The 60,948-nt window shown below is 43.0% G+C and overlaps 1 protein-coding gene across 1 annotated transcript; it reads left to right on the plus strand.

Moving 5' to 3' along the window:
* The first annotated feature begins 43,554 nt into the window (after window positions 1–43,554).
* nucks1a (nuclear casein kinase and cyclin-dependent kinase substrate 1a) lies at window positions 43,555–59,139 on the plus strand. The gene is made up of 8 exons (XM_035388967.1): window positions 43,555–43,825; window positions 52,252–52,301; window positions 53,052–53,154; window positions 55,033–55,079; window positions 55,602–55,736; window positions 56,188–56,340; window positions 56,827–56,976; window positions 58,649–59,139. Exons 1-8 carry the CDS (start codon window positions 43,809–43,811, stop codon window positions 58,870–58,872), a joined length of 879 nt encoding a protein of 292 aa, XP_035244858.1. The 5' UTR covers window positions 43,555–43,808; the 3' UTR covers window positions 58,873–59,139.
* Window positions 59,140–60,948: the final 1,809 nt, after the last annotated feature.

Here is a 60,948-nt window from a genome sequence, read left to right on the forward strand (position 1 = left end):
TTGCTGATGGTAGACCCGGGTGCATCCTGGGTAAAGGCTGTGTAAAGATAGCTTATCTGTACAGTGGTATTTATTTACTTGTGTTTACAATAATAATTGTTGGTTTGTTCCCAAGCGGGCACACATATATAAACACACACACACACACACACACACACACACACACACACATCCACGCACAAACACTCGCTCACTCTCTGTCTCTCAAACACAACGGAGTGTTTGCTAATCTTCATGGAAGCCACTGAACCATGGCCACTTTGGCCCAGGCCCCCTACCGTGCAGTTTCTGAATAATTAAAAGGTATCAAAGGTCAAACTTACTCTGTCAAACAAACATATTTAAATTCACAGCGGCTGTAACTCAGGCCCGTTGGTAACGCTGTTGGGAAGGGGAAATCGAATTCAATCATATTCAGATAAATATATGTCTATAAATACCACAGTGATCATTCTAAATGCCAGTTATTCAAACCAGCAGTGTTTACATTTTGGTTTTGAAAAACATGGTTTGTCATTGACTTTTCTATAATCCCTTCTAATCCTCCCAGTTTTGGAGCAGGAATTGTTCTCATTGCCGTAAAGCCCATCAATTTTAGATAGGAGGAGCCAGGAATAATTGGGCAATAAAAATGTAAATTAATGAGACGAATAAACTAATAGCTGATTCGTGGGAGATTGGCCTAATCTTCAATGGCAGGTTTGTTGCGTTGTTAACTGGCTGCATTGTGACCCTTTCACTGTGTGGTAGGAGGAAGCTACACATAACTGGAAACACAGCTATTAAAGAGTCCCCCATTTTAAACTTCAGCACTGCACCTCTGAGGCCGATGCCAGAGAAATAGATTTTTCTTTCTTTCTTTTTTCATCTCCATCTGTTGAGTTTTTTTTTTTTTTTTTTTGTCTTGTGCGAGGTGCCGTCATATCAGCAGAATTTATATTATTTTCATCCGCCACGGCGGTGGAAGAAGTTTTGTTCAACTTTTGCGTTTGATTGCTGACGCTGTGCGGATGCGTGCTTGTATTATGCCTTCTGCACAAGAAAAGGTGTTCAATTCAGTGGTGCGCGGCTTCAGTACAGGGGCTGGCATAATCGCAATCCTTGTGAGACTCGAGAACCAAGTTTAAATAATTTCTGCTCGACAGGAAAGTATTGTGTATTGATGAAGCGTGAGCTTTGCATTTCTGCTTTGAACTGGCTTGTCTGCCATGGGACAGTTGCATCTCTTTTCATTTTTATTTGAATTATTTTTTTTTTTTTTTTCAGTTGAGACCTGACTTGGAAGTCTTGAAAATATGACTGAAGTTTGCTTTGGCCCGCCCGCTGTACTTTTTATTTGTTTGGGAGGTAATCCCTTTATTTACGCAGCTCTGTACATTTCGGCTCATTTTAATTTTTTTTTTTTTTTGTCGTCTAATATTTCTGGCAACATTTGCATAATTATTGCTTTGCCCTAAAATGAATAGTATGGCTCCTCTTGTTATGTGTGCTTTGTCCGCAAGGGGGGTTCAAGAAGCGCAAAAGGGCAAAGGAAGGTAATGTAGCTATAAAAAACTTGACAAATGTAGTGACAGATTAATAAATAGATAGTGACGAAACAGACATCTGGGTTGGTTAACCCTTATTTACTATAGGTAAACTGACGATATTTTTTTATAAAAATGACCTGAAGTAGACAAAACATTTTGCTATCCTGACATAGCATCACATGTACATCACATATTGAGTCTGGCAATATGCAAAAATTAAATTTAAAACTGACCATCTAAATCATTTTTGGCTAAATACAGTAGTGATTTGTAATAATTCTGTGGCTGTTTCGGTATCGCCCGATAGTAATATTACAGTCGATATGGGGACGCACCATACACACACCAGAGGGGTGACACATTTCAAGCTGTAAATGAAGTGAAAAGGCCATAGTAACAAGCTGCCTAATCATCGTTATCTCATGCACTTGTACTTATTTTTTATTCACCTCTTTATCCAGGCAAACCCATAAGCAAAGCTGTACAGATACTTGGTGGCTTTCTACAATCACACTCAAACAAGTTGAATTATTTTGTCGTACAAATAAAATCTGTCACATTTTCCCTTCCCTGCATGTTCGAGGTTCGGTCCCATCTGCTTCTTCTCGGAATGTGTTAGCTTGCTAGCAGCTTGCTTTTGTGCCACAGTGTAAAAGAGGGCGGTGCCAGCATCTGCATCACCATCGAACAGGAAATTGTCGATTACGTTATTTTGGCTCCAGATTTTTTATACTCTCCGTCACTAGTTTGGACACAGCACTGACGCCTCAGAGCAAGAACATTCTGGGTTTGAATTGCGACCTGGGCCTTTTCTGTGTGGAGTTTGCATGTTCTCCTCATGTCCACGTAGGTTTCCTCAGGGTACCACAGTTTCCTCCCACAGTCCAAAGACATGCAGGTAGGCTAATAGGAGACTCTGAGTTGCCCATTGGTATGAGTATGTGAGTGAATGGTGTTTGTGCCCAGCAATGGATTGGCGACCTGTTCAGGGTGTATTCCTGCCTCTCACCCAATGCATGCTGGGATAGGCTCTGCGACCCTGACCAGGAGCAATCCGGTTAGAAAATGGATGGATGGATGGATGGCTGCATGGATGGATGAACAGTCATTTGGTTCCAAAGGGCTGAAGCTCTCATGTTGAGTTTGTCTGGTGGTGGCAGCAGGTATGGAGTTAAGTTTTTATTTCAGCTCAGCTTGCCTCTGGAGCTGCGAGCATTTCACAAGCTGTGTTTTTTTTTCACCTACATTTTATTCTTCCACCAACGCAATGCTAATCAACAACTCTTCGTTCCGTGATCTATTATTAAGTTACTTTCAGTTTTGGCAGCTTAATATTAATAGATTTTAACAACGCTCACATTATTCATCATGCCGTGATTGTTATATCCTTCCGGTATATTTGAGCCTTTCATCTTTTGCTAAACTAGAGACTGAACTTAAAAACATGTCTGCAAAAACATGATCATTAAATAATACACTCCATCTGTATCTTGAGTTTCTGAAAAAGGTTACAGATGTGTTGTTAATTTCTTCGATGTATCTAGCCATCCAACAGGAAATTTGGCGTATTTCTGTACACACTTCAGTGCATGTGCTTGAAGCAGTCCCAGTGGATTACTATTTTAGTGTTAATGACCTGCGTACTCTTCACGGTTGGGTAACTTATCCATATCTCAAACAAAACTTGTGTGTGTGTGAAAGAGAGAGAGAGAGATGCACACAGTAACTGCTGCTGTAAATGTGATTGTCAATCCAAACGTACAGATTATACATATGTTTGTAGCCTAAGAGTAGATATCGAGGCTAACTACGGCAAGCGTTTTGTTTTTATATACGCGGAATGAAAGTCAATCGCAAGTGCTCAGTACCTTCTTATGCCCCTCCTTTTCCCTGCCTCTCCAAGAGGTAAAATGCTTTTACGGGAGAGTGTGTTGTAGCTGCACCGTCCATCCCAGCCTGTATGATTCAATACTCCACACAGTTTCATTAGCAGACCTACGTACAGCCTTCTCCAAAGGCTGTTATAACATGTGCCCATCATAATTGCTCACTTTGATCCCAAAACTAGCTCCTTATTTTAAGTTTTAAGGGTTTTTTTCTGATCAGTAGAACACTTTATTTGGTCACTTAATTAGTGGCAGTTGGTGCAGGTCCCTGTTTGTTAACAGAAATCCTCTTCTAAAGATCATCAAATGTTCCTTTGAATCGAAAGAGGCACAGTACTGATATATTATGATACTTTTTTTAAAAAGTCTTGTCATTAATACGCTTGTCTTATTAGGAGTTGAGGATGTTCAACTTTGATGTTTTTCGTCATTACCACTGATGGTATTAATTCATGAGCATGTCTTGAAGTGGTAATGAAATGTATCAATGAAATGTTCCTTCATGAAACGTATCAGAAAGGCTAGAAACATAATTACAAAAAAAAAAAAAGCTCAAATTTTTTTTTTTTTCCGGGGTCATTTATTTAACACGATGATGAAATATAATGATGAATTCATTAGCAGCGGCAACATTTCTTGAAATGCTGATGAAAAGAGAAAAAAAAACATCTCATTAAAAGGAAATCAGCAACGATTTTAACGAGGCTGACCTTTTGACAGAGCAGCTGTAACCTGCTTGCACATGAACACACACACAAACGCAGAAGGCGCCAAAGACAATACTCTGAGGAAACCCTGGTCAGGAAAAAGGCATCAGTTGGTTGTGCTTTTGCGTTCTTCAGGAAGAAAGACTATTTTTTTGTGTGTCCAGTAATAGAAGAAAATAAAATCGGAAAATGAAGCGGTTCAGGTTAACGCTGTTTTGGTCAACTTTCACGTTCGATTGCTGACACTGTGCGGATGTGTGCTTATATTATACCTCCCGCTCGAAAGAGGTGTTCCATTCAGTGACGTGCAGCTTCAGCACAACGGCTGGGGTAATCGGTAGCTGGTAGCCCCCCCTGTGGACGACCGGCCGACAGCGGCCCGCTCGTTTCTTGTTCACGCAGTCGAGGAGTCACGGGACCCTAATTGACACGTATTAGCGGTAATGAGGCAGCTCATCTGCGCGTATTGTTCCCGTACAGCTGTGTTTAACTCTTGATTGTTAACGTCTTTAACGCAGAAGACCCCGGCCCCTGAGAAGATGGCGCGTGTGTTTCTGCGCGGTGGCCAGGCGTCGCTGGCTCGGTCCGCATCGCACGCCGCGGTGAGATTCGCCGGCTCGCTCGCCGCGCGAGTAGCGAGTAGTTTTACCGCCGCCGTTTTTTTTTTGTACCGCGCTGGCGGGAACGACTCCAGAAGGGAGCGCGAAACGAAGGCTTCTAATCGATACCGAAACCGACCGGTCTGAGGGGATTCCTGCCGCGGCTTCGCTTCGCCTGAAGGGGGCGCTTCAGGCAAAGTAGCGCTCGGGAGACCCGAGTCAAACCCGGTGACCCGGCAGAGGGGATGGATATAAGGTTTTGTGAGGGGAGGCGATGAGGCGGGGGGGGGGGGTATTATCGCGCGGTTGCTTTGAAGGAGAGCCGCTTGCGTTCCTTTCAGCGCTGGTGGGGGGGCTGGGTTTTTCGGGAGCAAGCGCACGCAGGCTTCCCGCTGCACTCGCCTCGGGAGCTCGGCCCGATCAGAGAGCCAGACAGCGTACGCGGGACGCCGCGGGAATCGGCACTTCAATCAGACCCAGAGAGAGGGAGAGAGAGACAGAGAGAGAGAGAGAGAGAGAGAGACAGAGAGCGAGAGAGAGAGAGTCCGCGTGCCAGCCAGGGGTCAAAGGTCAAGTGGCGGTCTCGGGCTCGGAGGAGCGGGGAGGCGAGGCGGAGGGAACGCAGACGTGCGTGAGGACACGCGAGCCGCGCGGGGAATATCAAAACCCCGCCGCCCCCCCCCCCCCCCGAGGTGACGCGCTCGAAGCGCCCGCGCTGTCGCCCGCATTTCAAACCCACGGCGAAGGGGTCAAAGTTCAGCGACAAATCAGCGTCCGCGAATCCATCATCTAGCCCTTATCCCCCCCAATACAGCCTCGCAAAAGGACATGTTTTCTCCCATGTTTTTGAGTAACGTTTCCATGACGCTTTTTAAAACGGCTTCATCCCACACTTGTGCTGTTTAAAACCATGCACGGTTTTTTGAGAAGACCTCACATGGGCAGTCTCTACGTACCCAACACACAAAACAATCTGAAATACAGATTTTGAAGAGATTACGGTGTAGTCTTTTTATACGTCTTTACATGAAACAAAACACACTTTCTCCTGAACAGAAACATATTTTAAAAATATGCAAAAAAAATAAAATAAAAATAGAACATTTCCCCCGAGCCAGCAGATTGGGATGGTGGGTGTGCTGTCTGGCTCGGTATGCCCTATACGCATACCTATAGAGCACTAACAGTTTGGCTCTTTTTATAGTTTCCTACAGAAATAAATTCGCCCACAGACTCTCACTCCACGCAAACATTAACCACCCTTGGACCTCATGTAAACACACAGAAACATCACGCAGGTCCCAGACTATTTGCAGAGAAATATCTTAACCTGCACTACCATGCCGCACCCAAAATGCATGCTCATATGTAAAAAAAAAAAAAAAAGAATATTATCCTGAATATTGGTGAAAATATGTATTGTTTTAAATGGCAATGTAATCTTCAGGAATTTGCTGGTGCCTAAAGGGTTAAAAATTACTTCATGTAATTTCTTAAATATTTGTCTTGAATTTGATTACAATCCCTATTCTATGTTTATTAAGAACATATCAGTACCTTGTTCTGCAAATGTCTTTTGTTGTTATCTTTATTTCTCTTTGTTTCTTCCCTGCTTAATTTATATTAGTTATTCTATTTAGCTGATGTTGAGTGCACTTGGAGAGATGTTCTGCCTTAACGAGCCAAGGGATGTTTCCTTAATTGCCTTACATCCTTCAATTAAAGCAAGAAGCCTTAACAAACAAGGAACTCTTTCCTAATTGCCTCACACCTGTATGTTGATTGTTCCTGTCAGTCGTTCGTAGTCTGAAAACACCTGTTCCTCAGTGTTGTGTCATACCCTGACGCTAGTAAGCTGAAACACGTACATACAACAAGCTTTTAAAGTAATCTCCTCTGTGGACAAGCCATTTTTTATGAAGGCATTTTTAATACTTAGACTGAAGAGACGTGTCTTGATTATAAAAAATGTTCTTGTTATCAACTTAATTATTATTTTATCCCAGGTTTGTTTCAAACTTGTGCGGTCAGAATTTCACTCTCTCGCCATGTACAGCAGTTCATGCCAAAGGTTCACCTGTGAGGTGAGGTTAGGGTTAGGGTTAGGATTGGAGCTAGGGTTAGGGTTACAGCTAGTTAGGCTTAGAGCTATGGTTAGGGTTAGGGTTAGAGATAGGGTTAGGGTTAGGGTTGGAGATAGGGTTATGGTTAGGGTTGGAGCTAGGGTTAGGGTTAGGGTTGGAGCTAGGATTAGGGTTAGGGTTGGATCTAGGGTTAGGGTTGGAGCTAGGGTTAGGGTTAGGGTTGGAGCTAGGGTTACGGTTACAGCTAGAGTTAGGGTTAGAGATAGGGTTAGGGTTAGGATTGGAGCTAGGGTTAGGGTTAGGGTTGGAGCTAGGCTTAGGGTTAGAGGTAGGGTTAGGGTTAGGGTTAGGGTTGGAGCTATGGCTAGGGTTAGGGTTAGAGCTAGGGTTAGGTTTACAGCTATAGTTAGGGTTAGAGCTAGGGTTAGGGTTAGGGCTAGGGCTAGGGTTAGGGTTAGGGTTGGAGCTACGGCTAGGGTTAGGGTTAGGGTTAGAGCTAGGGTTAGGTTTACAGCTATAGTTAGGGTTAGAGCTAGGGTTAGGGTTAGGGCTAGGGTTAGGGTTAGAGGTAGGGTTAGGGTTAGGGTTACAGCTATAGTTAGGGTTGGAGCTAGGGTTAGGGTTAGGGTTAGGGTTAGGGTTACAGCTATAGTTAGGGTTAGAGCTAGGGTTAGGGTTAGGGTTAGGGTTAGGGTTAGGGTTACAGCTATAGTTAGGGTTAGGGTTAAGGTTAGGGGTTTTTTTGTGTAGTGGTTTCCAGACCCGGCGTATCTAGACTCCTGAGAAATGATCAACCCCAGTTTGAACCCGTAAACCGACGCAAAATATGACAGCCTGACTAATATGCCAATCTGGGCTGTGGTCCCTGAGCATGCAGACGGGGGGGAGATGGAAAGGCTTTGAAACGCTGGAGGCGAGGGAGACAAAGCAGCCCTTGAAAGATCAAACGGTCCAACCTGGCGGTGACCTCTCATCCCGCCGACTGATATGAACTCGATACTCTGTGGACCGTCGGCAATGTGAATTTCTGCACTCTCCCACTTTTGATACTTTTTTCAAGCACCTTGTATTGAAGGGGGGGCGGTGGTGTTCTCAGATGCAACTTTGAACTTGTCTTGCTTTTATCTGTGCAAAATGAGGTGGGGGGGGGGGCTGTCTTTTTGCATTATGAAATTATCATAACTAATTGAGTGCTCAACCATTTAAGGTATAAGATCACCTTAAATCACCTTAAAAAATATGTGATTAGAATGTTCTTAACTGAACATTCTAATGCTGATGTAACAATCACTACTGGTAACTGAAAGTAATGGAGTTCTAGAACACTAACTCAGAATGTTGTAAAATTTTATTTTAAAGCCTAATGTTTTAAAAATGAGTTTAATGTCATTCTGATTATTCGCTTCAACTTTTTTTTTTTTTAATGCAGGAATGCCACTGCATAACTGCCCAGGGGTGCTGGGAATGGCCAGGGAATGAGCTGAGAAGGATACCACAGGGCCTATAAGTCAGACTTCACAATGACAGGCAGCAGGTGGCCCATGCGGGTACCCCATTCATGCTCGGTTATTGCAGGTCTGGTTTCATGAGGTAGATGTATCACTGTGAGTGAAACCTCTGAGAAATTATTATGTGTGGTTTGGGCTTCAAGCAAGGAACTGCCTGGCCAGTCAAACTCCACCATCCTTTTCTTTCCATGTGGAGCATTAATCTGACCTGGTAATTTTAGCAATTCCTGGTAAAATTATTTTATATAGTCCACATTATGTGTATTTGCAATTTGAGAGATTTGAGGGAGTTTGAGAGATTGAGATGGTGGACTGGGGGGGAACCTCCAATTTCTAGGTGTACCAGTCAAACCCTGGGTGTGCCTAGGACACCCCACACACAGTGGGCATAAGCTGTTTGCCAGAGACGGCCATTTTCATGGTGTTTCTGCATATTGAATGCTGTGGCAGATTGCATTAAAAATAATATTGTAAGTGTCATGTCATGCAAAAGCTTGTCCATTTTTTTTACACGCACATTGAGATTTAATCCTCTCGGTACAGGAACAGGAAACAATGCATTTTCTAGTTAATTTTACCTTCTCATACTTTTCATCATCTCTGCACTTGATTCTTTTGAACTTTTTCCTGTGTAATACATTTTTTTATAAATAAATAAATCTAGCTCTTCATATCATCTCTAGGTGCAATAATTCTGTTTCAAAGACCCAGGAAAACTAACCCACAGGTGTGGTGTCTGCACAACACCTCTTCAGTTTTTACCCTCTCATGGCTCATCAGTGGTGCCATTCATTTCGGTGCCCCTGTGGTCCTCTGGCCTTCCCTCTGCGGTTACCGTGCCAACCTGTTTTTGGGACGACGAGCGTCCATTTGCAGCGGTCGAAAGTCCGTGAATATTTCCCCCACCTGCCCTATCAAAAACCCGGCGCTCTCGGGTTCACAGAGGTTTAGGGTGACGCTCCCGGCCCGGGCTGGAAAGCTTTCCCCCTGCAGAGCCCCTTTGAACCGTACCCAAGGGCATCGCCGCGGTAACCGTATAATGTCCCGCCTGTGTTGGGTCTCCGGGCCCAGAACCCTGGGAATCAATGAAAAGGTTTTTTTTTTTTTTTTTTTTTTTTTGCCCTCTGTGCGGACAGAGGGGGCTGAGAATGCCTGCGTGCAAGATAATCCTCCAAGACTCCCAACCTGGGTCTAAGGAGCCTATTGTTTTAACGTGTCTCGGTTTTTGCTGTGTTTTTCTGGGTTAATAGCAATGCTGATGTGCAGTGGGAGTATTACTGAACTACTACGAAGGAAACTGATCCATTTTTTTTTTTTTTTTGTTGAGGGATACTTTGCATCCATATTCTTTGATGTAGCTGTTCGTTGTTTAGGATTTGGATTCGGTCTTGTAAGGGGGTGGGGGGGGGGGGGGGGGAATGCCACAATTAGGAGAACAGAGGTCTTTGTACACACAAGTCTTCAGATGCAATTCATCTTGTGGCCTGTCTGAGTTGGGAACAGGCAAGAGGATGTAGAGCATCATTATGAAAGCAGAACATGGGGCTCAGAAATGAAACCATACAATGTAATAATAATCTCAAAGCGTGTTATTAGCCTCTGGGGCTTGTGTGTGGGCCAATCAGAGCAGCGCATGTCCTCAGACGCAGTGCTCCCTCATTGGGTGCGTTTAGGGCAGTGGTTACGCAAGACGCGTTTTGTAATTGGAGATTCCATGTGAGAGGCAGGTAACCATGGCAACGGATCAACATCAAATACAATGGTAGCCATGCTAAGTTTTAATATGAAGTGTTGGTAGAGCTAGAAAAAAACATTTATTTATTTATTTATTTACTTATTTATTAATATTCCTAGGAAAGCAGTGAATAAAGAAAGTAATTAGCGTTGGGTCTGAACTTGGGTGAACGACTGCTGGGGTAATGCATCGTCATGGTGAATCATGACATAAGAACAGTTAAATGATGTCAAGACTCTGCCAGTGGCACACGCTGAAATGGGAAGTGACTTCTGCGGTCCTCCAACTGCAAAAAAAGAAAAGAAAAAAGAAGAAGAAGATTCACAAGGCCCGTCGACAAAGTGGAATGCATGCGGCCAGGGGTGAAGGCCCGCTCAGTTTATCTCCCGCTCTCCTCCGGACCCCGCTGTCAACACAAGGACACTTCCTCATTGATTCCAGGCGCGGGTCGCCTGACGCGCTTCCAGCCAATAATCCGCAGTTAATTGAAATTGATACATTTTCGGCAGTCGCCCCGCTCCGTCCTGGAGCTCCGCCGCTCCTGCCAGAGCACCCGGCGCTTACCGCTGTCGATACTAATGCCCGCCTCGTGGCCGTGGTGGGGGGGGGGGTGGGGGGGATTGTCTGGGTAAATTGATGCTCTAGGTCACGGGTAATGACCCAAACTCAAGGAGCCGAAGCCGGGGCGGACAGCAGGCCCAGCCCTCTCCGCGTCGGCCTTGGGTTTTACCCGACGCAGCGCTTTTTCCTTCAGCCCGCTTTGTAAGCTCTGGTAATGAGTGCTGAGGTGTTCACGCGCTGCCTGCCTGTGTTTCCTGATATCTTCCCTTGAAGCCGCTGCTGCTGCTGCTGCTGACGGGGGGGCGGGGGGACGGGGGGACGGGGGGGGGGGCAGGAAGCCGCAGCTGTCTCGCAGAGAGGCTACAGGGCGCTGTAATCTTTCCTGAATGGGACTTTTAAACTGTCTCGTGAAATGGTACAGAACCGGTACCTGGTTACATCTTGAGCTATTCCCATCTCAGAGAGCTTTTTTTTTTTTTTTTAATGTTTCTTGAATTAATTTGGGTAAGGAAATGGGCCTGACCTCCTATTAGAGACAGACTGAGAGTAAAGTATTCCCACACTCCAGTGCTATCACTGTTATAAATAACTGCAATCAATTGCTCAGCTGGTCTTGTCAGGAAAGGCTTCTCATGCTAATTGCTCTAAGTACTTAAAATAAACTGGAGGAGTGAAGAAGATGCTGGCACTTTTCTCTCTTTCTCTCTCTCTCTTTCTCTCTCTCTCTCTCTCGTTCACACACACTCACACTCATTCTCACTCCGTGTATGTGTGTGTGTGCGTGTGCGTGTGTGTTTGGTTGCGTGTGTGTGCGTGTACTTGCGTGTGTGTGGGCATGTGTGTTTGTGTGTGTCTACTATGTGTGTGTGTGTGTGTGCATGTAAATGTGCGTGTACGTGTGTATGTATGTGCGTGTGTATGTGTGTGTGTGTGTCTACTATGAGTGTGTGTGTATGTGTGTGTGTGTGTGTGTGTCTAATATGTGTGTGTGTGTGTGTCTACTATGTGTGTGTGTGTGTGTGTCTACTATGTTTGTGTGTGTGTGTGTGTGTCTTCGTCTAATCCCTGTATTACCGTACATTATCTCCCAGGGAAAACAGCGTATCTCAGAGCTTCATCCAGCTCAATCCAAATCATGCCTCACATTTACACTCCTGGGCCACAATATGAGGTCAACTAAAGGTAAGTTAGGCATCATTCAGAGCGGAGTCTGCTGAAAAGAGGTTTTTTTGACGGATGTAAAAAGTTCACATCCAGCGTTTCGCACTTTGTCAACGCAGCAGATTCAGTGAACAGCTTCAGCTTCTTCAGTTTTTTTTTTCGTTTTTTTTTTTTTTCAGTTACTCACCTAGTAGAGACTTGAGATTGCGCTTTTGATGGAAGTCTAGCCAATATAGCACCCAAAGCCATGCACTGACAACTTTTTTTTTTTCTTTTTTCCGAAGATGTGTAGAAAGCGCATTCTGGGATATTTTTTGAAGCCTCCACTGCTGTCTGTTCACTGCCATGATGTCTGTGGACATCTATGGATATTCCAGAATGCCTTGGCGGTGGTGCGCAAACTCTCCTCAATTGACTTCATTGACAGCCTTCCAGGACACATGAATTTTGAAACATAATTATCTCTGCACGCCCTGCCAGGCTGAACAGCCGAAAGGCATTACAGAAGAGAACATCAGTCAGAGAACGACCGGTCAAAGAACGGAAAGCATTGGGCTCGTTCCTAAACCCCGTAGGTAAAAATAATTTTTAAAAACTGAGATAAAATTAAAATAAATAGGTTCATTTAATTAGATTTGACTTGGTTGAGTCAAATTAAAATTCTCGGATGCGACCACTTTTAGAGGATTTTTTTTTTTTTAAGTTTTACTTTTTTAGTGTAGATCTGAAAAATTAGGTGACTACATTCAAGTAAGATCCACTTTTTTAACTTAAGGTGGGGCGAAAGGATTCAAACATTTTGGCACCACCTGCGTATATAAGACTGCTCTTAATATACTCCATTTCACTGATGAAGGTATATTTCTGAAATATTCGGAATCTTTCAGCCTCACCTTAATTAAATGTAGTGTGGATGTAACCTCTGAAATAAGAGTAATATATAACTTTTTACTGCAGACACAAGATAAGTACTTATTAATAGCCCAACTGAAAATTGTTTGGTTGGATCTGATTGGTTGTTCCTCACTAATTAGCTTTTAGACCAATGGTGAGGCTGTAGAGTTGGGTATATAAGGCAACCATTAGCTTGCACCACCGTGTTTGAATTTTTCAAACTCATCTTAGCTTAAAAATGCTGAGTACAGATCACTCCTGAATGCAGTTACTGAATTCTTTAGATCTATCTTTAAACCTCTGTTTTTTTTACCCAAAGGGCTGAAAATAAGAGTCAAATCCCAGTCTGTTTAAAGGACAGAATGGGGTGACAATTTAAATATTTAACACTTCTTAGAAAAACATATTTTACCAAAAAATATCAAAGGGTTTGATGATAATTGGGGAAAGCTGCATTGTTTACATTATCAAAGGCAGTTAATGGCAGTAATTCCTTGGAATAAATGTGACCTGGAAGTTTTTTTTTGTTAGCTAGCGAGTTACATTGCCAATATCGCCCATATTTAGTTCACTCTTTACTGCTGGTTCTTAATTTTCTCCATTTTGTTTAGATACATTATTAATAATTGTATTATATTTTTAAAAAATGTAATTATTTACCATTGGTGTACCTTGAAATACACATTCTTGGCACAAAATTAATAAGTGCTAGAATTCACAATAGCAATTTTATAAAGCCATTGTACTGCTCCGGGCTGTTTATAAAATTACTCTCAATGATTTTTGTTCTTGCAGTGAGCAAGTAAAAAAGGTGTGGAGTTTCCCATGTCCTACAGCTCATGTCCAATACTGTGCAGTCTTCATTTGTGTGAGGAAAATCTGCCAGTGTACAGGTACCTTTAAACAACATATTAATGAATATATCCCAGACCTCACTATGCCCTGTGACTCTTTCTTTATGAATATATCCCAAACCTCACTGTCCCCTGTGATTCTATCTTTATGAATATATCCCAAACCTCATTGTGCCCTGTGATTCTTTCTTTATGAATATATCCCAAACCGCACTGTGCCCTGTGATTCTTGTTAATTCTACACAACAAAAAAAATGAAATAAAATAACTGAAAATCCTGATCATCCTTTTGTTGTGCAGCAGTTTGAGAGCAAAAAGGACAGCTTTCCTCCAAGCAACATCTGACACCTCCTTAATCCATTTCACCCCTGCTGGAGAGGGGGGGGGGGGGGGGCGGGAAGGGGGGCAAACGCGCCAACAGCAGCAGCACCATCAGCAGCAGCCGCAAGACAAAAACAAAACGTCCACTTTACCCCCACCGCCGTCCCTGATGTCCGCCGTTAACAAAGCGCTGCGGAGCGCTTTGATAGTCCAGCGCCTTTAATTTTGTGCCCCTGGGGGGGGGGGGGGGGGGGGCTAAAGGAGACGACCTAATTGGCATGCGCGTGCAGAGGCTGGCGTGCCATGCAGGTTGGGGGGCGGGGGTTTGGGGGGGGGGGGGGGTCTGTTCTCTGGGAGCCCTGCATGTCTCTGGACCAGGACAGCTGTGTGTGTTTCTGTCGTGCTCAATATCACTCAGCACTCTGCCTGTCCCCCAAGGCTGCAATTATTCACTCCGGCGTGTATTTATAGCGCCCCCCCCCCCTCCATGCGAGCGCATGCACGCCGCTCGTTACCGTGGACACGCTCGTTTTAAAGCTGCCCAGACAGACACGCGCCTTCTCTCTTTTTTTTTCCTCCTTCCTTCGATGAACCGGCCCGTTCGATTGGACGCTGAGGGGCACGCGAGCGCATTCGATTCGTTAGCCCGGGCGCTGCCGCCGGAGCTCGTCTGGCAGGGGCTGGCCGTCGCACTGCATGCTGGGATTGATCGACCTGCGTAATGCCTCCCATACGCAAGACGACTTTTAGACAACTAAAGTCTGACAAACTCTAACATTTAACAACAATCTGTCCTAAATCATGGGTTTTTAGTCTTAATGGTGCATCATAAGATTTTGAAAACATTGAGAATTATGCAGCTTCACACATCATAAGATTCTGACAGGATTATTTTGGAGATTTTTTATTTATTTTTTAGCCCTCCTCTTCCTGTCGGAAACTCACCACCGGTGCGCTGATGTCAGACAGAATCCCTGTCCAGGAGGGATTAGTTTCGCTCGGGGAGGTCAGATCACTGAACAGTTCACTGGGTCAGGTACTGTAATTTTGTCATTTTCAGACTGTGAAATCGCTTAAAATATCCCACGTCTAGTGTAAAGCCAGCATAAGATCAGGTGGTGTATTCCCCTTTCTCTTCAAACGCAGCCAAACGTGGCCAAGGTTTAGTTAGTATTAAAAAGTTAATGCTAACATTGGGGGGTGGTTGACATGGCAGAGCCTGGGGAGCAGCAATGATACAGTAATATAGTGTGATATGAATATTAATATTAACCAGTAACATTATTAACCAGCACGCAAACAATGAAATCACCAGCTACTGCACCGTGGATGGGTGAGAGGAGGTAACAATCCAGGTAGAGTGAAAGTAAAGATCGAACTAGTATGCAGGGAAAAGTTTTTTTTACTACTGACAGTGTTGTTCGAATGCGGAGCTCTGTTGCAATTTAAATAGGCCTTCAGAGGCCTTGTTCGATACTCTGACAAATAGGCTTTTTAGAAACAAATTTGGGCCAGCTTTCTAGATTTTGTTTTCTCATTATTTATGCACCCTTTCCCTTTGGTTCCAGTAATAGCCAAACCCCATTATATTGTGTAAATAACTAAATGGCCAAACACTTGAATAAATTCATGAGTCAAAGTTATGGATGAACCCCTCAGGCTGACTAATGGCATAGAGTCCCATGCTCCTGAGCCGGGGAAGGATCTTCTGCAACAGTGATACACAAATGATCCTATCCAACAAGCACGTCCTTCGAAAAACAAACATATATACATCATTTTTCCTTAGAAACAGGAAGGTATCAGACTTCTATTTTAAAGTGGAGAAATAAACCTTATGTCAGTAAGTCTTCCGTAAAAAAGCCATCCTTTATTCTTGGGGGGGTACCTTCTCGACTTGACTGGGCAAAAGAGCCGCAATCAAAAAATGATGGATGTGATGTCAGTTTGTGAGATGGACCATGTATCACTTTTCAAGCGCTGCTTTTCATTGCCCTCCCTTAATGAATTACATGGCAGAGTCATATCCTGCTTTAATAAGTTTGCCAAAGAAACAGGCCTTCTCTGTCTCCCCGTATACAACACAAGGCGTTTGATTTTATTACCGTGCTGCAGGTGTGATATCATCCCTGTCACAGACGCTATTAAAGGAAAGGCTGTGAATGTAAATACTGTCATATGGAATATAATAGCATGGCTTTTACAGAGTTTATTTACTTCACTGGGGTGTCTCTGAGGTTGGAAGGCTGGTGCTTGCTCCTGTGGCTTCTGTGCGCTCAAACTTGTTGGTTCTGACAAAAATGAAAGCGGTTCAAGTTCAAGAAACGCTTCTCTATGTCGCCTTCCTTTACAGGCAACATTAGAGAATGGCATGAAAACCATGCTCCAGTCTGCTAACACATAAATCTGTGATTAAGGAAATCATTCCTTAATTACCAGCGATTTAACATAGATTTAACATATTTTTATGTCAGGTCCTCCTTGCAAATGAGATTTTTTGGGTTTTATCCTGGTTAAATAAAGCTTAAATAAAAATAAATAAATAAAATTTTGAATTTATATCACTGGATATTTAACTACAAATCTGTATGACTTGATTCCACAGAGGCAGCAAGTGACAAAACGGAGGACTGGATTCAATTAACATTTGTCATTAATTGTGACTAGTGAAAAGTACTTTTTCTTCACAAAAACAGTTTGGTAACGGTTTTATTTGCCAAAAGTCAAAGGTGACCAATGAAGTCTCTAAACTGGGCACTTGATTTTATTTATTTAAGTTTTCAACAAATGTTGCTTAAATTCAGGTCCGACCTGATCCGAAGTACAAAACTTGCTGTGGTCCTCAATGGCCAACTGAGCTACTCCGCACATTTTAGCAATCAGCCAGCCCTACAGATTCTCCCTGAACACCATCAGGGGAACCTACACCAGGGGTCTCAAACTCCAGTCCTGGAGGGCCGCAGCCTCTGCTGGGTTTTTGGGATTTGCTTTCAATCAGCTGGCAATTTAGGCCAAATTAGGAAACAAGGTGTGCGGACTCATTGGTCAATCATTGACTTATTGTATGTGCCTAATTACAGGAACACATCATTACATTCATTACATTCATTCATTACACATATTCATTACAGCCTTTTAGCATTTTGAGCATCACAGGCATTTAGCAGACACTCTTATCCAGAGCGATTTACTTTTTTTTTTAGCATTTTCTTTTACATAGAAGCAATACAGGTTAAGCACCTTGCTCAAGGGTATGACGCCAGTGATCTACCTGAGAATATAACCTGCAACCTATGCGTAACAAGCCCAGCTCCCTAACTACTATACTACACTACCAGGCTGCTTATGTACCCCTAATGTACACCTTTATAAGCTGTGTACAAGCCCTTATAACCTCTCATCTTGACTAGTGTAACTTCCTGCCCACTGGCTTTCTGTCCTGTGCCAACCTGCCTAAATTCACGCCCGCCAAACCACCTTTGAAACTCCCTTCGCTGGCGTCCGACATGCTGTCAGCATTCAGTTATGTTCTGTCACACTGGCACGCCAAGCTGTGAATGGCACCGCCCCTTCCTACCTCCAGACAGCAATTACGGCATGCTGTCCAACCAGATCTCTCCATTCAGCAGCCTCCCACCAGCTGGCTGTCCCATCTCTCTCCTCCAGCTCCCAGCATCCTCTCCTCACCGCCCCCCCCCCCCACCCACCCAACCCCACTTCACACTGTTCTCATCCTCACGACAGTGAAACAAACTTTCCCCAATCAGTCAGGAAAGGCCAACTCACTGGCTGTGTTCCGCAAAAAAAAACACACCTTTTCAAATTATACCTCAAAGGTTTCTATTAAACTCACTGTTTCTATCTATGAGAAAAGGACTCAGAAAAAAAACCCCCTCCTATCCTTTCATCTCCCGAGTCTTAAGGCAAACACTTTGAAGGTGGAACTTATATGATTGTGACTGTACATATCTCCCGCGCGTGTGGCGTTCGCTTATCGTGTGAAAAACACTTTTGTGAGTCGCTCTCGGCCAAATGATTAAATTGTAAATTGCAAACCTTCATTTAAGCCCATCAGGCCCATCTCTGCAGTATCTCACTGTACCATAACTTTACTCCGTTCCAAATTGTCGGGTCCTGTAGCTGAAACCGTTGTCTTTTTGGAAATTTATTTATTTTTTAATGCACACCTTCTCAACCCAGTTGACAGTGATGAATATTCTGCAGTGCTTGAGTCTCTCCTCCCCCAGGGATAACCTTCTTTTCTCTGCCTCATATTTCATAATCCTATCTTAATTCACAACAGGTAACACGACTGACGCAGATTCTGACAAGCCTTTTTAGCATTGATAGCGCGGGCGGAGCGTTGCCACGCGGCCGCAAAGCCCATTTATTCAGTCAAACTGCAATGCATCACCTGGAAAGGGAAACATTCATCTGTTTCAAGCGGCGGCCATCTTCCTCTCTCTCCTCCATGTTTCCTGTATTTTTTTTTCTCTCTCTCTCTCGTGTCCGTTAGTTTATTTCAGTTATCTCATTGAGTGAGTGTCTTTCGCAGTGGACCTTAATTGCTGTGAGTTCTCTCAGAGATTGAGGCGCCACGTGAAATCAGACGAACGTGACAGTGTTCAGTTTCGTTCAACATCGATGTTTTGATCTGGCCCACAGATGACACGGATCCGGGGGAGGCGGAGTTTGACGAACGCAAACGGACGGACGGAGATGGTGCGCCGACAAAAGATATGCATCTTGACATTTAAATGGCAGCAGCCGTGACAGGGGGGTCAGCGAACATTGTGACAGTGACATCACCCGACCCCCCCCCCATCTCCCCCACCCCACCCCTGACATCAATCGCACGCGTCTCTTCGACTTCCTGCCCCCTGGCCCCGGGGTGACGCCGTTAGAAACACAAACGCAGAAGGCCCGTAACGGCCCGTCCTCTGGACGCGGAGGAGGCTCGCGCCCCCCCATTGGCTCGTTACGCGAAAGAGTCGTCGAAACAGCGCGCGGCGCAGCTCGGCTTTCGAAAACCAACCGCCGCTTTGATGATGTCATCCGCATCCGATGTTCGTCGCAGGTGCTGAGGAACAACTCCCGGGGGGGGGGCCATGCTCAAATTTGAGCAGTTCTTTGGAATTCTGCAAATTCACCGTCATAATTTTTAAGGGCTCTTGCCGTCTCACGTGATGGGTCTTTCCATGACTTCGTAATTCACTACGGATAAGGCGATCTGCCAAACAAATAGCTACATAATTCATATATGACTTTATATGTTACATATTTTTGTTGATCACGCTTATTCCAGTAGAAAGATATGAAGGGTGTAAATACCACATACATCTGTGATGAGCAACGGCATATGTACATATCTAAGGCCTGCCACCTGAAAATAGAACCCTTTTAAGAACGCATTGACGATACTACAAAGAACTCAAAGGCATCGTTTTATCCCTCCGTTGGTAATGACGGTTTAATTGCCTCCGTAAACGGCTAAAATAGCTCGATGTGGCACGACACGGGACGGTTAGCGATGTCGTCCCCCGCCCCCCCCCCCCCCCCATTCCATCTGACAGTGATTGCATTGTTGTCTTGTTTGACTAGAGAAGCAATTAGCTCACGAGGCGACACCGCCGTCTCTGAAATTGTCTCTTCATTGGAAGCCGGAATGCTGATGGTACCACATTCCGATGGCGCCTCTCTCTCTCTCTCTCTCTCTCCAGGTTCACCTTGACCCTGCCTGGCCCACGGCGTCCTGCCGTGACTCGAGTGGGAACGGCTGGAATTGTTAGCGGAAGCCGTGCGCAATTAGAAACACTGCAGGTTGTTGCTCTCTCTCTCTCTCTCTCTCTCTCTCTCTCTCTCTTTTGTTGAGGGGGGAGGGGGTGTTTAGTCATTGATTTCAATCAGCGGTCCTTTGCTGCATATTATGGTGCTTGAGAGGGGGGAAAAAAAGACAGGAATGAAAGCGCTCACTCAAAATTCATATGGAGCATTTATTCAGTTAAGTGTTAAGTCAAAGAGTGTCATCCAGTTCCTTGGATGTGCAGAATAAGCAATAAGCAAGTATTCATTTTTATTCGGTTATGTTATAAATACAACTTGCTTGATTGGGCACACAAGTGATTTGTAAATCAAATGTAGCTGATGATTTCATGCGTGCTTGATTCGCGTTCAAAGAAAATGCTTTGGCATGGGAAATTACATGAAAATAGCCATGGTCAAATACTTAAACTGCAATTGATATACATCCACAGAGCTTTAAAAAAACATAAAACTCTCTTTCTTATGCATTTATTGATTGAGAGATCAGGTGTAACAATCCAAACTTCACAGAGATTAACCAGAACCAAATTTGCAAACCTCTTCCCTAAATCGATAATTTATTATCATTTCTAAACTATTTATCACAGTTTAACCAAAAACCACATCGACATTTTGTTCCACTCTTGGTGTTCATCAAGATTTCAGGCCCCGGCTTTACCTCTTCCTGGATTTTATGTCGTTACGGGCACGAAGTTTAGCGCTTAACCATAAAGCAGAGCCTGAGGAGATTTGGTTTGATTTCATCAGGAATAGAAAGACTTGTGCTTAACCTCGTTTCAGTCGCACGCCGCACACGTGCCGTAAAATTGGTTCCGGCGGTAAAGGGCGTTGGATTGAATCCGACCGCGGTTACCGAGGGACTCGACGCCGCGACGGTGTCACGCTGGCTCGGATCGACAAACGCTCAGATCCTCCGGGCGGCCGGAGCAGTCGATGAGCCAGCGAGAAGCCCCTGTTCTCACGGGCACCCCACAGTGCGTTTGTCTCAGGCGCGACCTTCACCGAGCGAACTTCAAGGTCGAGAACGTGCCGCTCAACACAAGTACTAAAAGCCGAACTGTTTTTACACGTTTTTTTTGGTTTTGTATTAACGGCGGGCATGGTTGCTCCTCCAGGACAAGCACCTGCTTTCTTAAACATCCACAGAGCGACACATACGCAGAGAGTTTTGTCCCAAACCTTGTTTTCTTCTTCATTAGTCATTGAGGAAAATAAAATGTTTTGTTAGCTTCTTCCTCTTGCCATTGCTATGTCACTAACTCGCTGAAACCAAGATGGCAGCATGTATATTTTTGCCCCTTTACAAAAATTCTCCAACTAAATCACAAAACACGAGCATACGCACTCAGGTCAGATATGATGTAATAAAAGTAAATGCACAATATAAAGTTTGTTTGTTAATGTTAATCAGTAATACTGGAGTTTTAAAACACCGGCAGCAGTGTGTGTCTCGTTGGCGTAAATGGGAAAGTTAAGCAAAGAAAATGAATCTGTGTGATATACTGTACAATCCAAGCATCGGACTGGGAGGACCTTTCTGAACTGTCTTATGCAGGGTCCATGAGGAGGAAAGGGTAACACTGACCTACTCATCATTAAAAACTGACTGCTGGACAAGTTGGTGCCAGGTTCGGAGGGGCAAAGGGTCGGTGGCCCTGAAATAATTACATTGGGGGGCACCGCTGGTGGATGGTAGGGCAGTCAGTTTAAACTCTTCCTCTGTCAGACACACACACACACATACACACACACAATAATAATATTGTAAAGCGCATTTTTAAAAGCGCCCAATCATAGCTACCTGTGTCTGTCACGGTGACTTTAACTAGTTCTTTTGTAAGTCATTTACATGTAATTTTGTAATGATAAATTAATTAATCAGCTCACGTGAACTGAGAAAACAGACATGCCCATGTTTATAGGTCAGTAGGCAACTGCAGTTTTTTTTTTCTTTTTTACTTTTAGAGTTGTCGTGTAGCTATACAGTGTTCCTTGAGTGGTGAATTACTGTCTAAAAACTACCATCATTCGCTGCTACCTGCGTCTATCGTACATTTGAGAAAGCGGGAAGACAAACTTCGGCTCAGGTCTCCTCGCGTCGCGAAAATAGTTTTGTTTCGTGTTTATTTGTGGAATTTGCTTGCATTCTGGAATGGATATGCCATATTTTCCCTTTGGGTTCATCGCATGTTTGGCTTAATTGGCTAGGGTCAGCAAAGCTGTTTGGCCAAAGTTTTTACTATTCGTTTTGGGCTAGTTGGCTAGCTAGCTGGCCTGATGGTTACTAAGAGTAGGCTGTTCAGTATATGATGGTTCTGAGGTGACAGAATCTGCTCCTCGCAATACATGATTCGTGTGTTTATACCAGGCACATAAAACTGTAAAAGACAATAGGTCACCAGTGGAAATCATGAACGCTCATATCTGTGGATAGGTCATTATTGGGCAGCAGTGTAGTATATTGGGTAAGGACCTGGTCTTGTAACCTAACGGTCACAGGTTCGATTCCCAGGCAGGACACTGCCGTTGTACCCTTGAGCAAGGTACTTAACCTGCATTGATTCAGTGTATATCCAGCTGTTGTGTAAGTCGTTCTGGCTAAGATAAATCCAGCTGTTGTGTAAGTCGCTCTGGATAAGAGCAGCTGCTAGATGCCTGTAATGTAATGTAATGTCATTGCTGAAAAACCTGCAACCAGCCATTTAGATACAGAAGCCAAAAAATAAGATAAATAAAAAGACTGCTGGGAGTTACTTCAGTAGGACCTAGAGGGAGAACAGCAGACACATTTAAAAGAAGGTGCAAAGACATAAGGTGTGAAAGAGAACGATGCTTTTAATAAACTAGCCAGACCGAGCAGAGACAGCTGGGTCTGTGCTTTCTGTGTGAGGAGCGCTTGAGGCGTGGGGCTGTGCATGTAAACACCGTGATTCAGGGTCTCTCATGGCACTGAAAAACGGGGGGGGGAAGGTATAATCTGAATATGTAAATCAATATAATGTACGAGTTATTAAAAACCCAAAGAAGTTAGGGAAAATGGAAATATTGAGCCCATACTGAAATATTGCACATGTACTAGCAATGTGTGGGTAGTTTATACATGCAGCGAGCACCTTTAAAATGTGTTTGCAGATGAAGCTTCTAGCTGCAGAACACCTTTGTACATCATCTTTACTTTAGTTTTGTTTTCTCACGAAAGGCTGGATATCTTCAGCTTCCCAGAGTTATTTTCCTGAAAAGCCAAAGTGTCCTTTGAAGTGTCATCTTCAGCAGGAAAGGTCAAACGAATACCCGGGGAAAACCCACTGCCGTACTGCGTCTCAAGAGATCGTTCTAAAGCAGTGGTTTGCAGCCCAAATCTTAGTGTTTTTTTTTTTTTCTTTTCAGTTTCGCATTGCCGCCGGTGACCCTGCGGTTTAAATGGGCCATTTCACCAGTTTCCACCTCATCTTCACCGCGGGGAAAATGGCTGCCGCTGCAATGTATCCTAAAACATTCCTCTCCGAGATTCTCTTTGTTCTTCGGGGGTAATCACGACTGAAAGTACTTCAAAGCCGCAGCAAATGAACAGTTTTTCGAGAGAGAAACACTACAAAAAACCCGTCGATGTCCACTTTTCCGCCTCCGTCGTCCTGACCGTTGTAGGGCGCGATTTGAAGCGAACGCATCAACACGTTTGAAGTCTTATAATGGAGTAGATAAGGAGCGCGCGCGCCTGCAAATATTTGAATGTTTTGTCACAAAAGAGGATGTAAACGTCTGTAAAGCCAGCCAGCATATTCTCAAATATGCCATTCTTAATTATACATAAAATGCAGACTAATGGCTTTTGTCGCGTCGTAAATTAACTGGGTATGAATATGAAAAATGACTGTCTCTGTAGCAGTACATACGAAACCTCTTAAATATATAATCTGGCATCCAGGTGGAAGGCAGGATGTGTTTGTCTTGGCATGTTCGTGCAGAGTACTGCTGGATAATATAAAAGCATTTTTTTTTTTAAAGAAGCTAGGCAGCCAATCACTGGTAAGAACAATAGACTTATTCCTCCAGGACAGCGCGATGGGAATTATGTGATGCTGGAGGACCCTCATAGTAATTGAGACTGTTGACAGGAACTCAATCGATGGTCGTACATAACTTCAAAACTAAAGGCAAGTATTCTCTGTCTTCAGTTGAGTGAGATTCAGCAATCACCAAACTGAACTCAGAGTTGTGTAAATCAACATTAGGTATGACTGTTGACTGAATCCAGGCCTCTGTTGGTATTCAGCCATGACTACATGATGGTAGGTAATTATTGGAGGTGGCTACTGGCACGACAGACCTCACCAGTAAAAAGGGCAAAAATAAAATTTTACGAAACCCCGCTTGTTAGCAATCTCCTTTTTAGGATTCTGTTTTTGAATATATGCAAAAAATGAATCAGCAAATTTGTTGACAAGGTAAACCCATATATGAGGATTGTGGGAAATCATTTTTAAACATCGCTAGTAGTCTCAGTTCATATTTTACTGTTGCAATACGGGAAAATGTATTCTGGTATTTGAGAGAGCCGGTAAGATGTAGTTCATGGTTTAAATTCAGCTTCGGGGTGGATGAGATGTGGAGGTTATCTTACACAGAGGTGACATCTAGTGGCTACCCCACAAGAATGTTGAGCATGAACGGTGTTTCACATAAATTACATTTTCTTTTCATGTCCAACAAATGAACAGTCACTCTCCCAAATCCAAAGAACGCTCACTGTCGGACATGTTGCGCTGTTCTGAACAAACATTAAGTAAATGTCTCTCAAATTCTGCTCGCCCATTAGTTCACAAGCAAGGAAATGATACATATTATGTTCAGATAAAGGCAAAGGGCAGTATGTACGGTTGTTTTTGTTTATTTAATTGCTTGCTGCTCTGCATATGATTAGTCTACCTTCTGCTTTTTACAAGCGGACGGAAAATGAATCAGACTTTTTCACCGCCGTTGCGAGGGAACGCGTTTGAATGACGCCACGGTTTTTCCTCGCTAATGAAGGTAGTGATCCCTCCCGCGAGGAAGGAGGGGAGGGTAATATTTCAGCCTGTCTCCGCGGCTTTGCTGCGGGACGTTCGCGCGCGAGCTCGTCTCAGCAGGTGCTCGCGGCTCAGGGGCCGCGCGGAGGCGGAGGAGCGATGGGTGAAACACCCAAGATGGCGACCCCCGCGAGTCTCGTCCTGGGCGGGTCTTCGGGAGAACGGCGTGGGGGTCATTTTTCCGTCGCGCCAGGAAGCAAATCGGGGGCCATTTCTGCCCCCCCCCCCGTTTTATTTTAAGCTTTCCTGAGACGTGAGCGCGCCCTGCCTACTGTAGGAATTGTTCTCTTTTTTGTAAGTAAGACTCGTTGTTCCAAAGTGCAGGTTAATAGCAATTTAATAACAAAGCAAAAAAATAGCATCTATCCACAGTATGAAACATACTGGCACGTCAATTACAAAATAGTGTTGTGTGGTTACAAGCTTTTATACCCAACACCTGAAATAAAATGCAGGTTCCTGTACCTCAGTGGGTGGCAGGTGAACAAATGGACATTGGTCACAAATGTATGTGTATGTAGGGACGGAGTGTGGCACAGTGGGTAAGGAACTGCGCTTTTAACCGAAAGGTTGCAGGTTCGATTCCTGTGTAAGGACACTCCCGTTGTACCCTTGAGCACTGCATTGCTTCAGTATATATCCAGCTGTATAAATGGATACTATGTAAAGTGTATGTAAAAAAAGTTGTGTAAGTCGCTCTGGATAGAGCGTCTGCTAAATGCCTGTAATGTAATGTAATGGGTGGTAGCCAAATGGCCATTGTCACCAAGGTATGCTAGTTAAACCCTATCACCCCCATTAACCAGACTGGCCTCACCCTGGTGATGTCATCTACATGGGGTTTTGTGTCTGAACCCCCCCCTGGATAATCAAGTTAGGTTGATTGTATTAGGTGACCATCCACGAACGCTGAAGCAGGTATTGCATCTTTCCTTACACTGCTCTTTGCTGCATGTAAAGGAGCAGCAACTGTTTTCTAAATTAAACTGCACCAATGGGAACCTTTTCCAATCTGTAAACGCTGTGAATGGTATTCAGAGTTATTCAATCATATGTTTTCTGTTCCTTCTGGCCTGCTATTAAAATGATAAATACATGTATTGTTATGCTAAAATTTGTCACTACTTGTTTCGGTGAAAAAAACATTAACCAGTGAACTAATTGTGTGGAATGTTGTTTTAGCTTAACAGACATTATTTGAAGAAATTTGCAATGGTGAAGTACTGTCACGTAGTTTCCATTAATTAAGCATAGTAAAGACATTGACTTTGGATGCTCTGGTCACTGACCTTGCTCAACTGGCCAGTGGCTCAGCCTGACTTGGGAAACCACTCCACTGACCATGGATTTTGGGCCCCATGAAATGATCTCACATTGGGCCCCTCCAGCGCAGGCCACCCCCCATCCATGCACAAATACAGCACAAATTTGTTGAGGGCTCCTGTCAGTCAGTCAGGTCCCTTGGAATCATCCTAACCGCCACACCCGCCACCCCATACTGCACCCCTGGTCTCAAGCCCCGTTCCTTAACCCTTAGAAGAGTAGGTTTTTTGGAATGTTTTCTCAAAATTCTAAGTCAGTGTTCTAGAACCCCAGTGCTTTCACTTACCAGTAATGACTGTTACATCATCATTAGAACGTTCAGTTAAGAAGACTCTAATCACACATTTGTGATCGTGCACCTGAAAGGGTTAACCACAACCACACGGCCACTTCATGTCTTTCGCAGCAGGTCTCAGTCTTCCTGTCGGAGAGGGAGCGCTCCCCCCCCCCCCCCCCCCCCCCCGCCCCCCCGAGCGTGACAGGAACAGAGTCCTGCAAAAACAGGGCCGTGCTGTTGGACACAAACAGGAAGATGCTCTCTGTCAGCCCAGGCGAAGCGGGGGACGATGAGAAACGACAAGAGAAAGCCGGTAAAGCTTGTTAGCTACACCGCTACCTGTCACAGAGAGGCTCACGGGCCAGTGATGAGAGAAAGAGAGAGAGAGAGAGAGAGAGAGAGAGGGAAAAAAAACGATCGGTGGCCTTTTCAGAAAGCGACGTCAAGTCTGAACGGGGGAAACGAGGAGAAGTCATAAGCCCCCATTCCCCCCCCCCCCCTCCACTCCCCTCCCCAATCCTCCCCCCACTCCACTCCCCTCCCCCAAGCATTCACAATTTGCAAAAACACACACTGTATGGACCGGCTGACCTCATCATCCGCCGGGCTGGTCCTAGTCTCGGCTGCGCGAGAACGAAATGCCGCGCCTGTCGGAATCGGCTGCTCCCCTCGGCTGCTTCCCCCGGCTGCTCCCCTCGGCTGCTCCCCCCGGCTTTCAGACGGCGCTCGCGGAAGCGTCGGCTCATCCGCATTAAAACCGACACGGACGGGACGGCGCGGGGGGGAGACCGACATGTCACCGACGGCGACGTTTCCCCCCCCCACTTTTCCCCCCCCGACTGGCGGTGCTTACTGGAAATTATGGAGGAGAAAGTTTTCGGGTGAATCCGTGAGCACGTGTACATCACAGCATGGCAGAGTCACGCTGTAAGACATGTTCTCCCCTTACACTGTTTTAGCTAATGTAAAGGGTGGAGAGCACATGTGTGTCATGATGCCAGATGCATTTTTGGATTTTGAAAGAGCAGAGGTATTTCAGTTTAAATGCTCTTGTCATGATCATGATTTTTTTCTGTGTCTCAGTCAGAAATTATTTTTCCCACAGTCAACCCTGCGCCAACTTCTCATAAATAGGTTGGAGTGTTTTTTTTTTGGTTTTTTCTTTTTTTTTCTCCTAAGGTATAACTGAACATATCTGTGAGCGGAGGCACCTCATTGAATTTCTGCGCGAGTGGGTTACCCTGCTGTCTAAACCTCGGCGTCCTCTCGTTCACCCCGAAAAACGCTCCCCGCCCGCCCCCTCTCCCCCTTTCATCCGCCTCTGCAGACGCGCGGAGAAGATGACAGCTTTTCAGCGACACGCCGCTCGGAGAGGGGAGGGGAGGAAAAAAAAAAACAGAAAAGGGGAAACTTTTTGAAATTCCTGTCGACGGATGTCACGGATGGCGTCAAACAGACTGAGCCGGGTGAAAAATGCCGAATTCTCGCAAAAGCTCTCTCCTTTTGTGAGCCCCCCACCCCCCCCCCCCTGCCCCCCCTTCGGTCTCACTTAGTGGTGGCTTAGACACGACCAGTTGACGCCGATAAGCTTTAAAAAAAAACGACGGGGAGAAAGAAAAAAAAAATCACTGATTTTTTTAATTGTATTTTATTTATTTTTATTTTTGGAGAGAGATCAAGGGACGCGGCACCGCGCGACGCCACGTCGATTCCAGCAGGTGGGCGGCGGTGCCGATTCGAGTCGGGGCCGTCACGGAATCCGCCACGTCGGGTCTGGAGATTTGGCGCGCAGGGGCGCGTGCAATATTGTCTATTGTGCGTGCCGCGGGGGCGGAGAGAGCGCCCGACGGCTTGCGAAGGCATAATCTAAAACCAGCCCCGAGAAGAAGAGAGGCTCGGGGAGATTAGCGCTCGACGCTGGCTGTCCTGGCCTTTTATAAATCCCATTATCCAGCATGCCTCTGCATTAATGCCCTCCATTACCGTGCGGGTAACAGACTTGGGGCCTGGCAACGCGTCGGCGAAGATAATGCGAGCGAACCTTTTTCAGTCGCAGCCGCCTCCTGTTGTTTTGTGGGCTGTCGGCAATGAGGTGAACTATTACCAATTATATGCTTATGTGCTGGAGGGGTTGGGGGGGTGGGGAAGGGTTCAGACCATGTAAATAGATGCGACAGACATTGCAGTGAATGTTATACAGGGCGGGTGGGGGGCAGGTGGGTGTCCAGGTAAGGGAGCCAGCACACGTGGTAGCCTATACGATTCGGATGCACAAGGCAGATTTTCCGAAAGGAAGCAAGTCACATGATGGCTACGGCGGTGAAGAGTCCCCAGTCAACCCCCCCTCCCCCCCCCCCACCCCCCCACCCCAACCGCCTCTCTTAACCACCCACCCCCCCCCCCCCCCCAGAAAATGGGATATAAAACAATGCCGACACACACTGATCCGAACGCCGTGTCCCCTAACTGAACTCGCGATGCTGCGTTTTCACACTCCTCCTCGGGGAGCGTATTCAAATTGGCAAGAGCGCGCAGACACTGAATAAGCAGACGCAGGCTTTTCGGATTGATTTGTGGAATTATGCTCATTTGACGCCGAGGGGGCCGTCCTTTTTTCGGGTCCCTCTGTTAGAGTTTCTCCGGAGTCCCACGGTTCAGTGCATCCTGTGTGACATCATCACCTTCACTTGCTGACAATAGCTGACAATATTGAACTTTTAAAAAAATCACACTTGCTCTTTTCCATTACCTTGTTTCAATTCATTTTTTACTTTGAATTGTTAGATAAGTGCGCAATTATATCACAACACTGGATTCCGTAAAGAGAATAATTGGGATAAATCACAAAGAAAAATTGCTTTTATGATCTGGAGAAAGAACATTGCAATAAATAAATAAATAAATTAATACAAAAACATTCAATGAAGTGCGTGAACATTAGTGTGGTAATTCAATTTAGGTGCTTAAGCAGAAACCAAAATGACAACCAAAGTGGCATTTACGGAATAATGTCAGTTTACAAAGCCTTGCAGAAGGTTTTTTTTCTTTCTTTCTTTCTCATTACTGGAGCCGAAGTGATGCTAACGTTATTAACGCGGCTGTGGGACGTTTGATTTATGGGACGGGGTGTCGGGAGGATTCCCCAATCTCGGATGAGCGGTCGCAAGCCTCCGCGGCGGGTCGGTTAGGCGTGGGGGTGTCACCGGTGCCGTGGCACGCGGAACGATCTTTCCCGTCTCTCGCCCCAGAGGCACAACTCGGCAGTCAGTAACTTTGCTTTGCCCGGAACGCCGGTAGAAATCGTCCTCAAAGATACTCAACTGGTAAACATGACCACAAAGGCGTTGCAACAGAGAGGGGCTAATTGTATCCCGTACATCTTTTCTGTTGTTTGAGTAAGTGGGATAGCCTTCAGGGTTAGTATGTAAAACATTATGAAGTTGCCCACTGTCTTCGGTGAACTTTGGTAATAAAATGAATTCTGAAAAAAAATTTTTATTGAACTTTTCTTTCTTCCTTTCTTCCTTTCCCCTCTTTGTTTCAACGTCGAGTTGATAGAATGATTCACAGAAAAGTCTTTCGGATCTTGGCTTCTGATTGTTTTCTGCCCTACATGAATCACTATTAAAACTGTATGTAACTATTTTGAACCAAAAAAAAAAAAGTTTGGGAGAATATTATAGTTTGCGTGACTTTTTTAAAGTTAGCTGATTAATGAACTTTTCTAAGGGCTTGTTTTATTGAGTGGACTCTAAACTCCAGGTGTCTCACACACCACTTTTTCATGCTTTCAGTTTTAAAAAGTGATATTATATGTTCTCAAAAGCTCTGCAGTATTAGAATTTTGTGGTGAAATGATCTTTATATTGTCTGAACTTTGACCTCTGCGCTTAGTCACTCTCATAGAATAGCACAATGCAGCTGAATGTCAAAGCAGTAGCTCCAAAAATAGCTCTATTTTTTTTTTCTCTCAATGTGCAACTTTTGCTCTCAGGTAAAAATATTTATATTTTATTTAATCAATTTCTATAAAAACCATTGTCGTTTCAGCCATATTGTCAGGCCTTCATTTTATTGCGTCTTTTGCATAATTTTTACTGAGAGCAAGACTTGCACGTGTTCATTGATCAATTCTTTTTATATTTTCTGGCTGCACCGGCTCACAGCCGGTTTGAGCATTGTTTCCTCCTCTTCTCTCCATGTAAACGATAAATAAATAAAATGCAAATTAATAGTTTTTTGAAGAGCACCCAAAAAAGTGAAATTTGTATGACACCACAATAAGTTATCTCAGAGATGTTATTTAAGTAGTGTTAATATTTAATGCATGTTAATATGTGTTAATAAAAGCATGTTCACACTGAAATATGCAGAGATATTTTTAATGCATTCCAAAAGTCACTGCAGACATTCAGAATGACACTATGCAATGTCACAATTGGATAGAAATGTAAAATCTTTTTATTTTTTATTTTTTTATTTTAGATTTGTTGTTTTGAAGTTAAGGTTATATTCCAGGTGAGTATCTGAAATAGAAATGCTAAATTATTGTTGTATCACTTCCAGTTAGTATAAAAATTCTCAACATATTAAACATACAGTATTATCAGTTTTGGTTTGAGTAATTTTCTTTTTGTAATAGTCTTATATTGTCATATTTACTTATATTAGATACCTGATGTATCAACCCATATCTTTGCTTAGCAAGTGGTCCAGGAAATAAGCACCCGGTAAATAATGAATTATTCAAAGTAACATGATTTTATTTTTTTATTAAGTGGCTCAAGAATATGTTCCATGTTTTGCATGAATCAATAACAAATATATTTTAATCCAGGAATTATGAAATTAATAAAATGCTTTTAAGATTCCTGCATGAATATACAAAGTTTACTTTTTTTTCTTTAAATCAATGACCCCATTCGTATTATTATAGCAACTTTAATTTGCATTTGTTTCTTAACAACTCACTGCTGGATGGTAGGCAGAGTCTTTAAATGTGTTGAAGGTAATTCGGTAGTGTGGGTTTTTGTGTTTGTAAAAGTGAAAATAAATAGAAAGTCACCTCAAGTACATCGAGTCAAAATTAGTTCACAGCTTTCTTCCACACTAATTTTTTATGCTCCACTTCACCTCTTGATTCCTGAAGCCTCTTCTGGCTTATACACGTTTTTATCTATTATTATTATTATTATATTATTATTGTTGTTGTTGTTGTTGTTTTTATAATAATAATAATTATTATTATTATTGTTGTTGTTGTTTTTATAATAATAATAATAATAATTATTATTATTATTATTATTATTATTATATAAAGTGGTCCAGTTACTTTAATTGTTTTTGTTTATTTTGTATTTTTTATTTATTTAGAAACCCATTACTTCAATTGAACTATTCTTCCTGGGTCCATACACAAATACGCCACAGATACAAACAAATCTAAGTAACACATAATAATTGCATAAAGGCACAATACAAATATTAATAAAAGAAAATTAAAAGAATTTTAAAAAATGAAAAAAAAATACAAATTAAAAAGAATTTTAACTTGGATTCAAAGAATGGCAGTAGAGTTTGCTACACTTACATCTTGACTTGTCTTTTGAAAACTTGCATATCCCTGATTAGTTGTACTTCTTGTGATAACCCCTGCCACAACATTACAGCGCAATGCATAAATGTGCACTTCCCACAGATTGTTTTTGTTTTTGGTAAATTAAAGTTTTGTCCGGAGACTGCATATCTAGTTGTATAATTATGTCTTGTGTTACTGTAAGGTTGCAGCACACGAACTGCCTCGGCTAATTCCACTGCTCAGTAAAGCAGATAACCACAGAACCGATGTGTGCTCCAAATGTATGAATATCTTTATTAAAATGTTTCGAGATTTACCAAGAGAAAATGTAATGAGCTCATTTTAATGAAATAAATTGCAATTACAATTTAATTAGCAAACAGCAGAGTAGCAGCACATTTTTTATTTATTTCACAAGTAATTATTTTGTAATTTGTGCATACACATGCGCGCACACGAGCACACACACACGCACACGCATACACACGTACATGTTTTTAAAGAATGATTATGGGGCCCCCTAGTGGTCACGGGGCCCCAAACAACCACTTCCTGTCACTTAGTGGGTCGGCCCGGCTCTGCACCCAATGATCAAATGTCCCAAAACCTTGCGAATGTAATGCGGTTTCGATGTTTCATTGTCAAGCTTCTGCGAGTCCGGAGCCCCATAACGTGACCCTGTGGTGTAAGAAGAGCGGTAGCGTAGCACAGTGGGTAAGGAAGGACACTGCCGTCATACCCTTGAGCAAGGTACATGCATTGATTCAGTATATATCCAGCTGTATAAATCGATGCAAGGTAAATGCTAAGTAAAAAGTTGTGTAAGTCGCTCTGGATTAGAGTGTCGGCTAAATGCCTGTAATGTAATGTAATGCAATGCAATGTAAATAAGAGGTTTCAAGTGCAGGAGTGTGCAGTTATTTAATGGCATCATTCATGGCTGTGTGTACAGTCTGATGGCTGTCTGAAACATTTGAGGCAGGGATGAATCTAGAAATTGTTTATTCATGAATTTATTTTTTTTTTTTTTTAAGGGCCACATTTGTGCATGCATGTGTATGCACACATACACTCCCCACCTCTAAAGGGGTCCCCTGGGCTCACCAGTACTCAGGAAAGTGTTCCCTGTTGTACCCCTGTTGTAGCTCCGCCCCTTCCAATGTTTTCCCTCCTTAGCTCCGCCCCTTGATTTCACGCTAAGGTACGTTGAACTCCGCTGGCTGTCTGAAAATCAGTTCTATCACAGGATGCCAAGACTTGAATGTTGTTTGTGTAATAATCTTTCTTGAGGTATGCTCTTCAAGTTCCTGCAAGGAAAGGTTGTGCTGGAGCTGAAAGTACTGCACTGCCCTCATGTGGGCAAAATAATTATTGTTTTAATTTGGAGGACACAACAAACAATTACTAACACTAGTGCAGTTAAATGCTGTTTGTGAATTTTAAATAATTAAGTAATATTTTACATTTTATATTAATGCATTTTTTGAAAGTATACATTTTTTTAAATTCTCAAAATTGTATTCACTCTTATTGAGTCAAATCTTTGACAACTGTGCTCAAAACAACAGTGCAAAAATTGGTTGATTGACTGGTCTATCTCACTGTTAGATCCAGTTCTATTAATCCAATCAATATTTCTCCTTAACTTTGGCGCCAAATTGATTTCATAATGGAATTAAAAATATGTAAAGTTTATACACATGGTCATAATTACAAACTTAAAAACAAATTATATACAATTAAACAGTGGAAAAGCAAACAGTGTATGGTAAAGCAAACGTCATAATCATTCATTTTTGAAAGAAGGAAATTACATTTGTTTTTAAGAAGGAAGGTATTTTAGCATTACCAGACACATCAGAGAAGACATTCTTTATCTGAAAGGCGAGCGATAGTGTTAAATTATTTGCTTGTAATCCAAACTGTAAGCTGTGTTCTACCAAGGGATCTAAATACATTTATTATGCAGAGTGAACATTTCTCACAACGCCATCACTGTAAATGTAATGCTTCCTTCCCTTGTATAATTATAGCAAAGCTTGAGAGAGGAACATATCAAACTGATCACATTATTCCCCCTCTGTGTCCTCAACACAGAGGTTTACTCGAGTAAATTGAGTGAATTTAAATAAAACATGAATTTCCCATGCCCTCTACATCTTGTGAGCAAGCAGCAGGTAAGTCCTAAACCCTGACTTTCCAGCTTTCGTCGTAGCTGTGCTTGCACAGAAGATAGAGACCTTGACCTCAAAATTATTCTACAGATCAAAGTACTTTCGATGAGACAGAAGTGACACTATATCAGGCAAGACTATAAACCGACGTGTTTCAGTTATCCGCAGTAGAGCTGAATTAACACTGGGCATTTTACATTACATTACATTACATTTAGCAGACATTCTTATCCAGCGCAACTTACACAATTTTTGCAAATCATACATTCATATCCAGTTATGCAGCTGGATATATACTGCAGCAATGAAGTTAAATACCTTGCTTAAGGTACAATGGCAGTGCCTTAACAGGGAATCAAACCTGCAACCTTTAGGTTACAAGACCAGCTCCTTACTCATTATACTACACTGTCACCTCACATACCCACACAGTAATATGCCACTGCAAGAGTTGGGTATGAGTTGACTGCAGACTCTGCTCTGATTGGCTGACTGTCGGTCCTTCATCTTGCCCACCAGAGGCCTGATGGTGTTCTTTTGTAGTCTGGACCTTCCTGGGTTGACTGACTGTCTTTCTCGTGAAATGGCTGGTCTCACTGATCTCAGTCGGGTTTTCATTTGTATTAAACTCACATGGGTCCCTTTGTGGTTATCGATTGACATAGTTTTTTTTTTTTTTTTTTACTTTTAAAAAAGAAATGTTAATGTGTAATCCAGTCTCCAGACTCTGAGTATCAAGTGAACTGTTCTGCAGATCAAACAGACACTATCATACTACTGACCTCAACTCCGGGCCAGCATTTCATGGTTATGCTGACTGGAGAAAGAATTCTTTATATTATCATGGACTGATTTTTAAATAATAAAAAAATAAAAACAAAGAACTATTTTCCATCAGACCCTATACAACCTCATGCAATGTATTGCCATTGAGCTGAACATGTGTAAATTGGAGCTGTACCACACCATTTTATAATATTTGTAATAGCTTTTAATACGCGTGTGCAAAATTGTCCAAAGCAAATATTTCAATATTATAGCTTTTTTCTTTTTTTTTTTTAACAATTTGTTTTATTTAAGAATTCATTTTCAGAGGAAGCAGATTGAGGAAACTAGCTTTTATGTTGGGAGGTGACAAAAAAACAAATGATATTTATTCCCCTTATTGCTCAGTTACATAAGTTATGCTTCCTAGGAGAAAGAAAATATATTGTCTGGAGCGCCATGTCCCTCTGCTGACTGATCTCCTGCTTTCCCAGGCTGAAAATAGCAAATGTCAATCATGTCTGTGACTGAATTTCATCGTGTGCAACTACACCCAATCTGCCAGCCAGCCTCTTCTTCATTTTACTCAGTTTGAGTCATTCCTATAGATTCCATCAAGTGCACTTTTTTTATTTAAAGACATGTGCAATTCAAACAATTTCATTTATCTTTGAAATCAGGATTTAGTTTAACAAACCTTAAAGCCATACTAACATGTCTACATGCTTAAAAAGAAACGGGGGGGGGGGGGATTAGTGGTGCCTTGGCTTCAGAGGGGAGCTTGCGTGAGAAAGAAATACGATCCCCATTTAATCACGTCAATCAAAGCCAATAAAGCTTTGTGACCTCAAAGAGCCTTGTCTTAACGCTGTGTCCATCCTGTAGAAACCGCGTCCGCTTTCTAAAACAAGAACATCGGACTGATGGGGCTTAGCAGGCTGGTGACAGTGATAATTAGGGTTGCCAGATTTAGAATTTGTGAAAACCAGACAGCAGGCACACAGCTGTAAGCTAATGACGCAAGGAGGGGAAAACGAGGTGCAGCCGGGGCCAATGGCGGGGTTGGGGGGGGGGGGGGGGGGGGGGGGGGCACAGGCGATGGCTCTCAGAAAGGATCACTAACTCAGATCAGACATTATATTGTCCAGTCAGGAGCACAAACTGGACCTGTACAAATTATTTGAAAACCAGATACTCTGGTCAAAAACCTGACATCTGGCAACCCTAGTGGTAAGGGGCTAAGGAGAGGCTGGCGTTCAAAATGTTTTCATTTGCAATTTATCCCCCTAGAGGTTGTTTATGTGCCCCATGGAGAAATAAGTATATAAAGTATAATATATATATATATATATAATATGTGATATGTAAGTAAATAAATGCTGGGATGGGCTCCAGCACCTCCCACAACCCTGAACCCTGACCAGGAATAAGCTGGTATAGGTGATGGATGGATGGATAAATAAATAATCCTGAAATTTGAATTACTGAATGAGTGTTCCCAACTGCAGTCATGATTTGATTAAACTCAATTGCATTATATTACACTGCAGTGACTGAGCAGACGTTCCGCAAACGTGGAGAACGTCAGCGTTTTTCTCAGGGCTAAAAAGGCGTGATTTCCCAAAGAAGGCACGGAAGGCTCACTTATAAACAAAAACAATAAAAAAAATGTTAGCCAAACAGTTAGCCTAGCAAATGAACAATTAGTATTGTAAACAGAAGCATATATATATCGCTCTACAGCTATACCTGTAATACGTAAGTTATTCCAAAGGGAAATCCTGAACGAAAGAAAGCGGATAGCTGAAGAGGGTCAGGGGAACCATGATGCAGGTGGAAGAGGTGGGTATTAGCCTGAGTGGGAAGATGAGTAGGATTTATTATGTCCAGTGGGAACCTCACGCACTACCCATTGCATCATGGGAAGGGGCTTGCTGGTTTAAAAAAAAAATTTTTTATGCCTGTCTGATTCAATGTTCTAAGCCCTGGGTTTTCAGCAGAGAGGTCCTTAAAGGATCTATAGGGGGCCTCTGTAGGAGGCATAGTACTATATATAGTAGATATACCGACTTAAAAAATATATACATATATATATATATATATATATATGACCCTTTTTAACTCATGATGGATGGAGCCTGGGTGGGGGTCTCAAGATCAGAAAAGTTTACTGTGTTTTAAGCAAAACAATGGAACACATCCCTGACTTACTGTCACTGTGCACTAATGACAATCCTATGTCCGATTTTACCGTCAGGCCTGTGTGATTTGGCTGAGAAGACATTTCCCAAAATATTTACTTTGTGCTGTGTGTACATTGTCACTGCGCACAAAAGCAGAGGGGGGGGAATAACTACCACGACAGCTCATGCCCAGATTCAGCCCGACCAATTGCACTTCCCCTCTAAGCCCACCCCCATGTGTAGTATACTACCGCATATTTAAAATACCTTTAACGTTTATTTAATTATACTGCAAGTATGGTGAAAGTGGACTGCACTTCCCATGAGCATGCCTATCCTGGCTGAAGAAAGTTAGACTGAGATCAACACAGGATTAGTTTCCACAGGGTGTGCTTTTACTGAAATGCTCAGTTTCAGACAGGATTCCTTTTGGTTCGTTTATGTGATAGAGTATGTGTTCAATCTTTCTTTTACAGTCACAGTCTACCACTGCACTCATTTTTAAGGTCAAGAATGAGTGAAATTGAAGGTGTAAATCAAAGGTTTTTTGTCAAGTAAAATGCAAATTCATTGCAAATTTTCATACTAGGGAAAGTTTCAATGGAGGTATTTGGGTCAGGTGAGATAAATACACCTGGCCCAGGTTTTTCCATGCAGCGCTAGTTTTTTTCACTGAGTTCTATACTTGCGGTTAAAACTAAGCTCAAATGAACAAGGACTTAAGGTGTATTGACCTTGGCGCTCAAGTCTGACTGCGTGTGGTGGCCAGTACTTGTTCTTCAAACTTAATAGCTTTTTTTTTTTTTTTTTTTTTTGAAGCAAATTTCATGCATCATTTGTCAGGATGATGACTCTGACTCTACCGACCATAGCCTGCTAATAAGAAGCATCTCCCTGGAGCAACTCGGAAAAATAGCACATTGTGTGGCGAGCACTGCGCCTGGCTCATGTTGAGGTGCTAACGCCACGGGATGTGATCTGTTCAGTGACCATGTGCTAAGTTGTGAACTTCTGTCTTTAGACTATTGTGCCAAAATATGACCCAAGCGAGTAGAGCTGTGCTTATATCCGGTAATTCCCTGTACTGGCCTGGGGTGTATAAAAATACCAGCGATGCTACAGGATAAAAATAGTTCACTATTAATTTTATACGAGTGATCCTATTGGCTAGAGGCTAGACAAGAGGGAGAGCCAATGGAATCATGTGTACCATATAAAGAGCACCCAACTTTGGTACAACTGATCCTATTGGTTAGAGGGTAGTAAAGGAGACAAGATGGAAGACCAAGATTTGGTGGATAAAAAAAAATCTAGTTATAATTAGGAAGTTTTGGCTTTAGAGTCCAACAAGTTCAACAAGTGCAGAATTAACTGAAAACTTGAGCATTGCTTGAACAACAGCGAAGCCCCACAGGCTCTGAAAACAAAACAAAAAAATGTGAAACGTTAGACATAACTTTGTGCTGTGGCTGGTAAAAGTGCTGAGGGTTGAGATGGAGTTGCTCAGGTGCAGTCTGTGCAGGTGGGTCTTTAGTCTGTGTCAGAAGATCACCAGGACAGTCAGTGGAGGATGGGCTCCCCCTCTATAGCTGGGCTCCTTCCGAGATTTCTTCCAATTGGGGAGTTTTTTTCTCACCAGGTTTTTCTCCTCACTGGGGAGGTTTTTTTTTTTTGGTTTTTTTTACCTCATGTGCTTGGTATTCCGGAGTTCAGGCCTGGTTTTTGCTCGTCTTCGTGACAGTTTTCTGTAAAAAAAAAAAAATGCTTCACAAATAAAACTGATTCGAAGATGGCTGACGTCACAGCGCCACAAAGAACCACTATAAGCGACGCCTCGTCTGAACTTTGGCTGTCTGAACCGGCCACATGGTGGCGCAGTCCTCTGGACCAAAGCGTTAAATGAGCGCATCTTATTTTGACCGCAGTTGATAGGAATTAAAGTTATGCTTGCTGGATTGCCCGCTTATTCTAACCATATGGCCGAAAAAATTGCGTCTGCAGCCAAACTGTGGACGCATACAGCTAATGAACCGTTTCACTCGAGCTATTGTGTGATTATGTAGCAATCGCATAACGTAAATTACTCTCTGACACCTGTCCAGTTTTAAGGACAAAAGCCTTCATGTTTTTCACGCACATTTGTTTTCTATCTCAATAATTGGCGCCTGATTTTATCCCTATGAAGTTTTGGAGTGTAGAATGGGGGGTGTTCCCAGACCTGGCTTTAATTAGGTTCATTTTCAGACAGTTCACGATGTTTAGGCAGGCGATGTTTTTCTTCAGCAGAACTGCGACGTTGAAGAATAGATACTTACATACTGAAATATTGCTTATCTGAACACTCTTTTGTGAGCTAGTGAGGTATAGAGATATTGGCTGTACAGGAAGGTACACAGAGTTAAAATGAAAACTGATTGTATTATGACATTTATTATAATAAAAGAAAAGGTCAAATAATTGCCTGTGGCACATTCTGCAATTTTTTGTCTGTGCCAAAGAATATTCAGAGAAATTGAGTGATTCATTATTGCATGTAAACTATTGGCATTTTTGCAGAATTTCATTTGTAGATCCAAGTTATTCAATTACATATGCATGAAATACATGCATTAAATACTGCCAACCCAAAAGAAAAAAACAAAAACTATTTAAAGCATTTAGTTAACTGTAATTATAACATTCACAAGTTGAAAAGGTAACTGTTTATCTGTACAGAAGTTATTCCTGTGCTTACAAACAAGATCCACTGTACTTTGGTGCATCTTTTTTACTCAAAAGTCATAATAAATAATTATGATATTTCCTTTTATTACATGGCCTATTCTTTGATAATTTGCCATAACCCAATACACACTCTCAGAAAAAATAGTTTCTTTGGCTTGTCTCCATAGAGGAAGCCTTTTTAGTTCTTTAAGGACCCCTCTGTGGTAGGTGTGAAAAGTGTGAAATCTCCCAGATTGAATCATTTTGCCCACTAAAGAACCCTTGAGCTAGACAGGGTTCCACTGTGGAGACACAGGGGAGCCTTTTGAAACCCTTTCTTCTGAGAGTATGATTTCTGTGGCATTTATACTCAGGCAATGCACACACAGTTTGAAGGAAAATTGCAGACCAAATACAGTAAAAGAGTGAAAGGCTCAGTCTGCATTATGCTGCAGTAAGATACAGTTAAGCAGTAAAAACAGAATATTTAGGTGGTTTCTTGTAATAATAATTACCCATAATTATCCACTAATTACCCACTTCAGGTTTCCTTGCTATATGAACATATCCACAGAGAGTCCTCAATTTCATGGTATAAGCATTTCCCATCAAAATTCAAATTTCAGTCAAGAAAGCCCTTCCCTATTCACCAGCAGCCATCCCATCATGCACCCTGCTCCCACCGAATGGCTGAAGCTGAGGAAGTGTGGGCTTGGTTAGTACTTGATTGTAATTGACCACATTGGTGGTGGGTGAGGTGAGTGTCCACTCGTCTCTGTGAAGCACTTTGAGCATCTGGAAAAGTGCTGTATAAATGCAATGATTCATTCATTCATTCATCCATTCGTTCATTCATTCATTAATTCATTCATTCATTCATTCATCCCACAGTGTTTCACCACGGTGGCTACCGTGCCCTTCACTTCACCAGTGTGGGTTCATATATATAGACTGCATGCCTGCTGCAAGATTAAAAGCGAAAGCTTCACAACTGCCAATCGCAGGTATCTGAGCTCTTGCCAAATACATCTCTATCTGCCTCAGACTGCCTGGCAGTTTTTCACACAGCAAACAGAGGCAGTGTACACAACCTGACAGGATGGAATTTTAATTTCCTTTATTTCCACTGTCCATTTAAAAGTTATTTGACACATGGTAAACTCTAGCAATCCAGTCGCAAGATAAAAGCACACTTTTCAGGTTAGCTAAACCGTATTGTTATTTTCATTGAATTCACACTTGAGTTAATGAACCTAAAATTATTTTAGCCCTGTGCCTGTTTATATCATAGCTGTCTTGGGAAGTGCCTTCTTTGTTCATAAGAGTACTAAACAACACAGGTATGCAGACTTTTTGTATTTGCTGGTTTTATTAATACATTATTCTGTCTTTTGCGACCTTTTTTTGTTTACTCGAGTTCAGGCATAAATGCCTGGCAAAACTTTGCAGAACTTGGCACACTGTCAGAGGGGTATTTCAAATGGCCAATGGGTGATTTTGGCACCAACTGACAACTTGGTGGCACTGTCCCAACCAGCTGAAATTGATAGTTCACTTTCTGTAAATTTTTAAATGTAATTTCAGTTAAAGTGTGCATTTTGGATTGGACTTTTTTTTGTGAGAAGATATTTTAGATATTTACAGAGGTTTCTGGCGTGCTTACAACTTTATATGAGGGCTGGTATAGGGACGTATAGACGCTTGTGGTCTAAAAATAAAAATAAAAAACAGCAGCTTGTACAGTGATGTTATTAATGTTCTGCCTCCAGTACAGTATATATTACCTGATTATTCTTTTTTTTATTTTTTTTATTACATTTTCTGCATTCAATGAAATTCTGGCACAGATTTTTATATCAACATTCAGTATCTGATGTCAGACAGGAATATGAAGAGTGAAGATAGCCGTGTGGGATTAGCATAATGCCAGTGATGTAGGCGTCTACATTTTTGGTCATTAAGTTGCACGTTGGAAAATTTGCCAAGTATTATGTAATGAAGTAGCTAGCCAACTGTTGTACATGTGTGGAATACATCACATTGCAGAATCACGTTGCCACAGCTGTCCCCGAACGTTCAGCCTTCACCTGATTGGGTGTGCTTGTTTTGTATTTGTAATAACGTTCAGAGTTAAAACCAAAAGGTGTGCAACTTCTGTGTGTGAAATCAGCTAATCAATAAATACTGTTGCTGCAGATAGCCCGAGATTCTACATTTTGTGTGTTCTGTATTTAGGGTAGATTAATACAAGCCACGTCAATCGATCTGTTTTCCCAGGTGATTGTGCTCTCAGAGTATTACACATCTGCACAGGTTTTTTCAGATCAATATAGACATATCTTAACTCAGGACTGAATCGATCAATGTACATTTTCACAAATTCAGAACTCTCGCGAAAAATGCTCTGACCTGTGTTAATGTGACCTCTGGGATTCGCTGGAACAGGATGACAAAATGACAAAAATGGCCTTCTTGTCACGTTCACCAAACCACCTTTGGACAAACCAGATCTGTTTAAAATGTGGCTAGCTGTCTGAGACAGGATGTGTCAGAATACTTTCTTCGACCTCTCGGCCTCTGTCCGCTGCAACTGCTCAGCCATAAATTCAGGCTTGGATAAATAAAGTTTGGCAACATACCTGAAATTCCCTTCTGTTTCACTGTAGGACAATCAAAGCTAATATTAGAGTAAAGCCCAACACTCTGACATTTGACTCTGCCTCTTGAGAAATAAAATCACAATAAGTTAGCTACCTACTTTGAACATGTTTTCTGAAGAGGAAGTCTGACAGTTTTATTGGGATTATTACTCTGCATTTCAGTGTTGCATGCCGTTTTGCCAATAATCTCAAAATTGGCCATCCTCCAATTTACAGTTCAAATGCTTAACTGCTACTGTAACAATTGCTGTTTTAAAAGGATGCAAAATAAACAGGGTGATAAAATCATTGGTCTGTTAGCAATTATGTGAGTACTACTTATCTCAAACTCTCAAATTTTCCAGCAACAGCTGTGCTATGCGCAAAAGAATGAAATGTACAATATTGTGCATGCTGTATGTTATAATCAGAGGAGTAGATTGTTTGCCTTTTTGAATACATTTTATTCTGTCAGGAAAAAAGGGAGATGGAAACTACTCCCAACTTATTTTGTTCAAATGTGTCTTTCCAATGTGTTTCCATGTGGATTCAACATACTGAATAGCATATAAACACAAATAACCAATAAGGTAATGGATCTATAGGCAGCTAGATTTTCTAAATGATTTTCATTTTATAGCAGGCCTTAGTATGGCAGGGCTAAACACAGCAAAGTTATTCTGTACTTGAGAATGTTACAATGATGTCTTCTTGAAACACAAAATACCTGAAAGTGTATGCAGCTGGTTGTCAACACAGGTAATGTAGTGTTTTTTTTGGGGGGGGGAAGAATTACTTAGCAACCCCTCCCATACCAAAATGCTCCACAGATTAAATGGCTATAAATGCATATTCATTCAAGCACAGCAGAACTGTCCGTGGTAAAAATGTCATGTTTACAGTATAGGTGAAACTTAAACAATTTGTTCATTTTGAACATAAAACTGCTGCAGCCTGAATCCAATATGGGCCTCTTTTTGTTTTCTTAGCAGTGTAAACTCAACCTATCCGCGTAGGGGGAGGGTGATTGTGGGTGGAACCTGTGCGTCTGACAAGCAAACGCTGACGCCAATGTAAAGACACATGATGATTCGAACTATCCAATCGCTTTGTTCTGGTTACACGGCTGTCCAATGAGTTAGGAGTGTGGGCGGTCCTTCCAGCAGAACGTCCGCCCAATGCCAAGCGGGTAGGTTGTGCAGAACCTGCAGTTTCAGTTTGTTTTATTCACCATTTTGTGTAGCTGAGGGTAAAATTAAACTAAAATTCCTTTTAAAGCACATTTCTTCCTTTTATTTTTTTTGTTTTACGCGTGGAATTGGGCGATTTTATGTGACGTTGCATCACGTCCATAATAGCAAAATTGAACGTTTTAATTTTTATTTTCCTTGGATTTTTCCCTTTTTACATTTTTTAACCTCTACAGTATTTCTGCAAAATGTCAAGACCAGTAAGGTATGTTTGCTGAATGTTTTCTTGGTAGCTGCAACTGCATGCACGCTGTGAATCAACAAAATGCACCGTACTGCTGCCATATTCTGCTCTTGGGTAACATCGTTTTAGCAGAGTGAAAAGGTTGTAATTTTGTGTTTTTACTACACCCGTTTGCTAACAGTGATCTTTGCAGTGTGATGGTTAGCTTGCTATCGAAGGCTAGCTTTCTGGCTAGCTGCACGTCCTTTCGCGCGCGCTTCGAACGTGCATCCATTTGCAGACTGGCTAATACATGGGCATCATATGGGCTGCTGCGTCTGGGTTTCATTTCTGTTTAGCGGTATCTGGCAATTACAAAAAACGAAGCTTCCTTTCATAAGCAGTGGCGAACTAAAATAAAAAAAAATATGGCTACCCATTCATCCTAGGCAGCCTCCAAGAAGCAGTAATAAAATCCCAGACTGGATATGGTCGTCATTGGTTCAGCGATGGGGTTGTGCTGTGCCCGTTTGCCTTTTAGTGGATGTAACGTTAACGTTTGTTTTAACCTTTCGCACGCTTTCAGGTTTTACTTGTTGGTACGCGTTTGATTTGGAAGATTGGAACAATAAAATATTGGTGAATAACCAGGTAGCTCGCTAGCTGGCTAATGTGGGGGGTGGTGGGTAAGCAGCAGACCTTTCACGTTGGAAGCAGTAAATTAGCAGGCTAACACAGTATTGGAATGATGTCAGAGGGGGGCGGGGATCTGTGAAATTACCACACCCCCTCCTTGCTCTATCCTATGTGGGCTGCGTTTGTAAGAGAAATGCTCGGAATTATTTGCTGGCTTGGCGCTGCGGTGGTATATGTTTAAAGTCTGACGTTGTTAATTGGATTCATTACAGTCAACAACGATGGTTGCTTATTAGCTCAAGCTATGTGACAAATGTGACCTCATTAAGTATCAGTGGTAAATTGTGTAGTTAGATGCATAGGTAGCCACGCTTTTCAACTGACTTAGTTGGCTAACTAGGTACACAAAGCATTGTTATGCTGCAACAATGCTCAATTGTCAAGTCTGTTTGCTTATGTTCAAAGTACATTAACCGGTTATAACTAACTTTAGCACACGTACCGCCACCCTACTAAAGTTTTGAAATGTGTGGGATGCTTACCTAAGGCATTTAATTGGGGTTGCAGCTAGCGGACTGGTTGGAGCTCTCTAGGATCGGCTTTACGTCATAGCTTAGTCGAGTCTCTGGACAGGGGAAACGGGATCCAACATTCCAAATCTGGGACCCTTCTACGTTCCCAGATTTTGTTTGATTCGTCCCCAATACTGCCTTTTATAAAACTGCATTTGTTCGTCTTTAATTACATCCTCTAACCACGCACGTATTACCAGAAGGTGCAGTCTTTAAAATGACCATCTTTTTTAAAGCACTGCCGTGACATTTCTTTTTAAAAAATAATATTGGAACATTTTATGACTCGGATTCTAATTTTCTTTTTTTCTTCTTCCTTTTTTTAAACGTTCTTCACGGCCCAATTACCAGCTAATGGATCAATTTATCAGAGATCTCAAGGTTCAAATTACAGTAAAGACACAGCCGCTTGTAACCATGCCCCCGATTAAGTTAGTTGACCGTCACATGAAGCCGCGATCTGTTTCACTCGGCACGTCCTCCGTTCACACAGTTCCGGGTGAGTTCAGGAAATTCGAGCTCATTCACTGGCTATCACTAGGTACCTTAGTAGGGGGTACAAGCTCTTTGGCATGTCGTGTATCAGATGTTGTTTTTGGACCTGCTTTGCAACGTGTGCCATTTGCTCCGGATTAGAATGAAAATCCCTTATACAGAAAGAGATGGTTGAGATCAGGCCTCGCCAACGCTGAAACGGCTCATCTCACACTTGGTTTTCACACGTCCCCTGGCCGTCCTGTGGCTGTATTTCTACTGCTGTTGTGTTGCATTACCTTTCAGGTAGCTGAGGATGATGTCTGTAAGGTGAACCATTGGTACATTTCCTTTTATTTATTTGTCATTTTCAATTTATGAAACTTCTATAAATTTAAAACAGGTGACTTGTCATCAGCTCAGCCTTCATTAACTTAAAATTGTGTAAAATTGCACATTGCGAGTTTGATTGTCATTATGCAAATGATCCAAGGAGTAGATGTACATAATTGCTGGTTATCTAATTACCTGTCTGTGTACTTGTCTGGAAAACTGTCCTCGTTGTACTCTTGTGCTTGGCTGTTGCTTCATTTGTTCTCGCACTGGAACAGTACTTTCTAAAATGGCATTGTGTTGGAATTGCCAAAATTTTTTGTGACAAAAAAAAAATTGAATTTCCCGCTTGTTCACTGCTGTAAGGAAATCCTGGGTGGAGCTGTAAACGCTATTATTTAACCCTTTGAAGAATATGCCTTCTGGAATGTTTTTTGTATCAGTGTTCTAGAACTCCATTGTTTTTGGTTGTTACATCAGCATTAGAACATTAGAATGTTCAGTTAAGAAGAACATTCTAATCGCATATTTTTGATCTCACACCTTTACTGCATCTTGAGGGTGAATGTGGCTGCTCAGGATTGGACCTTGATATCATGGAAACTGGTAAATTGTAGTCTTTACATTTTATGAGCCATGGGTGGGCAAACCAGAAGTCAGTGTGCTCGTATTTTGTGCTTCCATGCAATCACATCTGGTAGTCCAGCCAAATTTTTGCTAGCCCAGGTATACAGGAATATAGATATGTGTTTATCTGTGTGCCATTTCTACAAAAATGTGTTACAAACTTGCCAAGTCTTTTATGTGCTGAGTGTGTGTTGTTCTGTATTAAAAGGAATTGTGCAGCAGTTTTCTAAAATTATAAATTCAATTATTTAATTGAAATTATAGTTTTTTGCTTTTGTGAAAAACAGTGGCATGACAAACTTGGGTTTTACTTGCAACTTCATAAACATGCTCTTTATTTTATGAGCACTTACAAAAAACATTTTGATAAACTTCACTTTGGTTGCTCTCCACTATTCAGTTTGCGATTGTCGGGCATCTTGAGTAAATGAGAGATCAATTGGCATGTAAATTTCTTAGCAAGAATTTCCATCAACTGAAATTAACATACAAGGAGCTGTTAAGCTGTTTGTTTTCACAAGAGCAATTCCACCAGCCATTGGCAAGGTAGGCCTACACTGTAAGCTTAGGCAAGTTAGATAATGTTTTACAAACCCTGCTGAAAATTCCACCTTAAACCAGCCTAAGCTGGTTTAACCAGCTTTGACCAGCTGTGACCAGCTATGAATCCCAGGTGGTCTTAGCTGGAATTTTCAGCAGGGGAAACATGGAGAACTACTTAAGTAACATTACATTCTGTTTCTAAAATGCTACCTAGCAGTCTTATAATGCCTTTAAACAACCATTGTGTTATCTAGCTTACATTGGCAAAGATTAGTCCGGATGAATGGCACATTTGAAAATATTAACGCAGTGAGATATTTCTTTACTAGGGTTTCTCTTGATGCTAATGATAATAATTTAGGTGAGTTGGACGGCTGCTGTCACGCCTGAAGTAGCGTCGGTTTGAAAGGGGAATATCAGAAATTTCAGCCCTTCTCTTCTGTCAAAATGCTAATTGGTGCTTTGTTCAGTCAGCGGTTTTTGCCTGCCTATCTAATCAAATGAGAACCAACTGAAGGTCACTCTAGATTAATGAACAGTAATCGCAGTCCGGCAGGTTTGCTTCAAAAACCACGGTCGAGAGAATGGCTCTGGCAGTCTGGGGGGGCATCGATAAGCTGCGTTTTTTGGATGTCTGGGCCAGAATATTGGCATCTGGGCGACCAATTTGTGCGCCCTGTGACCTTTAGGCTAGACAGACAGACTTGACCTACTGTCGGATCTTGATTTTAGGTCACGCTCCCCTTCACTTGGCAAGGGGTGTTAAATTATGCGGCATCTTCCGGTGTGTATCCGTCCTGTAAATGGTAAATGGGCTGCATTTATACAGCGCTTTTATCCAAAGCGCTTTACAATTGATGCCTCTCATTCGCCAGAGCAGTTAGGGGTTAGGTGTCTTGCTCAAGGACACTTCGACACGCCCAGGGCGGGGTTTGAACCGGCAACCCTCCGACTGCCAGACAATCGGTCTTACCTCCTGAGCTATGTCGCCCCTATGTCGTCCTGAACCTTTATCAAAACGGACCCCAGCAGGATGCAGAAAGTATTCCGCTCAGCTCCCAGTGCGAAAAATGCAAAGCTTGCGCTCAGCGAGGGAGAGCGAGCTTGTTGCTGGTGTACCCCATAGAGAGCCGTTGTGTGGAAGCGAGCCGGTACGTAAGCGGCAGCTTCTCGCCCCCGATGTCGTCTGCGACTCGTCTCGTTCGTTTTTTACGGCCGGCGTGTGTTCAGTAGCGCCGTGTTCAGTAAGTGCTGAGGGGTTGTAAAAGATTGTGAAGGCCCTGCAGTTTGCCCTGTTGTTCTGCCTGTATGTGGTATACATTACCTGTGCCCCAGCGCCGTCACGCTTTGTCTGGGTGTGCGACGGCTCAACTTGCACTATTAACCGGCTTTCTGCTTTGTCAGAATTGGGCCTGCAGTGTCCGCCATCTTGAATTCTGTCGTCGCAAAAAAATGACCTAATCGGTGGTGTTTTTAAATGAATTAAATAATTAATTCATTGTTGTATTCAGACTGTATAGCTAAATCATTTGAAGAAGCATTGCAGCTGTGGGTCACTCTGGCTGGACCTTCGTCCTTCTGAAGTCTGTTATCCTTCATCATCATCCAGAGTCCTGATTATGAGGCCTTCGCTGAAACGAGATGAATCAGATGGCCACACTGCGCCAGTCCCCACTGAGTGTCTAACTCCTTACAGACCATCTTGTGGGGGGGGGGAGCTTAATTTGGCAGCGGTGTTCTTCCGTTTTACGAACGCTGCGGACATCTGTAAGGAATTTTGGATGCATCGTGTTTTTGAGCCAATGGCAGTGAGCTTGCCTTGCTGTTGGCTAGTTGGCTAGCTGCAGTGCTGGTGAAAATATTTTTAAAAATATTTCAATTTTATTGAATGAAGAATATGAATGTAATTGGTTCAGTTATCACCCCGTTGTAGTTTCGGGTAGAATGGAAATAATGAAGCGTAGACTGAAAGCTGGATTTTCTCATACACTGGGGCAGAGAAAGGGGATTCTCTAGAACAGATTTCTTTTTTCCCCCCATAGCCAGCAGTCTGAAAATGTTAAAAAGAAATCATTTCTACTCATTCACAGATCCTGTGAAAGCACTTTTTATTTCAACATTAAATTGCTTAAGCCACAAGATAAAGGGGAATACTGGCTAGTTTTGAATTTGTGAATGGAAAGCATTTCCTTTTGGTGTGAAGACCGTTATCTATATCTAACACAAGAGGTCTGATGGGATTTGATTGTTGTGTCATAATTATTAACTTAAAATTTGCTTCACCTTTTCTTAATGATACAATTACGTAGTGCTAGGAATGTTTAACATACAATGTCATGGGTTTGTCATGTGGTGGACTACAGAGCAAACTCATAAATGCGTCTAACGCATACATTCATCACACCGTGTGTCACCACCTTTAAGCGACCTGATTTTAGGATTTCAGACCTAACGCACAATGAATTCATAATACATTCATGTACGCTCCAAACACATTTCTGTGTGTAATCAACTCTCAGGGTATGATTACAATCACTTTAATTGCATTGCCCTTCATAAAAAAAAAACAAAGAAAAAACTCTTCAATCATCAAGTGCTGTGTGTTGTTTCATTTCCTTTGTTTGCCTATTCTGTGTAATTTTATGGGTTTCTTTGTGGTTATAGAGTGCCATGTCATCTCAGACGTGGTTCTATAAATAGTGGTGAATTAATGAACTGTACCTTGGGTTTTCAGCAGGGGTTCCATGAAGGTACCAGACTTTATATGCAGCGAATATATATAAATTTCGAACACGTTGGTGGGGGGGGGGCGACAAATCCATGAGATGCCACCTTAAATACAGCAAATAATAAGTGTAAAGAGAGACACCGTACTCGTATGGAAAATCTGTTTCTAGTTTCTAGCATAAAATACATGCCATTTTTGTCTCCAGTCCTTCATCGGGGGAACTTATTTTAAATATTAAAACACTTGACTTTTGATGGGGGTCCCATCCATGCCTTTGAGTCGGGGTGGGGGGTGGGGGGCGTGGGGTTCCTGGGCCAGAAAGGTTGAAAACCCCAGAAGTAAAGTTTGCTGCACAAATGAAAAAAAATGGCTCCAGGCAAATTAGCCATGCAGCCATTAGTATTTTATCTGTGTGTGGTTATTGTAATATTATCAAATGGGTTGTTGTCTTTTTTTTTGTTGTTGTTGTAATTGTTTTTTTTTTGTTTTATTGTCAAGAATTATTTGTGTTGTGATTGGTACTTTAATGTTTTTTCCTGCTTGGGGCCTGCAGATGAAAACGAACCGGAGCCAAGTGGTGATTAGTTGTGATGGGCTCGGTCCCGGTTTAATATAATAATAAGGTAGGGCTGGGTGACATGATAATTATTGAATGCAATAACGGTCTTCCCCATGATATATATATATATATATATATATAAAACACTATATCGCCTAAGGTGCATCGATATGTGTTTATAGTACCGCATCAGGTGAAAAGAAAGGAACAGTAAAAAGAAAGGCAGTACACCACATGGTGGCAACAACGACCGTTATTGCGTTCGAAAATGACAGTTTCGGTATATCGCGCAGCCCTTTAATAAAGTAACGGTAAGTGTTTCAGTCAGCCTGGCTGTTCACCTGTACCTCTCCAAAGTGCCCGTGAGGTCTAAACTCCCCCGCGTTGTTGCCACGAGGAACTCTGGCGCTCCGAGTCGAACCTGATTTGTGTCGCCAGGCGTATTCCTGGGCGCGTTGTGGGCTTGATGAGCATCCGTATATATTATTATTCCCCGAAATGCAGAGGATCGGTTTTGCTTGTTAGTTGCTTGTCCATTCTGTAATGAGAAACGTCTGCTGTGCGCTGATTGGGCTGATGACTCACAAACCGCTTTGGGTTGGTTTGCCTTTTATTTGATGCCGGTACAAGTGTTGTAAATTGTGTTTCTGGATATTATTTGAGTAGAAAAAATGAGTGTCTGAATGCAAAATTATTTCTTATTTTCATCCCTTGACAGTATCTGAAAAAATAAGGTTAATGCATCCTGATAACTTAGCATTTCTTTTTCAGTAATGCTGCTCTGCTGATGCATGAATGACTGAAATGTTTTGAATAATCATAACAATAATAATAACTATAATAATAATAATTCTCAACATGGCAATTTTGGAGGGTCTTGCCTTATAGCCAGATTAGGCCTACTGGCTTTTTGGTTCCGCTCCTGAAATCATTTTTAAGTGACCCTACATGCTGTTTATTTCAGTGCTGATTTAGCTTTTTTTTTTTGCTTCTCATTCATCTCGACAAGTGCAGTCATCACTGGTCAGGCAGCTGCCAGGGGCGATTGTTATCTTTTCACCAATCTGATTGGCTCAATAAATAAAATTGTTTCCAGGCGACAGCGCTTGTTTTTCTAAGAGCAGGTGTATGATCCAAGACCCGTATTACAAAATAAATAAATAAAATCCTTCCAGATCCTCAGAGAGAGCGCATGTGACATGACAGTTCAAAAGGACGTAACACTTTCCAAGTCTGGAGTCTAAAAGAGCAATTCTCAGGGGGGGGGAAACTGCCTGTCTGTATAATCAAGGGAAATCTGAGCGCACAGCTGGCAGCGGGTCACGAATCCATATTTCATAGCCGCATTACCTGTCTGCGCACGACGCGACTGCAAACGTGATGCAAGAATGATGGAAATGAAGAGGGGAAGACACGGGCAGGCAAATAATACGTTTCTGTTGAATTGGTCCTGCATGTCCGGTGTACGCACGCCAGGCCAGGGGATATCCTGTCAGTTCTGCTGTTAGCCACATTACAGTCATTCAGCGACTACACCGTGTGCATCTTGTTTTGTTGTCATGGTGAACCATAGGTGTGCATTTCATTATATTGCATTTTAGCAATTTGGGGGCACTCTTATCCAGGGCGACTGACGCAGATTACTTTTTTAAAAAACATAAAATTCATTTATGCAGGTGGGTATTTTACTGGTGCTGTACAAATGCAGTGGTGGTGTGTGTAGGCGGGGACTAGAACCTGCAGTCTTAACAAGCCCAGTTCCCTAAGCATTATTTTATATAGGCTACAGTGTCGTGGCTATGTCATACAATCTTCTGCAAACGTTACCTGGGTTCAGTTGTCATCAGATGAGTTGTACTGCACACGGCGAAAGCTGTGGCAAAAAAAAATAGACCCTCGGCCCTCAAAAAGGTGTTTTGGTGCAGTCTTTTTTAAATTTATTTATTTTTTATTTTTTCCTTCTCCTGATGGCGGATTTCTTTTTGTGTTTCTACAGGAACAGGAAGGTCGTGAATTACTCGCAGTTCAATGAGTCCGACGATGCAGGTGAGCCAAGGTCCACTTCGCAGTGTGTCATTAATTGGGTTGCCTGTGCAAATACGAATTTTAGGGATGTAACGGTATTGGCTACAAAACTCACGGTGCTTAAGTGGTTATCTAATACTTGACGGTGTAGTGTTATTTCCAGCACTTTGAAAGTTTATATTTCAATGTGTCTGTGTGTTTAAAAAAAAATTAAATTCAAATGAAAAAAGTTCATATTGTATCAGCAGCCATATTTGAAAAATGCACTGCTGTAAATGATGGTTCAAAATGTGAATATTTTAGAGAATATATGATATTTTGATGTCATTGCGCAACAAGGTAAACTTTAAAAAGAAGCGGTTTATTTAGAACCAGTTGCATTTCCTTCCTCTACTATTCCCATATCTGGTGTTTTATTTTTTTTTAAATGATTTCTCCTCTTACTGTGCGCTCCTCTGCCCTCGGATAAGACCCTTAGCGGGCGCTTACGCCGCTTTGATTCTGAGTGTTATTTTCGGCTGCCCTTTCTCGCGCGTCTCACGAGACCCGACGGAGCCCGCGAGCTAGCGTAGCGGCGGTTTGGCGGTGAGTGTAATCCGAGCGGGACCCAGACCGTTGCGTTTGCGTGCGGTCCCGCCGTCCTCCTTCCGTCTCTGGCGGCGCAAGGAGCGCTGTAATTTTAGCCGAGGTGTTCCCCCCACCCCCCCCCCGGCCGTCAGACCGGGGGGCCCTGACGCACAAGTGACTTTGTGTGTGTGTCTCGCTCTGCAGACGAGGAGTATGGCAGAGACTCGGAGAGAGCCAAAAAGATGCGCGCGACCCCGCGAGAAGTGAAGCACAAGAAGAGGCCGGGGAAGAACTCTCAGGAGGACAGGTGAGGAGGCGGGACGTCGGGACGCAACGGGAGGCTTCCCCTCAGTCAGGGCAGGACACCGACTCCTTCATCCACTGGCCACAGTGGCTGGTGCATCCCAAAATTCACTAACCAATTTGAACTGTTTAATAGACAACTAGATATTTAGACTAGAGCAGGGCTTCAGAGTGATGGGTGGGTTACCTGCCAAAGTGGCTGGTAGAGTAGATGAACTTACCAGCCACAAATAAAAATCAACTGCATTTGGCTGGTGGCTGGTGTTTAATTTTGCAAGCTGATGATCCCTACACAGTGGATTATTTCAACCCATAGAGAAAAATTGTATTTTTATTCTAACAAGGCTTGTGATAATATATATACAGTATTTGGATGGAAGATATCTGATGATAAAGCAGCATGTGAGAGACTTGATGTAGAAGTTGCGAGTAGCAGTGCAGCTAAGGTATTTCAAGAGTGGATTCGGAATTGCCTCAGGGAGGGTAGAACACAATAACGGCAGGGATCGAGGGACTGTGGGAAGTGTAGTCCTGCAATAATTGGAGTCAGGACCCCTCTTCCTTATTCACATTAATGATTCAGTGTAGTTGAACATAATGGGGTCTGCATGTGGGAATTGAAATTAAAATAATTAATTTTAGGCAGGGCTGCTATTTGAGATCTCGGAGCGGTTGTGTCTCCTCTGCTGTGTTGCAGTAAGAAAAGGCCGAGCCAGGATGGTAGTAAATGTGTAGTAAAACCAGACCCTGGGTCAAATAGGTATTTGTTTTGGATTCAAATACTATTTTTCTACGCTTTACTTATCTTGTGTGGTGTATTGGAACCAATGAAATGCTCTCAAAAAGTGCAAACCCTACCTTCTGTTCATATTGGCAGGCTCACTTACACCAGGCAAGATCAATAGGGCACATAAAAGTGTTTGAATCCAAAACAAATACGTATTTGACCCTGGTCTGGATAAAACACATCGAGAAGAAAATTTAGAAAAATAATCTTAGTAATGTCAACGCCTACAAAACAGACTCAGTTCAGTATTATTACCGACTTGGCATAAGGTAAACTCAGCAGGCGTGTTGACGTATTTCTTTGCACAGAAGAGAGAGCTGTCGTTGTGTGTAATATAGCCTGCCTGGTTAAGTAATGGGGGCAAAAAACTCAAGGTTTTTAAGTCCAGAATTATGATGCTGCGTGAGACACTCTAGCTTATAGGTATTATATGTAAACGGATGAGAGTGCATGGGAGTTGAATGGCCTGTTCTCCCCGTCATGTGTTTCTGTGTTCCTCATCCTTCTCGGGCTGTTTGCAGCATGTTTTTTTTTTATTTTATTTTTTTGAGGAAGGAGGTAAAGGGAACGAACAGTCTGAATAATGGCTTCAGTGTGAGTAGCACCCAAGGGCAAAACTCGGAGGAAATTCAACAGTCTTGAGTGTTTGTGAAGGGAACAGCTCTTGTTGCTGTACAGCTCAAGTCTCTGAATAGTCAACTTTCTGTGGTATTGGATTATTATTATTTTTTTTAATTTGGGACATTTGCAGATGTTTACAGCTACCTGAATCTTTAAAGGACTAGTATAGGTGAATTTGGGGTGTTTGTGGTCTAAAACGTTACACTTCATGTTCCTTTAACAGATATGAAGGTCTTGCATCATGGCCTTTTATTTCAACATTATTGAATGACTTCATCAATTAATGTCCTATTGGGCAGTTTATTGCATCAGTATCACCAGCGTTCATTTATACTAACAGTACCTGCCTGTTAATTTGAGTAAGTATAAATGTATGAAATTTTGAGAGAATTTTAAAAAATGTATTTATTTATTTTTGACTAGCACTAAAGCAGATTATTGCACATACAGACTTTGTGTTTCTCTTTTTTTCAGTGATGATTCTGATGACAAACTTTCAAAATCCAAAAATGATTCTGCTGGTAAGTTGTGCATTTTCTCATGCCTTGGAATTATTTGTCTTAAGAGTGATGCTCTTTGTTGACCATGACAAGAGTCTACGGCGCTGGAGTGCAATCACCTCTGTCTAATCAAGGGATTGGGTGAGCCTGGCTAATCACCAGGCACTTGGAAGTTACTGGTGGTCTTCAATGAGAAATCATTGCAGATACAACTGGTTGCAGCCCTAATCTTGATCGAGAGAAAGAGGAAAAGAATGGTAACACACCATATGGTGGCGAAGACCGTCATTTAATTTGATAATTACTGTTGTGATATATCGCCCTGCCCTACTCAGGATAAGATCATCTGCTTCATGCCTAAATTGCCAAAGTAAATGTGTGTGTGTGGAGTTTTAATTCGGTTTGCCCGAAGCAAGTGTGTCGAAAAGACCCGGGCTTGTAGACAAGAGCGTACCCCTTTCTGACACGAAACCGTTTCGCCATGTTGACCGCGCAGAAAAGACGAGATTCGCGGCTCACCGTCTCCCGTTCCTCTCGTTTCAGATGACTTCGGTAGTGATGAAGACAATGACTTTGGCGAGGAGGAAGAGGAGGAAGGGGGCAGCGACTACGACACCAAAAGGGGCAAGAAGGGGAAGAAAGTGAGCAGGAGGTCACTGAAGAGGAAACGAGATGCAGGTACTGTTCTCTCGTCCCTCTCCCCAGGTGCCTCATACCCACAGCTGGGCTTTATCACCTGTGTGGCTGCTATGTTCGCCTCTGCAGTTTTGGCTGTGAATCATACTGGCCCTGTAGCGTATAACGCAATGTGTTTCACTGGATCAGGTATATGTCTAATGTGGAGAATATCTCAATGAACACAACGTGACTCCTTTCAAATGGATCTACATTATCTGATCATTACGGTAGAATAATTCTTGGCCTTTTTTTGGCAGAGGGGGGCCGCGTGTCTGAACCTATCCTAGCAAGTGTTTATTTTACGTCTTAGCTGGGGGGGGGGGGGGGGGGGGTCTGAACTGTAGACTGGTCTCTCCTAGCGGGTGTTTATTTTGCGTCTTGGCAGGGGTGTGTGTACTCTAGACTAGTCTCTCCTAGCGGGTGTTCATTTTGCGTACGGGCTCTCCTGCAGACGACAGCGACGACGATCGCGAGGTGAGCAAGAAGGTGCGGCAGGTCCGGCAGGCCGCCTCCAAGGCCGTGTCCAAACAGAGGGAGATGCTGCTGGGGGACGGGGGCAGCGAGGACGAGGACCGCGAGGATGACGAGCAGGCCCTCCTGGACCGTAAGCCCCGCCCCCTCTGCTTTGGCAACTTCTTTTTTTCTTTTTTTCCAAAACCCTTCCTTTGCTACCGTAGGAGGGGGGGGGATTTCAAAGACCGTGATCGGTTCTGAACAGGAGGGAAATGGCATCGCTGAGCTAGCGTTGCACAATGCAGTTTATCTGCGGTCAAGGTTAACTTGGGTCTGTGTAGTACACGGGACAGTTGAGTTTCGCAACGCAAAGTCGCATTATAATAATGTTCAGGAGGAAGTGTGAATCTGCAAAATGGGGGGGGGGGGGGGGAAGGAAATTCATGAAGTTTGGTTTGTTTGCACAACATTGGTGGTCCCTTAATGGCAAAATGCACAGCATGTATGTATGTATGACTGCATGCGAGATTTAGAACGGGCGCACAGGGAATTTTCAAATTCAAAATGGTGGCTTGAGTTCCGCTTTAAAGGGGCATGGCCTAGACGAGCTGCACAGAGTCTCCGCTCTCTTCTGCAGAGTCGGAGGGCAGCGACGAGGACTTCATGGTGGACGACGACGATGACAGCGACTACGGCCACTCCAAGAAGAGGAGCAAGAAGGTGATCAGGAGAAGTAGGCCCGAGAGGAAGGAGAAGAAGTCCCCAAAACCCAGACTAAAGGCCACAGGTACTGCCCGTTTCTGACCAGACTTACCTCTACCTGACCAGGAGGCTTCTCCTGTGTAGTGACTGATTAGGGTTGGAGGGTTCAAAACCTACAGGAGTGCAGATGTCCTGGAACAGGGTTGGGCAGCTCTGCTCTTGGCCTTGCTCTAGGGGCAGCAGTGTAGTATCATGGGTAAGAAAAAAAAAAAAGTTGTGTAAGTCACTCTGGATAAGAGCGTCTGCTAAATGCCTGTAATGTAATGTAATGCGTTGAATGAGGTGTGCTTTGTTAGGGTTGGAGTGAAAACCTACAGGACGGTAGATCTCTTGCTGTTGAACGAGGTGTGCTTTTTTAGGGTCGGAGTGAAAACCTACAGGACGGTAGATCTCTAGCTGTTGAATGAGGTGTGCTTTGTTAGGGTTGGAGTGTAAACCTACAGGACGGTAGATCTCTAGCTGTTGAACGAGGTGTGCTTTGTTAGGGTTGGAGTGAAAACCTACAGGACGGTAGATCTCTAGCTGTTGAATGAGGTGTGCTTTTTTAGGGTTGGAGTGAAAACCTACAGGACGGTAGATCTCTTGCTGTTGAATGAGGTGTGCTTTGTTAGGGTTGGAGTGAAAACCTACAGGACGGTAGATCTCTTGCTGCTGGATGAGGTGTGCTTTGTTAGGGTTGGAGTGAAAACCTACAGGACGGTAGATCTCTAGCTGTTGAATGAGGTTGAGCTTTGTTAGGGTTGGAGTGAAAACCTACAGGACGGTAGATCTCTTGCTGCTGGATGAGGTGTGCTTTTTTAGGGTTGGAGTGAAAACCTACAGGACGGTAGATCTCTATCTGTTGAACGAGGTGTGCTTTGTTAGGGTTGGAGTGAAAACCTACAGAGGACGGTAGATCTCTAGCTGTTGAACGAGGTGTGCTTTTTTAGGGTTGGAGTGAAAACCTACAGGACGGTAGATCTCTTGCTGTTGAATGAGTTGTGCTTTGTTAGGGTTGGAGTGAAAACCTACAGGACGGTAGATCTCTTGCTGCTGGATGAGGTGTGCTTTGTTAGGGTTGGAGTGAAAACCTACAGGACGGTAGATCTCTAGCTGTTGAATGAGGTTGAGCTTTGTTAGGGTTGGAGTGAAAACCTACAGGACGGTAGATCTCTAGCTGTTGAATGAGGTTGAGCTTTGTTAGGGTTGGAGTGAAAACCTACAGGACTGTTGGTCTTGAGAATCGGGGTTGGGCTGCCCTGGGCTAAAGATCTTGTTGAGCTGGTAATTAGTATGATCAGGTGTGCCAAATTACCGTTAAAATGAAAAGCTTCAGGATGGCAGATCTCCAGGAACAGGGTTGGGATTTATTGTGGTAGATGAATACTTTTTTGTTCTTGATTCACATTGGGGGGGAAAGGCAGTGGGGGGGGGGGGGGGGTAAGTAAATTTCACACACATTAAAGGCACATTCACACACATTTAAATAACAAGATCCCAATGTTTCTTTTCCCCCTATCGACTAACATTCAAATCATCCATGAAAACACACTTTCAAGAATATATATATCGAATGTAAATTAGTAACCTACCAATCACCCCCCACCCCCACCCTTGTTGAAACCCCTGGCTTTAGAGGGGTAAAGCATAACTCCAGCTCCCAAAATCCACCATTTGTGTAAAACGGATATCTTTCCGCCCCCCCCCCCCTTCTGCAGTGACCCCCAGCCCCATGAAAGGCAAGGGGAAGGGCCGGCCCAGCGCCGCCAAGGCCCTGGAGAAGTCCTCGCCCAAAGAGGAGGGGGACCCCGACAGCGCCCCCGAGGAAGAGGAGGAGGACGAGGTGGAGAAGAGAGAGACCCCTCCCCCCAAGAAGACAGAGGAGGCGCCCGAGGAAGAGGACGACGTATCGGAAGAGGAAGCACCCTCTGGGGAAGACTAGCCGGTCCCAGGCAGCAAAACCCCTCGCTCTGTTTTACCTTTTAGTCTTTAGGTCTTTTTTTTTTTTTCTCCTCCCTTCTCCTCTTCCTCTTTTTTTTTTTTCCTTTTTTTGTTCTTTAGCGTTAGAAGATTTCAGTTTCCGTGTTGGCCTGGCTCAATGGTTTGGACATTTTACATCATTTTTTTGCTTTTATATAGCCTTTCTTTAAGGACTTTTGAGTGTGTGTGTGTGTGTGCGCGCGTGTGCATGTGTGCCTGCATGTGCGTGCGTGTGTGTGTTTGTGCGCATGCATCCATGCGTGTGTGTGCGTGCTTGAGTGCGTGTGTGTGTGCATGCGTGTGTGTGTGTGTGTGTGTGTGTGTGTGTGTGCGCGTGCATGTGTGCCTGCATGTGCGTGCGTGTGTGTTTGTTTGTGCGCATGCATCCATGCGTGTGTGTGCGTGCTTGTGTGTGTGCATGCGTGTGTGTGTGGTAGAACGAGTAAATGGTGAACAGAAAATAAGAACAGAGCCTATTTTACAGATGTAGGATCACAAGCACACCTGTGTCTGACAAGGGCAGCTGCTTATCTGAGGTCTCAGAGTTTAGTTTTTTTTTTTCTTTCCCCCTCTCCACAGTGATATTGAAGTTGTGACCCAATTTGTATAAAAAGTTGAGTGCATGGATGAGAACAAATTTCCAGTAGGCGGTCCAATATTAAGATCAACGCTAGCTGGTGTCAGTCTTCGCCTCAGTTAGGGCTGGCAAGGAGCTTCAGTAAATCTCCCAGTCAAAGGCTGATGACTGACTTCTTTTTTCTTTTTTCTTTTTTTTAAGCTGCAGCCGTCCTACTAGCAGGTTGATTAGGGAAAAGGCCACGTGTCGAAAAGCCCTGGCGGCCGCCCCAGTGATTGTAATGACACTGTTAAGCTGGCTCGAGTGTCAGAGAGAAGCTTGAGCAGCGTTATCCATGGAAAAATGACTCAGTCCTGTTCGCGGTCCCGACGGACGCCTCGGTAGAAATTGAGCGGTGGAGAAAAACTATTCCATCGTGAAGCTGTTTGTTTATCTTTTGTAAAACACTATCCATCTTCAGTCGGTTCCCCTAATTCACTGTGGACGAACAGATATGTTTTCAGACGATGCTGTGTGTGTGTGTATGTATGTGTGTGTGTGTGTGTGTGTGCGTCTGCATGCATGAGAGTTTTTGTTTGGCTGTTCTACTAGTGCGGCTGACGGTACTTGGTTTAGCCCTTTCAAAGGGGTGAAAATCCTGCTTCAATATCAGAAAGAAATCATAACTTTATTTAAACATTTATGAATTGTCCACACATCATGGAATTAAATAGAATACTCACCTTTGCTCACCTGTGTTGTTAAGCTGAAGCTACATTCCTGTATTTGAGAGCTCATATCGCGTCATTGCGCAGGGGACATGCCTGTGCACGTGTACACAGTGCAGTATTTTAGTGTTATTGTGAGGGAGAGGAAAGAGCTGTTAGAATGACCTGTACTCGACCTGTAATGTGTGGTGATCAAGTATGGGTTACAGTAACAGTCCACTGTACAGGCCTGCTCCAGCAGTGGCCTTATGGCACAAAATATCATGTTTATCCACAAGGGGGCAGTGCTGCCATTTAAAAAAAAAAAAAAAAAAAAACATTTTTCTTCTTCTTTTATTTTTTCAGTAAATGATTTTGGACTGTTGTAGCTGCTTACGTTTCCAGACAAAGATGGTGGAGGCTTTGCAGGGGACTTGCGTGCTTAAGCCAGCCTGCTGATGTTCTGTGTGTCGATCATGGCCAATCGAGTTGAGGGGCACGGGTGCGTTGAAAGGCCCCTCTGGGCGCTTTCTCTGGGGGAGGGGTTTTGTTGGGACGTGCTGAGCATTAACAAACCGCCCATTCGGTTTTGTGTGCTTCCAGTATCCGACATCCCAACATCCAACTGTAATTCCTCATGTTTAATTTCATACTGCCGAGTTTTTCAGACTTTTATTCTTGCTCCGGATCATTGTTTAAAATGGACTGTGTGTTTGTGTACACACACACGCACACACACACACATAAACACTCACACACACACACACGCACACAG

The sequence above is a fragment of the Anguilla anguilla genome, chromosome 13 (assembly GCF_013347855.1).
Source record: "Anguilla anguilla isolate fAngAng1 chromosome 13, fAngAng1.pri, whole genome shotgun sequence".
Classification (NCBI taxonomy): domain Eukaryota; kingdom Metazoa; phylum Chordata; class Actinopteri; order Anguilliformes; family Anguillidae; genus Anguilla; species Anguilla anguilla.

Bases quoted from the DNA above. Each gene is read 5' to 3' on its own strand.
- nucks1a (XM_035388967.1), top strand. The intron at 55,080-55,601 runs GTAAGTTGTGCA...CTCTCGTTTCAG, and splicing joins ATCCAAAAATGATTCTGCTG to ATGACTTCGGTAGTGATGAA. The intron at 55,737-56,187 runs GTACTGTTCTCT...GCTCTCCTGCAG, and splicing joins GAAGAGGAAACGAGATGCAG to ACGACAGCGACGACGATCGC.